The 60,948-nt window shown below is 53.2% G+C and overlaps 2 protein-coding genes across 4 annotated transcripts; both read left to right on the forward strand.

Moving 5' to 3' along the window:
• The first annotated feature begins 5,975 nt into the window (after positions 1 to 5,975).
• LOC119802524 (guanylate cyclase D-like) lies at positions 5,976 to 38,300 on the forward strand. Its single transcript, XM_042054061.1, has 20 exons — positions 5,976 to 6,100; positions 6,529 to 6,611; positions 9,245 to 10,000; positions 12,515 to 12,810; positions 13,859 to 14,213; positions 15,299 to 15,383; positions 15,959 to 16,055; positions 16,143 to 16,271; positions 17,665 to 17,745; positions 21,539 to 21,715; positions 22,242 to 22,398; positions 22,622 to 22,771; positions 25,774 to 25,922; positions 28,270 to 28,433; positions 29,505 to 29,697; positions 32,290 to 32,464; positions 33,244 to 33,342; positions 34,090 to 34,184; positions 35,865 to 35,950; positions 38,192 to 38,300. The coding sequence occupies exons 1-20, from the start codon at positions 5,976 to 5,978 to the stop codon at positions 38,298 to 38,300; spliced, it is 3,561 nt and encodes a 1,186-aa protein (XP_041909995.1).
• Positions 38,301 to 49,562: 11,262 nt separating this feature from the next.
• Lrrc32 (leucine rich repeat containing 32) lies at positions 49,563 to 59,840 on the forward strand. 3 transcript variants are annotated; one of them, XM_038314249.1, is made up of 3 exons: positions 49,563 to 49,690; positions 53,636 to 53,730; positions 57,917 to 59,840. In XM_038314249.1, the coding sequence occupies exons 2-3, from the start codon at positions 53,644 to 53,646 to the stop codon at positions 59,822 to 59,824; spliced, it is 1,995 nt and encodes a 664-aa protein (XP_038170177.1). In that variant the 5' UTR covers positions 49,563 to 49,690; positions 53,636 to 53,643; the 3' UTR covers positions 59,825 to 59,840. The 3 variants fall into 3 exon arrangements, with proteins under 3 accessions (XP_038170177.1, XP_038170175.1, XP_038170176.1); XM_038314247.1 differs by lacking the exon at positions 49,563 to 49,690 and adding an exon at positions 49,704 to 50,285; XM_038314248.1 differs by lacking the exon at positions 49,563 to 49,690 and adding an exon at positions 50,382 to 50,832.
• Positions 59,841 to 60,948: the final 1,108 nt, after the last annotated feature.

Below are 60,948 nucleotides of genomic sequence, written 5' to 3' on the forward strand. Positions count from 1 at the left end.
CTCTGTCGCATCCATGAGGAGGAAGAGGGCAGCCGTCTGCAGTTCTGCTTGAGAGTCAAACACTATCCGGAGTCCTCACAGTGAAGCAAGTCCTTCTTGCTTCACAGTCAGTCCCCTGCCTCAGAACCTCACAGAGGAAGGATGAGGGTGGACACTGGGTCTCTGTGAGCCAAGTGAATGCTATGAATCTTCCTGAATGGGGGAGGGAAGCTGGAGGTTACCAGACACAGACTCTGACCACTGAGTGTTAGCTACTGGGAAACAAACAGCAAGCAGGGCACTCTTGGCCTGGGCCTTCCCCATGGAGGATGCGGTGGGTGTTCACCCAGTTCCAGAAAGACCTGATAGAAGTGGGCATGCACAACAAGCAGGCAGGTGGCCATCCGGGGTCCCCGACCTGGAGGAGGGAATACGAAATGAGAGCTCCGAGACCCCTGCCCGGAGAACATGACCAGAGCGATACTCCACCCTGAAGGCCTGAAGAGGAATGCCTGGAACAAAGGGTAGTCATTCTTATTACACCTTATTAACTTGTATTTCTTTTTAAAAAATTAGTATTTATTTATTATGTGTGTAGGGGTGCTCACGGAGACCAGAAAGGGGGCCAGATTTCCTGGCATTGCAGGCTGTTATGAGCAGCCCAGCATGGATTCTGGAAAGTCAACTTGGGTCCTCTGGACAAGTGGCAAGAGTTTTTAACTGCTGAGCCATCTCTCCTGCAACCACACTGGCATTTTGACTGAGGAAAAGAAGATGGATGGGTCCCTGGGGACAAAGACGATTGTCACTCATGCAGCCAGAGACGATGTCGAGGAAAGCTTCTAACCCCAGCTCTGTGGTTCTTGTCCAAGTGAATGTCTTCCGTCCCATTCCTCAGGAAGCCCATTAGTAGCGGTGTGCAGGACACAGAGGTCTCTATTGTTTTGTCCCCAGAGCGATCCAGTGCTCCAGTTCTCTGTCATAACAGGGCTTAAGGGACCTTGGATAAGCTGGCTATCCCACAGAGTATCATGGCTGTAGATTGTATTGATGCTGCTTTGCTAATTGGACCTGACGCTAAGGGGGGTAGCTGGAATCCTAGATGTCATCGTGGTAAGAGCTAGGAGAGCCAGTGGTCCAGGATGCTGTCACCCCAGGGCCCAGATGGCCTAAAGCCACCTTGGAACATCCTCCCTCCGTCCCTCCCTCCCTCCCTCCCTCCCTCCCTCCCTCCCTCCCTCTCTCCCTCCCTTCCATTACCTTCTCTTTTCTTTCTCTGTGTGCATATTCATGGGGGGGGGGCTGTAGGTGTGGGCACAGTTGTGTTGGGGTTGGGTTGGAAGTCAGAATCCTACCTTGAACATTGTCTCTCAGGAACTATGAACCTTTTTAAATTTATTTTTTTAATTTAATTTTTAAGAAGAGTAGAATTAATGTTTCCTTGCCACCTATCATCTGATGGCAGTTGGGTATAAATTTCTGTACTTGATACTTCTTCACAGATTATAAAAACAACAGGTTTTAACCAGCTAGTGGTTGGTTTTGCCTTTTCAGGACAGGGTTAGGCAAATCCATTAAACAGGGCTTCTAGGTTTTCCTTCTTAGCTCCAGAAAAAGCCACCGGCTTTTGGACCCATGTGTAAGACGTGAAGGTCAGCAGGCGTTTGAGTTCACTGTTCGCAGCAACATCCCGACAGTCCTCCACAGCCACTTCAAGGAGTATGGCATGTTGGATACTTCTCAGAGGGGAAATAAAAGGAGCTGATCCTTCTGCAAGGTCTCCAGTCTGGGAGATCCAACACTCCACGCTTACTTCCTGCAGCGTCCAGGGCCTCCTGAAAAGCTTCCATGCTCTGATCATCTTCATCATTTGGGCTGTTGTGGGAAGGCGCCTGATGAACTACTGAAGAAACAGACCTGAAGCCCCAGACAGAGCATACACTACATTTAATATAATTTATTAGTGATGTGTGTGTGTGCATGTCTGTGTGTGCTTGTGCATGTCCTTAGCACTCAGGTATACAAGATGATCCGTGGCTCTCAGACATGCTTCTCCCATACTCTAGAGCTCCATCAATTCTGGAAGTAGCCTTGAGAGCCAGAATGTAGCCTACACATGGCAGTGTGAACTTCTATTATGGCTACGCCACTGCTGTGTCCAAGCGGCCAACAGCAGAGGGCGCTGCCGAGCAACAGTTCCTGTAGCCGAGAGGGTAACAACCCGGAGATTAATTCTCTCAGATCTCTCCCTCGCGGAAGAGAAGATCCCTTTCTAAACAAAGAGTTAGAGGCTGAGCCGCACATGTGTCTGTTTCCCTCACCTCCAGCGGATTTGCTGAAGCCATGAATGCAGTCACACAGACCAGCTGTTGTCGAACGACACCCCTGCCGGGAGGGGACGTTTTACTGCTAGGGCACCGGAGCAGGGAGCTGGCTGACTTTACCTCCTCTGTCACCCAGCGCCTTGCTGATGGGGTAGAGAAAGGTAGGGCTGTGAGGGTCAGTTGGGGCCCTGTCGTAGGATGTATGTGGATGAGGGGGTGTGGGCTAGTGGCCGGATGTGCCATAGTCAGAGCAATGGGCCGGGAACCAAGGAGTGAAGGCGGGGTCGGTGGGAGGGGGTCTTTCACTTCCATCCCGCAGATGCATTCATTGCCTGTTTCTGTTGTCTTGGGCTTGGGGTTCTGGAGCACCTCAATCTAGCAGCGGCTCTCAACCTCCTTTTTTTTTTTTTTTTTTTTTTTTTTTTTTTTTTTTTTTTTTTTTTGGTTTTTTTCGAGACAGGGTTTCTCTGTAGCTTTGGAGCCTGTCCTGGAACTAGCTCTTGTAGACCAGGCTGGTCTCGAACTCACAGAGATCCGCCTGCCTCTGCCTCCCGAGTGCTGGGATTAAAGGCGTGCGCCACCACCGCCCGGCAGCTCTCAACCTCCTTAGTGCTGCAACCCTTTAATACAATGCCTCTTGTTGTGGTGCCCCCCAACCCTAACATTAAATAACTATAATTTTGCTGCTGTCATGAAGCATAATGTAAATATCTGTGTTTTCTGATGGGCTCAGGCAACCCCTGTGAAAGGGTATTTGGTTCACAAAGGGGCTGAGACCCATAGGCTGAGAACCATTGCTCTAGCAGGTACAGAGGTTCTCCTGATGATGTGAGTTGGACCCACCCTTGGCCATGTGGCCTCCTCGGTGTAGCACGGATTCTAATGGGTCTTAATAATAAAAACCCAGAGTCAAATAGTAGGGGGTGGAAGCTGAAAGATCAGAGAAGCAGAGCAGCCAGTCACTAGTCCTCACCTATACAAAATCCTGTCTCCACAAGTCCTCAGACTGAATGCCTTGAGCTTCTGCCTCCTCCCGCCTTCTATTCCTCTCTCTACCCGGCCATATCACGCCTGTCTCCACCTCCTGAGTGCTGGATTAAAGGCATGGGATCCCAAGTACTGGGATTAAAGGTGTGAGCCAGCACTGCTTGGCTCAGTTTCCCTTTTGAGTGGATCAATCTTGAGTAGCCCAGGGTGGCCTTGAACTCTCAGAGATCCATCTGCCTCTGCCTCCCGAGTGCTGGGACTGAAGGTGTGTGCCATCACTGCCTGGCCTGTAGAGGTAATTAGTGGCTAGCTCCAAACGGATGGGCTTGGATAATGCATCTCAGCTGGAGCATGGAGCTGAGCAGGGAGGATAAACCGGGAATCAGGGCAGTGGGGAGGTAGCTGTGCTGCTCCCCCCCACCCCAGCAGAACTGTAGGGGGGAGGGGATGAAGTGAGGCCAGGGCCCTAGTTCAATTCCTGATCCTGCTCGAGAAAATAACTTACCTTTGGACGTCTTTGAGCTGCCAGCTTATCCCCCACTACCACAAGCCTTCAGCGCTCAGATTGTAACAATGAAATTCCTACGTCCCATGAGTGAGGGGGTGCTTGTCGTTGGCTTCCAAACAAAGAACATGGTTAGTTAGATCAGTTAACATTATACTATGTTAGGTTGGCTTGCCTGCCAACACTCTCTGTTGCTGGTTTTGAAGAGGCAGCTAGACCCCACAGTTCAAGGCCAAGGGAGCTGGGAAGCGGATCTTTCCTTAATTGTGTCTCTCGGTGAGACCCAGGCCTGGTTCCTTAATTGCAGCCTGCCAGATACAAAGCAGAAGTCTCCGGCTAACCTGTGTTCAGACTGAGGACCTATTGAACCTGTGGGATAATACTGACTTTGTGGAAATACATGATACGACATAGAAAAGTATAATTCAGGGTCAGGTAGTGGTGGTGCATGCCTCTAATCCCATCATGAGGCAGAGGCAGATAGAACTCTCTGAGTTCAAGGCCAGCCTGGCTTACTGAGCAAGTTCCAGGATGGCCAGGACTACACAGAGAAACCTTGTCTCGAAAAACCAAAAGAAAACAACAACAACAAAAACAAAAACAAAACAAAAAAGAAAGAAAGGTAGAAAGAAAGAGAGAGAGAGAGAGAGAGAGAGAGAGAGAGAGAGAGAGAGGAAGGAAGGAAGGAAGGAAGGAAGGAAGGAAGGAAGGAAGGAGAAAAATATAATTCAGGATTTTTTTTAAGTGCCATGTAAGAAAAAGAAAAAAAAAAGCTAAGCTAAACTATTGGTGCTGAGAAGGGGAATTCATATCCCTACGTAGTCTGTTGATAGTATTACTTTAATTGATGAAAACTTTCAAATACACACAGAAATAGAAAGAAGAGTAAATAGCTCAAAATACACCTACAGAGTGAGGGGGAGAATTTCCCAGCTTCTCCCTTTCTCCATCCTCCTGATGTCTATGAGTCTCCCATTGGCTGAAAGCAGCCAGCAGCCATGACAAAGCATGCTGGGAGTTTCTGGGTTGTCCCTGCAGTGAATGCAGAGCCCTAGCTTTCCTTCCTTGCTCCTCTCTCTGAGCTTAGCCAGCCTGCTGAGGGTTCAGAGAGCGGATATAAGAGCCAACGGGGCCCACGCCTGGCACATCAGCAGAGGCCTTGAAGTCCCCCCAGGCTACATAAAAAAACACAGCCCGAATTAACTTATGACATATCTGCTCTTTCTTGACTGTTAAAATCATGCTAAAGACTGTGTAGTGATATAAAAGTCTTGTGCCAAATTATGTATGTGGTAGCTGATGCTCATTATACAACATCTGTCTCCTTTCAGCAGTAAAATGACATCTACCTACTTTATAATGCATTAACTCTGGTGGCCCTCCCAATCCTTGGTAGAAGAAGTCTGTGAAGAATGAAAATCTTTGTTCTTTTTGTATGATGATGGGGCCTAATTATCTAGGGAAATATGTAGGAGGAAGATGAGTTTGGGGAAAAGGGCAGGAATTAGGGATAAAGCAGAGGGAAGCAGGGGAAAGTGGCTCCGACTCACTCCAGACAGAACTGGGAAATGAGTGCTTAGTGATTTCCAGTTGAATGAATAACTTGACAAAGAAAACGAGACACATTTCCACTTGACAAAGCTGTCTAAGCGGTAAGGTGGGCATAGTGCCAGCCCTTCGCAGACACAGGGCCCTCAAGAAGAGCTGGCTGCCCAGGTAAGAGGAACAGGTGGAGAAGGGATGCGGGAAAGCCCACTGGAATGAGGTCTTATCCAGACCAAAATGAGGGTAGAAAAGCCATCTCATTCATGAAGCTTCAACCGGTCATGACACTGACTGGTTCTGTACCCTACCAAATTACTAAACTCTCTGGACCCAGACTTTGTTTATCTGAAAGTAATAATAGAGCCTCTGTGGGTAGCATGAACTGTGCTCGGCACATGACAGACGCTGATTGATGCTGGGTCCTGGGACTTGTCCCCACTCCCTGCCTCCTGTGTGCTCCAGTGCGACGGGAGCTGTCCACAGTGCTGAAGCACACACCTACCTGCTCTCCCTCCCTCCTAGCCTCAACTTTCCGTTCCTTTCTGATGTGGCTCCCCAGAGCCCTGGGGTCTGAGCAGATTCAATTTTCCAAATGGTTTCTCTGGGCTCCTAAGGGGGACAGGAGCAAATGAACCATGTCTGAAGCACTCCCCAGGCAGAAATCTCAGGAAGCTGGCACACAACAGGAGCAGCGGCCAGGACACCATGGGAGGCCCCAGGTCAGAGAGCGCTCAGATAGTTTGACCTCTGAGGACTGGGTGTGAGAACCTCAGGACTGACAAAGATGCAGTGTCCACTCTAAAGGCCACCATGGCAGGTGAGTATGCTGGGAGCATGCCCCGAAGAGAAGGCTGGGGTAAAGGGGGTGACCATGGGCTGATAGGAATTCTCCATCCTTGTCCTGTGGGCTGCTACCACTCTGGTTTGGTGTCTTTTTTTTCTGTTTTTTCGAGACAGGGTTTCCCTGTAGTTTCTAGAGCCTGTCCTGGAACTAGCTCTTGTAGACCAGGCTGGCCTTGAACTCAGAGATCCGGTGTCTTATATGCAGACAAAGATTTCTCCATCTCTGAGTTCTAAGACTCTGATGGGAGCCTTTAACTCCATGTGTTTGGCCTTATAAACCAAGCAGTAGCTAACCCTAAGGCCATCCCAGATTCTAAAACAATGTAAATCCCCTCCCCACTTCAGGGTGGCCCTTCCACCTATTGTGGCTATTACAGAGGGACCAAAGGAGCTTATGCCCCCGAGGGGATATTTAGAAGAGAACATGGGTAAGCTCAGAGACAGAGATCCCTGTCTCTAGGTGTTCTACCAGCTCATGGAATATCAGTGCTGATGGATGTTTAGAGACTTAAGATGCACACTGAGCTCTCTTTGCACAGTTGAGAAACCAGGGCACAGAAAGGTCTGGACCTTGTGCTACAAATCAGGACCAAAGCTGTAGTGAGAGGCTGCTCCTGCCATGGCCTATTGGCCTGCTGCCGGTCATTGTCCTATGACAGGCCATTGGCTGTAGCATTATTTAGGGACTGTGTCCTACCAGCAAGAACTCAGGTCAGGAGTCCTACCAGTGTCTTCCAGGACCAAAATGCAGCCTCCTCTCTGAGCTTCAGTGTCTCCATCTAGACGTAGAGGGGTTGACTTAGGCAGATGCTCCATATGAGGTGGATAGATAGATGATAGATTGATGGATGAATGCAGAGAGAGGACAGCTGTGTGTGTGTGTGTGGAGAGAGAGAGAGAGAGAGAAAGAGAGAGAGAGAGAGAGAGAGAGAGAGAGATCATAGGGATGTTGTGATTGATTGGAGGTTGGAGGCTAACTTCCAGTTCTGATTTGGTCCTATCTTTTGTGAGACCTTGGACAAGTCATTATCTACCCAGAATCAGTCACCTCCTCTAAAAATGAGAGTTGAGAGTCTCCTTGGGGGCTTCTGGGAGACCCCAGCAAACTCTGAGTCAGGGGCACTTTGGGGAACAGACTCTGAGGGAAGTGACTTCCACTTTGACCAATGAAGGCACATGTTTTGGTTCTCAGCTAGAGACAGGCAAAGACACTGTATAACCAGAGCTCATCCTATAGCCCTGAGTGTGGATGGACCTCAGCTGGATGCTAGACCACTCTGAGCATCACGACAGGGGCAGCTGGTTCCACAGAGCTCAGAAGCAAACAGGAGAACAGCCTTTCACCCTCCAGCCCTGAAGTGGGGAAGCAGGGTATTGCAGGCTTCAATTGGCAGGGCAAAGTGTTGGCCCTACACTCTGGAAACTCCCCAGATGGAGAGGCTGAGGCCTCGCACGAAGCTGAGCCTCAGCCTCCGACCTCCTTCCCGCTCAGTTCTCTTTGCATCTTCTGCCTCCCCTCAGAGATCTGGAGATGGAGGGGTGGTAATGAGGAAGAGGAGGGGTGGCTCCATTTAGTAAGCACAGAGCGCTCATCCCCACCACACACGCGACACATTCTAGTTTCCACGATCCACCAGGTCACTATTCGTAACTCCACTTTGCAGGTTGGGAAGCTGAAGCTCAAAGAACCTCAGTGTCCAGTCCAAAGTTACGAGCTAGTAAGTCTTCTATGTGGTTCCAAGGCTCTTTTCTCTTTCTCTCAGCAACCAGCATGATTTCTAAAGAGCGGGCCCTACCCAGACCCTTTTTGATGACATTCAGAGTAAACCTTCCCTTCTCTTGAACTACATCTCCAAGTGTAGGGTTAAAGTGAATTCTGTCTCCTTTAGGAAACATTCGCTGCCCTTGCTTGTCCCCACTCATCCTCTGTCTACGGCTCAAACTCATAGCTGACTCTTCCCTTGACTGAGATCTGCCTCCTTCACCTGGCAGTTTCCTGGGGGCCAGAACGGTTCTTATTCCTCCCCGAGGTTCTCAAATATAATGATATAAATGGTGTGGGAAGAAAGATAGCCGAGCCCTGTGGATGGAGAGGAGGCTATAGCAAGAAGGACTTCAGGGTGATGCTGAGCCCCTATTAGTAGAACAGTGGGAATCTCTGTGTCATGAATCGGCCACAGAGCTCGGGTGAAAGCCAGCTCTTGTCTTATTCAGAAGTGGGCCCGTTAGTCTCTTTGGCTCTTAAGGTCCCTGCAGGCTACTGGCTACAGAACTCTTGAGATGCTGAGTCTGGCCAGCAGGGCTTTAGGTCGAGGAATTTTGCTGATATTCTGTAGGACAGAGAAAGGTGTACTCAGAGGGAAGTCCAAGCATCCTGGTTGAGAAGGTCAAGTTCTGGGTGGAGCCTCCAAGCTGGATAGAATTGGGTCGTAGCTCATCTTCCTACTAACTCCACGCCAGTTACCCTAGCTTCTTCCTCTATACAGCGGGCTAGAGATGCTGTTTAATCCAGGCAGGTCTGTGAAGGATGCCAGGGATGGAACACATAGGTGTAGCGTGAACACTGTAACTCCGACCCTCTTGGACACACCCAGCATGTGAGCTACAGCACTTGACACATGTGCTTTGTTCCCTGGACCTTGGACCTTGGCCAGGACCCTGGGGTGAAGCTAGGCTTGTAGCAAACAGTAACATGGCAGGGAGGGCTTGGTCCTCCTAAGGACGAGCGAAAGAAGCAGCAGCAATCACAGGGTAATAGAGGTGGAGACACTGAGTCCCCGAGCTCTGGCAGGATGTCATTTTGTCACCGTAGTGACACTTCAGAGGAGTTTTGCTGTCCATATTTTCAGAGAAGGAAGACAGCCTTGGAGGCAAGGGATTGGGTCTTGGTGTTATTTCTGTAGGCAATATCCTGTTTAAAGTCCAGCCTGGGACTCAGCTTGTATATCACAGTTCTGAGCCAGTCCTAGGGAGTCCTTCAGATCGTGGCTCCAAGTGTCTTGCGTACCAATATGAGAAAGGCAGAAAGGCTAGACAAGGCTTATCCATGCTCCTCCCCTAGGACTGCGGCAGGACCTGAGCCTTGAATGCCAGGACTGGATAGCACCACACAGGAAGACCCGCCTTCCCTGCCAGAGCCGGTGGGGGCTCACTGTCCGCCATCTGAGGAAAGCCTCTTCCATATCAGTTCTCACTGTGGTATTTTGGGGTGTCCTGTGGGCTGACTCCCTTTCGCCGCCAGCATGGGCAAGAGAGACCTTCATTCTTGGGGTCCTGGGACCCTGGGACTGTGACCCCATCTTTGCTAAGGCACTCCCCAGCATGGCTGCCCAGTTGGCTGTAGATCGAGTCAACCAGGATGCCTCCCTGCTGCTGGGCTCCCATCTGGATTTCAAGGTCATCCCCACAGGCTGCGATACCCCCCATGCCCTGGCCACACTCGTGGCCCACAAGGACACGGTGGCTGCTTTTGTGGGCCCTGCCAATCCTGGATACTGCCCAGCAGCAGCTCTGCTGGCCCAAGGCTGGGGCAAGTCCCTCTTCTCCTGGGCCTGTGGAGCCCCAGTGGGAGGAGGTGCGTTGGTGCCCACTCTGCCTTCCGCTGTCCATGTGCTACTGTCTGTCATGAGGTACTTCGGCTGGGCCCGCCTGGCCATTGTGTCCTCTCACCAGGACATCTGGCTAGCCACAGCCCAGCAGCTGGCCACGGCTTTCAGGGCCCATGGGCTGTCCATTGGACTGCTGACCTCTTTGGGACCTGGAGAGAAGGAGGCCACGGAGGTTTGCAAACAACTCCACAGTGTGCGTGGTCTGAAAAGTAAGTATGCCTAGGTCCAGCCTGCTGCAGGCAGCCTGGACGTCATATGGCCACAAGGAGGCCCTGTCTACCAGCTGGGCTGAGCTCTTGTCAAGTCTCCATCCTTGCTGAAGGCTTCCTCTGGCAGCCCAGAGAGAGCGAGGAGCTTGTCACAGTAATCTGGCAGGTCTTCAGGATCATAAGCTTGGTCCAAATGTGGGTTGTGAAGTCCAGGGCATTCTCGGCGGTTGTCTTTGAAAGTTTCAGGAGTGTAACAAAGATCTAATCATGGCTAGCATTAAAGAAAAAGAGAGGAAGAAAGGGAGGGAGGGAGGAAGAGAGAATAAAAAGAATAGAATTGAGAATGAAATAAAATAGAACAGTGTGTGTGTGTGGTGTATATGTGTGTGTGTGTTGTGTGTATGTGTGTATCTGTATGTGTGTGGTGTGTGTATGTGAGTGTGTGTATGTGTGTGTATGTGTGTGCATGTGTGTGTATGTATGTGTGTGGGTATGTGTATGAGTGTGTGTGTGGTGTATCTGTGTGTGCACGTGTGTGTATGTATGTGTGTGGGTATGTGTATGAGTGTGTGTGTATGAGTGTGTATGAGAGTGTGTGTGTGTAGCTCTCAGAGCTACTTTCATTGTATCCCATAGGTTCTGATCTGCTGTTTTCATTTTCATTTGATTCTAGAAATTTAAAAGTTCACCCTACAATTCTGTGACGATTCATTCATTATTCAGGACTGTGCCATCTAGTCTCCAGTTTGCACGGGCTCTGTCGCCATTGACTTATGGTTTCAGTACACTGACATCAGATACAATAGATAAAATTGTCTCAGGTTTTTTTTTTTTGTTTGTTTGTTCAGAGTTGCTCTGTGTCCAAAAACGCAGTCAGTTAGTCGTCCACTCCTACTGTGCTGAGATCAACTGGCACCTTTACATCCGGTATTGTTTGTCATGAAACTGGGTACCTCAATGTTCAGTGCATATATGTTCATATTGGCAGTGCCATCCTAATAGACCACTCCTTTAACCAAATACACTGACTTTGTCTTCTCTGATATTTTAAAATCTAAAGTTTATTTAGCCAGATATTAGAATTGCAACACTTGCATGCTTTCCATTAACTTGGAATATCTTTTTATTATCCTTTAAACAAAGGCTGTCTTTCTTATAGACAACAATTAGATGGGTCCTGTTTTTGTTTTAATTCTTTGATATCTAATCCAATAATCTATGTCTTTCAGTTAAGGAATTGAAACTGTTAGCATTCAGGATTTTTATTGAAATGCATGCATTCATTTCTGTCACTTTGTTATTTTTGTAACATTTGGTACTTTCCCAATCCTAAATTACTTACATCTTTCTTGTGTAGTTTATCCTTTTTTTTTTGTCTCCTCATGGATGTGTTTATCTTTCTCATTTGCATCATGGTAGCTCAGGGGTCATGAATGTCTTTGTTTTTGATTTATATAGAAGGATACTATGAGGAATAGCTTTGCTGGGTATAGTAATCTGCGTTCTAAGTTAATTATCTTTCAGGGACTAAGCTACTGTCCATGACTCTTAGGATTCCTGTTGAGCCTCTGCTATTACTATGCTAGACCTGTTCTGGATGGGACTCGGTGCTTCTCGGTTGCAGCTCTCAACACATACTCTTTGCTCTGCATTGTCAGCTGTGCTATGACGTGGGGCTGTCTATCTGTCTGACGTGCTAAACACCTCTTTATCTGGATAGTCCCCTAGGTTTGGGAAATTCTCTGATACTCTTACTAAATGTGTAATTCCATGCATTTACCTTGAAATCCTCCTTCTTCTATGTCCATGGCTCGCAGGTCTAGCCCTTTAGTGGCACTGAATTGATCTCACGTGCTCCGTTCACACTTTCTTCTTATCTTTTCCACTGTCTGAATATTTGAATTCATGTGCTTTGACTTCAAGACCCAATAGTCTCTGTCTAACGCTTGATTCATTTTGCTCTGAGGTTTTCCACTAAGTTTTTATTTGAGTTATTGAACTATTCACCTTCACTATTTGAACTAGACCTCCAGTATCTCTTTTGAAATCAGTAATGATGACGATAATGTTTGTATGTATGATGATGTGTATGTGTGATGTGAGTGTATGGGTGCCCATGCTATGGTACACAGGCGTGTTCTGGGGACTGAGCACAGGCTGTCAGATCTGCCACTTATGTGGCAAGCATCTTTACCCACTATCCTCTTCTTCCAGCGTTTCTTTGTATGGAATCCCCTTCCATACAAGTGCTGACTTACTCCATTTGCTGCTTATTTGTGTCCTCTTTAGTTCCTGTAGTAATTTCTTTGCAGCCTCTTTGATTTTAGGATTTTTTTCACCTCAGCCATAATCACTACGGAGTCAGACTGAGGTCAACTCTCAACTCATACCCAGAATGCTTAGGGGCTGGGACTAGAAGTGTGACCACAGATTTGGGGAGCTCTGAGGACCTCGAGATTTGAGTTTCCGGCAAGTGGTGAAGTGTGAAGGTGACCCTGCCCTGTTCACCCCCAGTTGTGGTGCTATGCATGCACTCGGCGCTGCTGGGGGGCCTGGAGCAGAGTACGCTGCTGCGCCGCGCGTGGGAGGAGGGCCTGGCAGACGGGAGACTGGTCTTCCTGCCCTACGACACTCTGCTCTTTGCCCTGCCCTACCGCAACCGCTCCTACCTGGCCCTGGGTGACCGTGGACCCTTGCAGGAGGCCTACGACGCGGTACTCACTATCAGCCTGGAGTCCGGTCCTGAGAATCATGCTTTCACCGCTACCAAGATGAGTGGAGGGGCTCCTTCCCCACGGGAGACAGAGCAGGTGGGTGTGTCGGTTCGCTTCAGCCTGGAAGGTGGGACCCTGTGCCACAGTATGGGCACACTGTATCCATTACAGACCTCTGCCTGGGCTAGGGACCCACTGGGCTAGCCAGCCCCACCCCACTGTGGCCACACGACCTGTGCCTGCCTGCCTAGCCCGCAGGTGTCGGCTTGTGCTCGCCCCCATCTTCCCGCCTGCTGTGTAACTTCCAGGTACAGCGTACTCAGTTCCCATAACTTTAGTTTCTGTTTGTGCTTTCTCTTGGGGCACCCCACGTCTCTTCCCTCGCATCTCTCTAGCGGGCTGTGGAGACCAAAAGAAGTTGCCAGGAGTGGGATTCTCGAGGTCACCGCTGTGAATCTGGAAAGGACTAGTGGGGGGGGGGGGTGACTACCGGCATGGTTTTGGCTTATAGGACTCAGCCGAACCCCAGTGCCTGCATCTAACGAAGGAAAACAGACCGACTTGACAGGGATGCAGGAGCTGAAGGAGGTTGTTCATCTTCTAAAGATGAGAACTGAGTCTTTCATGTGCTACCATGTCAGGTGACAGGGACCTGGTAATAAAAAAATACAAGGTTCATTCTACTGGGAGACACAGACCAAAACCAGGAAACACGATAAACAAATCCAAATGGTGATCGTTCTGCCAAGAAGGTAGACGAGGACTGAAGGCTGGAGAGAGGTTGGAATAGAGGAATGGACAATGGGGATAGGATGGACCAGAAAGGCCTCCATGAGGAGAGGACTCTTGAGTGGAGCCCTGAGGGATCGGGAAACGTTCAGACGAGGACCCAAACAAAGAGCAACGAGGTAGAAACTGCTAAAGCCAAGAGTTTTGCTTTTGGAAGGTTTGAGATGCCAACAATACTTCTGAGATAGAGGAAGAAGCGCAGTGGTGGCAGTCATGGAGGCAGTGAGGTTGTTCAGTGGGGCTGGCGTAATGTGTGTCCAAAGAGACTGGGGGAAGAGAACGACCGTCTAAACAGTCCTGCAGGCAGGCCCGTGAGAGGTCCAGGGTGGTAGGATGAGGACTTTCTCTTCCACAGGTGTCCCCACTCTTCGGAACGATCTATGATGCTGTCATCCTATTGGCCTACGCCCTGAACCGCTCTGAGAACCATGGAGCAGGGCTCTCAGGGGCTCACTTAGGAGACCACATAAGAACTCTTGATGTGGCTGGTTTTAGCCAGAGAATCCAGATGAATGGGAAAGGCAGAAGGCTAGCCCAATATGTCATCCTGGACACAGACGGTGAAGGAAGCCAGTTGGTTCCCACCCACATCCTGGACACAAACACATGGCAGGTGCAGGCCCTGGGAAAGGCTCTACACTTCCCTGGAGGGAGCCCTCCAGCCCGTGATGCCAGCTGCTGGTTCGACCCCAACACACTATGCATAAGAGGTAATTCACTGATCACCCACTAATTTCTCATCTGACTAGCCATTCATCTGCCCATCCATCCATACACCTATCCTTCCATCCATCCATCCAATCCATCCATCTATCCATTCATCCACCCATCCATCCACCTATCCATCCACATACCCACCCATCCATCCATCCATGCATGCAAGCACATTCCCTAAAGCACACATGCTCACTGTGGCAGTAGTGACAGATTGACCAGGCTTGGGTATGTTCCTGTCTCCTTTTGTCCCAGGCTTGGCCAACCCTGTTCTTCCAGCTCAAATCTGTAGACACAGCAACTCTTGCACCTTCCCAGACATATGCCACCCCATCAGGCCTCCCTTGGCAGCAATGCTTAAATTTCTGACCCCAGGGCCACCTCAGCTTGCTTGATCACATCTGTTCTGTGATGCGTGTGTTCCTTATCATAAGTGAGCACTCAAGCCCTGAGCCATGTCCCTGACTCCATGGTCCTTACAGCTTCTCCCCTGAGTTTCATGTTCACAGCAGGGTGCCCAACCAGGCAGTATTGTAGCTGGAGACTTTTCTCTAGCCTGCCTGGTCCAGCTGGACTGGGTTTCTCTCCCGCCTGCTGATCCCTGCAGCTGCTTATAAAATAATCACTTGGAGGTTTAATATTAATTATGATTGTTTGACCAGTGGCTCAGGCTTCTTACTGGCCTTTGTTTACCAATGATAATAAAACATACAGAGGGGCATCCCACATCACGGGATTATCCTCCTTGCAGACTGAATTTGAATACCAAGAAGCCTCCTTGGGGAGGGAAGGGAGCTGAAACCCTCACCTGCCCATCTGCCCCTCTTTTCTTCTACAAATAGCAAATCCCGCCTCCTGTTCCGCCACTGCTCACTCTCAGGAGGAGAGAGCAGAACAAAGAGTGTCCTCCCATGGATGCTCTTGAAAACAAAGCCCTCCAGAGCCTTCAGCCTGTGACAGGTGGGAATGGCTAGAAACCTCACAGGGCAGAGACTGGAGAAGGCAGTATCCGGGTTGTGAGGGAATGGCTACTGCTTATTTAATGACACCTGCCTCTTCCCCCCATATCCCCCTCCCACAGGTGTACAGCCCCTGGACGGCCTCCTGACTCTCACGCTGGCCTGTGTCTTGGCACTGATTGGTGGAGTCCTTGCTTACCTCATCAGGTGAAGCTGATAGACCTGGCTCAAGCTTTTTGCATCCCCGTCCAATGGGGCCATCTCCATTAGCAACTGACAGGGGCTTTCCCCAGCTCTGCTTCCTGATCTCAGGGCCTACTGCCTCCTTTCCCTGTCTTGGCTGCACCCAAGAAGTGCCAGGAGCCCTGGCTGCCTCCTGAGAGCTCTGCTTGAGACTTGCGGCAGAAGCCTGTGATTTTGGATGAGGCTCTGCCTCTGAGCTTCAGGCTTCTGTTTGTGCAGTGTGGGACTAGCCAGATCCAGCCCAGGGATTCCCTCAGTGTTACAAATGCTTCTTCCCTCTGTGTGCCTGAATTCAGAAGCTCCAAAACCCCAACCATACCCACTCTCACCTCTAACAAGGAAACAGGTGTATGCATCAGTAGGCCCATCAGGGAAGTTGCAGACCTCATCCCAAGGCCAATGGTCTCTGAGTAGACAGTATTTAGTGTTCGCCAGCCCTGAAGCTGACACAGGAGGAGATGTGGAAAGACTAGGGGGTGGTGCTGAGCCAAAGGCAGGGCAGAGAACCTGACTGAGGCCCTGCTGTCTCTCACTTCCAGGTTAGGCCTCCGGCAGCTACAGCTGGTGCGGGGCCCCCATCGGATCCTGCTGACGGCCCAGGATCTCACCTTCCTCCAGAGGACCCCCAGTCGGCGGGTGGGTGGGCAGACCTGGGCTGGGTGGGCAGGTAGGCAGAGGGGCAGGTTGGGTCTGGTGTCTTGATTGCCCCTGCTCCTGTCCCAGAGGCTGCGTGGGGACGGTGGCAGCGAGCCAAGAAGTATGGTAGAAGGTGGGAGCCCAAGGTCGGTGATTCAGGGGTCAGCAAGGGGCCTACCGGCCGTCCTGGAACATCCCAACGTGGCCCTGTACCAGGTGAGGGCTGTGGCTACCCTACACCAGGCCTGCAAGACTGTCTTTGACTTCTGGGGTCTCCTGTTGGGACTTTCCTGGTTCCCCTAGCACACAGACAGCAGCTCCAGAACTAGGAAACAGGACACCTCCCTCCCACCAGCGTGGTCCATGGGCTGACCTTGGGAATCAGTCAGTCTCAGCTGCTTGGCTTTGTTTGGCCTTGACCCAGAATACCCACCTGCTCAAGCAGTGAGATCCCCAGATCCTAAAACCCAAGGTGAAGGCAGTACCCAGTCACAGGCACCTCCAGCTCACAGGGAATCTACAGAGTCAAAGGTCAGAAAAGCAATATTACAGTTGCTGAGAACACAGCCATTTTCCAGATACCGTTAGTCTCAAGTACAAGTATTTACTAATATATACTAATATATGATTCTTTGCCTATGGCTGCCGTGATTACTGAACTTGGCTAATTGTTTCCATAGGAAACAGTACAGGCTCTTGTGGCTTTTTTTTCCACCTTCTTCCTGCCCCTCAGCAACCCCACCTTTTCCTTTTCCTTCCAAAGGGAGCTTTAATAACACACAAAGCACAATAACCAGCAGGCTGCAGGTGAGGCTTGCGGAGGTGACCCACGAGGGACCAGCAACCCGCTAGGGACCAGAGCTGGAGGTGGGGGTGCTGGGACCATGCTGGGAACTGGGCCTCGTCCTCTCCTGCCCTTCTGGAATCCTTAGACACAACTTTAGTATCACAGGTGCCTGAGCCCTGCATGGTAAAGCTGGCCTCCAGCCAGGACCTGCTTGTTGGCTGTACCTCATTAGTCTTTGTGGGTTGGCTGCCTCTCTTTGCAGAGTCCAAAGCTGAGGCTCGGACTACAAGTTATCTACCTAGGTCTCAGGTGGGGGGAGCCTCGGGTCCACCAGCCAGAGCCTCCCCCCACCCTCTGAGTCTCAATAAAGTCTGCTTACTGCTCTCATTGGCCAGGATATGCCCAGCTCAGAACACAGAAGGTGACGTATAGGGTAGCCGCTACGTTCAAGAGATGATGGATTGGCCTGAGATCGCCCAGCTGGGAACTAAAGCAGGCAGGCTCTTGTTCTCATGTTCATGTCTATTTATTTATGTTTTCTTTAGCATCCCGACCAGTTATCCCTCTCCGCTGTCCTCCCAATCTCCCCCTTCTCCCTGCACCAAACTACTCCTTCACCTCTGTTTCTCTCCAGTCCTGGAACTCGCTCTGTAGACCAGGCTGGCCTTGAACTCACAGAGATCTGCCTGCCTCTGCCTCCTGAGTGCTGCGATTAAAGGTGTGTGCCACCACCATCTGATTAAACACACACACACACACACACACACACACGCACGCACGCACGCACACACACACAACTCTTTGTTTTGCTTTGTTTTGCAGGGAGACTGGGTATGGCTGAAGAAGTTTGAAGCAGGCATGGCTCCTGAGCTGCGGCCGAGCAGCCTCAGACTCCTGAGGAAGGTAGGACCACAGACAGAGGGGTGCAGGGGGCCAGAGAGGCATGTGCTCAGGACACCCCCACTGGTCTGGACTGGTCCCTACTCCTTGGGCAGGCTTCTGGCCTGAGAGTCATTGCTTTCATTGTTAGCACTGCCCGGTGACATGTCATCACCATGGTCACCATCACACACCAGCATCCCGCAAGCCATGTCGGCATCCCAGCATAAGCCTTACAGCTCTCTGGCAAACTCTTCCTCACCCAGCAATGGAATCTGGGTACCACCAAGGGTCCTCAGTCTGTGCCCGCCTCCCTGTATCCATCCCTGAATCCATCCCTGAATCCATGCCTGTATCCATCCCTGTATCCATCCCTGAATCCATCCCTGTATCCATCCCTGAATCCATCCCTGTATCCATCCCTGTATCCATCCCTGAATCCATCCCTGAATCCATCCCTGTATCCAACCCTGTATCCATCCCTGTATCCATCCCTGAATCCATCCCTGTATCCATCCCTGTATCCATCCCTGTATCCATCCCTGAATCCATCCCTGTATCCATTCCTGTATCTATCCCTGTATCCATCCCTGTATCTGTTTTTACTCATACGCTGGGCAGAGTTTTGGGCTTAGGAGAAGAGGTTCTGTTTCCCGAGGGAACTTCAGTCACCATCATGGACCATATAAGCACCTTTTCCCAAGAATATGGCCATCAGCCAGGTGGTGGTTGCGCACGCCTTTAATCCCAGCACTCGGGAGGCAGAGGCAGGCGGATCTCTGTGAGTTCGAGGCCAGCCTGGTCTACAAGAGCTAGTTCCAGGACAGGCTCCAAAAAAGCTGCAGAGAAACCCTGTCTCGAAAAACCAAAAAAAAAAAAAAAAAAAAAAAAAAAAAAAAAAAAAAAAAAAAAAAAAGAATATGGCCATCAGAGAGGTACATGGGAGGGAAGGCAGATCTTAGGAAGATCTCCTGGTGTCCTGTCTCCATGGACTACCTGGTGTCCCCCTCCCTGTAAGACAGAGCCAATACTACCCAGCCCAGGAGAGCTATGGGCAGGACAGGGTATATACAGAACAACCTAGAACCATCCCTGGCAAGTGGCATGCCTTTGAGAAATGGGGAATTTCATCAGATTGTGGCTTTGGTTATTTTTTATTATACCCAGCACTGGCTATCTGAAATGAAATTCCAAGAGATTACGTGACAGGGGCCAGTTAGGCATTTCCCTTGTAGTCAGTTTGAGCAGCTTCTCTGAGAAAGGTCAACCAAATTTGGGGGTTGCTTCAGGGTAGACACAGAACTTCTCCGAGCCTTTACTGTACGCCATTCTGGCTATCTATCGGTGTATAACAATGTACCCCAAGACGCAGTGGCCAAAAACAGCAGTGCTTTTATATCTTATACTTTTGTAAGGAATTTGGTTAGGGCTCAGTTGGGTGATTCTGTTCAGTTTTATGACGGGTGGAGATCAGCCTATGGGGTTTAGCAGTCAGAACTGGGCGAGCCGTGGCTGTAGGCCAAATCCGACCCACTGCTTATCTTTATAAATAAGTAGGGACACAGCCATGCTCTCTCCTTTATGTATTGTCTCTAGCTGCAATCCTGTCTCCCTGGCAGGAGTGAGTATTTGTGACAGAGATGGTGCAAAGCCTAAAGTATTTACTATTGGAGCCGTTTTAGAAAACCTTGTGGTTTCTTGGTTCAGAGGACCCAAAGATCTCCATTCATGGGCAGGGCAGGTGAGGGCGGAGTCTAATGGGATCTGACTTCTTTCTTATACTCTCAAAGCTGTCTACTGGTCTCTCCAGATTCAGGGATGGTCTTGGGGTACTGCAAGAGATGGGAAATAGGAGCTGTTATTTCCTAAGCCCTGGACCCCAAAACATGTAAGACTGCCCCCACAGTGTTCAGTAGTTCACAGTAGTAACAGAGCACACTTAGGGAGGGACAGAGGTCACCTCTCCATGGCAGGAGCGGGAACGGCTTTGAGGCTGTTCTTGGGGCTCTCAGAGGAGGGAGAACATGCAATCACCCCTCCCCACTTAGTTGACCTCTGAGCCATCTTTGTGAAGAAGACCTTGCCAGTCAAGGGTTAGATCTGTCCAGGTTGGGCCCTCCGTTAGGGAGATGCCTTCCTTCGCTGCAGGCAGGAGCCTTCTGCTCCCCATCCTCCTGCAATCCCGTAGGCTGCTGCAGAGAGGATTGATAGGATTCAGATCAATGGTATCCGTCAGGTGGAGAAACAGACCTCGATCTGACTCTGGAGGTACCTACAGCTCCTCTACTCCTCCATCCATGATGCTTCCATTCATTCATTCATTCATTCATTCACTCACTCATTCATTCTTCTACCAATCTGCCCATCTATCCATCAATGAGTCTATCTGCTCATCACCCACCTCTTCACCCATCCAATCCCTGTCCATCTGTATTCCTCTTGCCTGTCAGTCCATCCATTCAATTATCCACCCACCTACTGGCCATCCACCACCCGTACCCACCCACTACCCCTCTGTCTATCTACTTATCCTCTTGTTCATCTGCCCATCCACCCACCCATCAGCTCACACCATCCACCCACCCATCAGCTCACACCATCCACCCACCTATCATCAGCTCACACCATCCACCCACCCATCAGCTCACACCATCCACCCACCTATCATCAGCTCACACCATCCACCCACCTATCATCAGCTCACACCATCCACCCACCTATCATCAGCTCACACCATCCACCCACCCATCAGCTCACAACATCCACCCACCCATCAGCTCACACCATCCACCCACCTATCATCAGCTCACACCATCCACCCACCCATCAGCTCACACCATCCACCCACCCATCAGCTCACACCATCCACCACCCATCAGCTCACACCATCCACCCACCCATCAGCTCACACCATCCACCCACCCATCAGCTCACACCATCCACCCACCTATCATCAGCTCACACCATCCACCCACCTATCATCAGCTCACACCATCCACCCACCCATCAGCTCACACCATCCACCACCCATCAGCTCACACCATCCACCACCCATCAGCTCACACCATCCACCCACCCATCAGCTCACACCATCCACCCACCCATCAGCTCACACCATCCACCCACCTATCATCAGCTCACACCATCCACCCACCCATCAGCTCACACCATCCACCCACCCATCAGCTCACACCATCCACCCACCCATCAGCTCACACCATCCACCCACCTATCATCAGCTCACACCATCCACCCACCCATCAGCTCACACCATCCACATACCCATCAGCTCACACCATCCACCACCCATAAGCTCACACCATCCACCCACCCATCAGCTCACACCATCCACCCACCCATCAGCTCACACCATCCACCCACCCATCAGCTCACACCATCCACCACCCATCAGCTCACACCATCCACCCACCCATCAGCTCACACCATCCACACACCCATCAGCTCACACCATCCACCCACCCATCAGCTCACACCATCCACCAACCTATCATCAGCTCACACCATCCACCCACCTATCATCAGCTCACACCATCCACCACCCATCAGCTCACACCATCCACCCACCCATCAGCTCACACCATCCACCCACCCATCAGCTCACACCATCTACACACCCATCAGCTCACACCATCCACCACCCATCATCTCACACCATCTATCCACCCCCATCAGCTCACACCATCTATGCACCCCCATCAGCTCACACCATCCACCCACCCATCAGCTCACACCATTTACACACCTGTCCCAGGGCCTTGATGCCCAGGGCCCTCTAACGTGCCGTTTGCCTCTGTAGATGCGGGAGATGCGGCATGAGAATGTCACTGCTTTCCTGGGCCTTTTCGTGGGCCCCGAGTTTAGTGCCATGGTGCTGGAGCACTGTCCCCGCGGCAGCCTAGAGGACCTGCTTCGGAATGAAACCCTGAAGCTCGACTGGACCTTCAAGGCCTCCCTGCTGTTGGATCTGATCAGAGTGAGAGGCTCCCCAGGAGCTAGGAGTCAAGGGGGTGGGGAGGTGGGACACGCTCAGATCTCCCACAGCTTTGTGTAAACGGAGACTGTACTTTCATTTCCCAGTTCCCCAGACCCCAATAATCACATAAAACTATATTAACTACAACACTGCCTAGCCAACAGCTCTGGCATAGTTTTAACTAGCTCTTACATCTTAACCCATTTCTATTATTTTATATTTTACCACAAGGCTGCCTCACCTCTTGCTTCTTAGGCAGCTACATGGTGTCTGTCTGACTCTGCCTTCTTCCTCCCTCTGTCTCTGTTTGTATTTTCCACCTAGCTCTATTCTGCCCTGCCATAGGCCAAAGTAGCTTCTTTATCAACCAATGGTAATCAACGTATTCACAACACACAGAGGGGAATCACACATCAGCTTTGAAATCTGACAATGTCAAAAACAAATTACGGCCAGAGGCCTCTGGGTCCCATAGATGTTTCACGGTCCTTCTCACTCCTCAATGACCTCACATGCCTCCTACCAGGGTGTGCGGTATCTGCACCATCGGCGGTTCCCCCATGGGCGCCTCAAGTCCAGGAACTGTGTGGTGGACAGCCGCTTTGTGCTCAAGATCACTGACCATGGTTACGAAGAGTTCCTGGAATTCCACTGTTCTCCCAGGCCACAGCCAGACCCAGAAGGTTGGCTGGGCCGTGGGGGCCACCAGTAGGGTGTGCTGTATTGGCGTTTGTGAAGCAAGGGGAGGGGGAGGTGCCCACAGTTTTTGTGTTGGGACCTGGAATTGGTGGGTTTTCTGTGGTAGAAGAACCCAAGGCTCTTGACCTGGGAATGCAGAAGAACAGATACTCTTAGGTCCTCTCGGGCGCAGAGGTGGCAGCAGAAGACCCTTTCTTATGGTTGCAGAGCTTCTGTGGATGGCTCCTGAGCTGCTGCGGGGGTCTGGGGGATCCGGGAAGGCCAGCTTCAAAGGCGATGTCTTCAGCCTGGGCATCATCCTGCAAGAGGTGCTTACCCGAGGCCCACCCTACTGCTCCTGGGGACTCTCAGCAGAAGGTACGTATCCTCCCCTGTCAGGATTCCCTGAACCTCAGACTGATCCTGCAATTGTCCTCCCACCCCACCCCACCCCACTGTCCAGTCCCAGAGATCTGTCCTGCAGATTTTCGGGGTATCTCAGCCAGAAAGGTGGGGAAGAGGCACAGCTGAGCTCTTGATGGATGATCTTTTAATCCGTAGGGGCCTGACTTTTGCCTTCTTCCACCAAAGTCCTGCCCAGTGGACACTGCCCATTTCAGGTTTAGAGAGTCAGGGAGGGCCAAGGTAAGAGATGTAGGGAGTCGTTTGGTCTCTGTGCCTCACATCTGGAAGATCACCCAGGTAGGCTCTGCAAGCCTTGTTTCCAGGTGAGGCCCTCCAGGTAGGGCATCAACCTTTGGGTGAAAGGATCAGAGGCCTTCAGATGGGGATCGGCCCAAGCCTGCTGCATCCTGGAATGTGCTTTCTCCATCCTTGAAAAGTGAAGAACCCAGAGCTTAGCTTTCTGAACTAGGTCTAAAGCCGGCTCCGTAACCATGCGCCCCGCAATTTTGAATAAATCCTTTACGGGTCTAAGCCTCAGTTTCCTTACCCGTAAAATGGGGACCAGGGTGCCTGCCTCATAAAGCCACTCTGTGTGCAGCTTTGTACACAGATCCAGGGCCTGAAACGTGATAGGTGCTCAGTCAAATCTGCCTGGGTGCTTTGGGACGGGCTAATGGAGTCTCACATTCTCTTCTGTATCCCACATTTTGGAGGATGCCTGTGAGCATAGGGCCCTTCGCGGTTTCCCAGGCACTCTCTCTAGTGCTCCGTCTGATGCCCTGGTTGGTAATGGATGACTTTCTCAGAGAAGATTTAAGTATTACTCAAAGCAGGGCAGGGCCTTCTCAAGGAGGGAAGTGGGATTTGGGTGACGCTCTTCTCATCCAGGCATGGCGTGCTTAGGGACCCGGTGAGCAGCCTCCTACACAGAAGCCAGTCCTGTGGAGGTCAGTGTGGAGAGCAGTGGGTGTGAACAGTAAACCCGGCACAGCAAGAGGACCCGGGGACCACCCCAGGGCTATTGCTCTTATCATCCTCTAAGATGCTGAAACCCAGGCCTGGGGGAATGCCTCAGTCAGCAAAGCATTTGCCGTGCAAGCATGCAGACCCAAGTTTGGATCCCAGCACCCACGTAAAAAGCTGCGTGTGGTGGTGCAGCACTGGAAAGGAAGAGACGGGGGGAGCCCCGGGAATTGCTGGCCAGACAGCCAAACTGGCAAGCTCCAGGTTTAGCGAGAGAGCCTGTCTTTAAAAATAAGATGGAGGTCGATTACGGGAGACACTCGACATTGATCTCTGGCCTCTACATCTGTGCCATCTGCGCACACGCACCCCCAACACCCCCCCCACACACACACACCCTACACGGAATGCCAGAACCTCCAGACTCTCCTCAGCTTTTACTATCTGCTGGCTGCAGAAACCCCCGATGACAGATGCTGCTCAGAAATCTGCAGTGCTTTGAAATGGATTTACATCTCATTCATCGCAATGCAATCGGCGTGCTTTTAAAAACACAGCTGCGTGTGTGTGTGTGTGTGTGTGTGTGTGTGTGTGTGTGAGCGCACTTCCATCCGCACGCTCTTCTTTGTAAGCACACAGCCTCCCAGCGCCTGTGGTCGGAGGCCCTTGGGGTCTGCTGCCTGAGGCTGGGACCTTCTAGACGGACTGAGTGGAGATCCAGCCAACTGTCATGTCTGCTCTTTGCTGGCCTGTGGAGACGTTCCCTTATGCCATGAGCCTCAGTTTTCCTGTTTGTAATATTGGAGATTAACAGCCAGTGTGTGGTAGCACAGACCTGTAACTTCAGCATTCGGGAAGCGGAGGCAGGAGGATAGCGAATTTGAGGACAGCCTGAGCTGCACTGTGAATTTCAGACAAGCCGTGGGCTGCCCTGCTTCAAACCTGCTTCAGAAGCACAGCAACCAAGGACGAGCACCCAGTAGAGCCGTAGCCTAGCATGAACAAAGTCCTTGGTTTGAACCTTAGCATAGCATAACCAGGCGTGATGGCACACGTCTGTAGAATTGGGATCAACACTTGGCATGCGTGGGCATCAGAAATTTAAGATCATCTTTGGCTATATAGTAAGTTTGAGGTCAGCCTGGGGGAGATCCTGTCTCAAACAAACAAACAAACTCCTACCCCAAACCAATCTAGGTGGCCAATCTAGGGTGGGGAGGGTACTGTAGAGGGAGAGAAGAGGGCCCCAGGCCTCCTCGGAGGTCACCCTGCTATGGCCCAACCTGTCCAGATGACCGATGTCCTACGTTGATCTGCAGGTTCAGAGCCTGAGCACAGAGCCCAGCCCCTCTTCTTCTCAGTTTTGATGAACTCTTGGCTTTGCCAGAGACAATTGTCTGGGGTGGGGTGTGGGATGCAGGCACAGGGTGGCAGAGCCAGAGAACTCGAGCGCTGGTCCCTGTGGCCTCCCTGTACGGGCCTCACCCGGTGGAGCAGGGATGTCTTGGATGTCAGTCTCATGAGGAATGCTGTGGTCTCTGGGTGTTGAGACCTGTATGGAGGGCTAGGCTGTCAGGTTTCAACCACAAGGCTGGGAATCTCCAGAACAGCAGCCTTGGGAGAGCCTGCCACAAACCAGGCGCTGCCTTCTGCACCTCCTACCTCAGCACCCCTCAAGAGGAGGCCCTCTGACCCTGTTTCACAGATGAGGAGACGGGGGGGGGGGTGGTGAAGGGATTGCCATCTTCTCCGCCACCCCACAGAGAATGGTAGCAGATTTGGAACTGAGGCCCAGCTCTCCTGGTCAAAGGCTGAGACCTTTTCTCTGGCCACAGCCTGAGGCAGACCAGGAGAACAGCAAGGATGTGTGGCCTGACCAGCTGTGCAGGAGACATGGAAAGTCCTGGGAGAATCCCTGAGGGCCCAATTCCCCCTTCCCTGCCCTACCACAAGACCCCTCCCATAATCCCTCAGGGCATCTTGACCCAAGATATCCATGGGATTTGCTGCAGAGATCATCCGGAAGGTGGTGTCTCCCCCTCCTCTGTGCCGGCCACGGGTGTCCCCTGACCAGGGACCCCCAGAGTGCATCCAGCTGATGCAGCAGTGCTGGGAAGAAGATCCAGATGACAGGCCCAGCGTGGACCAGATCTACACACAGGTCGGTGTTCCCCAGAGGCACGGGGCTTACAAGCACTCCTGTCCACAGGCCTGGCTTGGCCCAGGGCAGGCCGCATGCATCTCCAGGGCCTGGAGATGATAGGTAGTCAGGGGACACACATCAGCAGTACCACTTTGAGGAGGACTGTGGTGATGAGCTGCAGGCAGGCCTGCTTTTCATCCCGCCCGGCTCCCGCATGGTTAGCTTTACACCCGAAATAACAACACACAAACTGTATTCACTTAAACACCGTCTGGCCCATTAGTTCCAGCCTCTTATTGTCTAATTCTCACATTTTGATTAACCCATATTTAGTAATGTGTGTAGCACCACGAGGGGTGGCCTACCGGGAAGATTCTAGCCTACGTCCATCTTGGGTCGGAGCTTCATCGCATCTGACTCAGAGAGGAGAGGCATGGCGATTGCCCGAGACGTCTGCCTCACTCCCAGCATCTTGTTCTGTCTACTCCACCCACCTAAATCCTGCCCTATCAAAAAGCCAAGGCAGTTTCTTTATTAACCAATGAGAGTCCTCCCGTAGAGAGAGGGCCACGTGTGCCATCCTGCGGGTCTAGCCTTTTCTCAGTCACTCCGTCTTCACGGCAACCTCCTGAAGCACACTGCCAGTCTTGGCTCTGTAGAAGATACAGGAGGCAGAGGCAAGCTCCCAAGCGACCTCACCAGGCAACTGGCTGTGTCCCTGAAGAGCTGCTGAGGAGACTCACCCAGGACCAGGCCTCCTAGGACCTGAGCTGAGGAGAATTTAGTGACTACAGAGACAATCCTGGTCCCCGAGTCAGTGAGGGGGAGACTAGATGAGCTCAGGGGTCCCCCTAGCCTACTTTGGGACTGCAGTCAGAGAGTTGAGGCAAGTCTGCACCTGACTGAGCAGGACAGCTCTCCCCCAGGGCCGACCCATCAAACCTAGCTCTACATCCTGTTCCGGTCTCACAGTCCCCAGCCACAACACCAAATTACCATGGTGAAGTTCAGCATCTCAGACAGGCAGGAGAGGAGGGACAGAGGCAGCATGGCAGAACGAGACGATCTACAGGGCTCCTTGGGACATTGGCACATACCCCACACATACTGTGGCATCACAGGGTAGCACCCGCTCCACAGATGACCCTCTGGATTTCAGAGTTAACAAACTCCAAGGGCCACAATGATGGGGGGGGGATGAGTTAGGATGAACAGAGATGGCTGAACAGAGACGATGATATCTCCTGGCGAGGTTAGAGGTCATCCTAGCTAGAAAGCCAGGGAAGGAGGCACTGGCTTTGCTACTCCATATCTGTGACGAGAAAAACCCCTGTCCGAGGCCCATGACAAAGAAGATATGGGCACACACTGTGCTTAGCATGATGAAGGTGGGATTGCATCACGCCTCAGAGAGGGCAGGGTCAGAAGGCCTGAGCCAGCTACGCCGATTCTCACCCGTTGTTTGGGGTAACTAACCTCCCCTGTTCTCTTAGCCTCCTTCTATGAGGGCTGGAAAGAGGTGTCACTTATGGCCACAGAGACCTGATATGAAAACCCAAAAGAGGCTTCTCTCTGCTTGGCAGTGGCAGTAGCTGGTTTTTTTTTTTTTTTTTTTTTTTTTTTTTACAACAATGGGTTTAACCCTCTGTTGTCTGCATGGACATTGGTGGATCGTGTGATCAGTGTTTTCATTTTGGTTTCATTGCTAGGAAACTTGCTTCCAAACACTGATCGATTTCTACGTAGAAACCCTTACTCCTGAAGTTAGTCTTTATTTTCCCTTAATCTTTAGTTTCTTTTGGTTCTAATGCCCTTGGATACTTAGAGAGGGAGAAGAAAAATGGAATTTTATATATTCTACTTATCCATTTGTCCATCCTTCTATCCGCCCACCCACCCATCCACCTATCCATCCATCCATCCATCCATCCGTTTGTCCCTCTGTCCATCTGTCCATCCATTCATTTGCCCACAACTCATCCATTCATCCCTCCCTTCATCAGGACCCCATTCATGCTTTCACCCACCCATAATGACTCTATCCATCCATCCATCTGCCTTGGAGAAGAACACAGAGTATCCTGCCGACAATGTTACTGTGAGACCATATGTAATCCAGTTTTATGTCTGTCGATGATGATGCTTGTCTGAACACAAATTCCTCTGCTAAACTCTGTTCCTACTGACGCATCCGATCCAGAGATCCCCCCACCTCCCTCTGAGCCCCTGTGTCTTGCTGATCCATACATCTGCCTTCACTTCTGCCCATCTCCCCAGCTGGAGGGGCTCCGCCTGGCTACTCCCAAGCTGTGGGCAGGAGGTGTTGGTCCGTATGAGTGAAACGTAGATCCTGTTCTTTCTCCAGTTCAAAAGCATCAACCAAGGCAAGAAGATGAGTGTGGCTGACTCCATGCTGCGGATGCTGGAGAAGTATTCCCAAAGTCTGGAGGGCCTGGTCCAGGAGCGGACTGAGGAGCTGGAACTGGAGAGGCGGAAGTCAGAAAGGCTGCTCTCACAGATGCTCCCTCCGTGAGTTGCCTGCAGTAGCATGGGACCAGCCACGGGTGGCAAGGCCGCAGCTTGGTGCAGCACCACGCAGTAGCCCGCGTCAGCTCATACTTCGGGAGTCTGACCCGAGTTGTTCACTTCAGGCATTTTGAAGCACAGCACAATCTGGCGAAAAACTGTTCTCGCGATGATGAACTCAGTCCCGTGTGCAGAACAAAGCTTGCCTGAATCTCTTTGAGGAACAAAATCAGCTAATACAGATCAGACCCGACCATGTTGAAACTCTTTGCAAAGTGCATGTGACATCTTCCATAAAGATGGGTTCTGTAGGGTGACGGAGAAAGACGTTAGGAAAAGGGTCTGAGGGGGCCAGGTGCCAGCTCTGGCCACACAGATTGCACAAAGTTCACCAGGCTAGAAAGAAAAGCATGTTGGCTCCAGCCTTCTGGGAGGAAAGTGGGTCTTGTATTCTTTTCCTTGGAGGAACAACCCTGTGTGCTTAATGTCCTAGGTTCCCCTAGTGCATGTCTGTGAGCACAGACAGCTCCGTGCCCCCTGCACATGTTTTGATGCTTGAGCACACATGTGTGCACGTGTGTATGAGCACAGAGTTCAGCGTCAAGTGTTATTTCTTAGAATACCTTCCATGTTGGGTTTTTGAGGTAGAGTCTCTCTCTTCATGGTCTAGGTTTAGCTGGGCTGACGAGCAACCCCAGGGCTCTTCCGGGCTCTGCCTCCTCAGACTGGGATTGCAAGCATGCATACAACCCTGGACTTTTACGTGTGTTCTAGGAATCAAAATCAGGTCCTCAGTGTTATACAGCACCCTTACCGACTGATCCTCCCGCCCTTTATCTGACTTAGCCTTTTAGCTTTTCCTCATGCATTGGGCCCTGGGTTATATATACTGGTGTTGGGTTCCTACTGCCCATGCCCTGGGAGCCAGGAGTGTCCACACTGCTTCCTAGTGTCCTAGGAAGTCAGGCCAGGTCTGCAGAGCATAACTGGTACACCGGCCAACTTGGGACTTCCTCCCTTTCATATCTCCAGCCTCCAAATGGGGTCTTCACCCGGCCCCTCCTGTCCCTTCAGGTCTGTCGCCAATGCTCTAAAGATGGGGAGGACGGTGGAGCCGGAATACTTCGACCAGGTCACCATCTACTTCAGTGACATCGTGGGCTTCACCACCATCTCAGCCCTGAGCGAGCCCATTGAGGTGGTGGGTTTCCTCAATGACCTCTACACGCTGTTTGATGCTGTTCTGGACAGCCACGATGTGTATAAGGTGAGGACAATAGGAGACAATAGGAACTTGGTGGCTCAATTCTGAGCCCCAGAGAGGAAGGAGGCTGGCCTGCGGCCACACACAGAAGCAGAGCCAGGAGGAGCCCGAGTGGCCTTAGGCTACCATAGACACTAGACCCTGCAGACATACAGTGGGGACCCATAGAGGCCTCTGTTACTGCCATGGGAGTACTCAGACCCCCTCCCCCTCTGCTGCCAGGGGCGGGAGGGGGGATTCCATGGCTCCAAGTGGTGTCTGGCGGCCCACGCCCCAGCCTCCTGTGGATCCCACAGGTGTCTCCTCAAGCCCCCTTTCTTTGATCTGCCCTGAGTCACCTTGGCCTGTCTCCCCTGCCTCTGCTAATCCTTTCCTCACACTTGTGCCCCTCCCTGCTCTGAATCACGCCTTGGCTTCTCCACTCTGAACTCTGGCCAAGAGGCCTGCATCTTCCCGGCAGAGGGAAATGAAATCAAACAAGGCCTGCACACCCCTCCAGATGTGGGGAGCAACAGGCCCAGTCCCTGTGATGTGTGACGCGTCTCTCATCACTCCCGCCATCTGCCTCGGTTTCCCTCCCATCCGCAGCAGGATCTAGTTACAGCTTTGGATCTTTTCTGGTCTGAAAAGCAGCCATTCAAACAAACACATGTGTGGGGATCGGGGTGGGGTGAAGGGGTGGGGAGGAGGGGTGAGGCGGGGCTGAGAGGACCACCCCGGCATCAGCGTTGCTGAGTAAGCTCTGCTCTGGCTGTAGCATGGAATTGAGTATTGGAGCTCAGGGCACAGGACAAGGCATGGGACAGGAGACAGGGTGCAGGGGACAAGGGTGTGACTACCCCACTTGACCTGGAGTGTAGAGGTGTGAGGCCCTGGCCATCTAAGCTGTTTAAACAGCCCTGAAGCTTGCTCGCCCTCCCAGCCTGAAGCTCCTGTTAAGAGAGGCAGGGTTGAAGAGCCTGTGGCTCAGGACGCTCTGCTGATTAGCAGAGAAAGTGCCGTCCTTCACCCAGTCACAACATAATGCCAGCACCGGCTGCCTGCAGCTCTTCCCCAATCCCAGCCTCCACTGAAAACCTGGAAGGAAGAAGCAAGCATGATGAGCAAGGACCTTAGAGAGAGCTTGACCTGAAGGTCTTCATAGCATGCCTCATTTAGCCCTCGACACACACGAGGCTCAGAGAGGGCAAGACCCCTTGTCGAGGTTACACAGCGAGTCAGTGGCACAGTTAGACTCCCCTAGAATGCCTCCCTCGATCTTGCTTCTCCTCTGCTGTGACCCTGCCCCTTCTGAAGGAAGCATATACACGACAAGCAGCCACAACCTCCCTTGCAGGTGGCCGTTCATCACCAGGCATCCCTGGGCACACCAGCTCTGAAGGGCCAGCGTGTGGCTGACCCTGAGCTCCGAAGAACTGGGCTGTGGGAGGGACAGGGGTAAGAGCCATGGTATGTGGCTGATGTGATGTGTGGCGGGGGGGGGGGTGTCCTGAGAAACAGCTCTGATGGTAGAGGGGTGCAATGGAGGGGGCATCACACCGACCTCGGGTCCTGAGGTTGACAGGGGTTCTGTGGGGCAGCTGGCTCTGTGAACTCATTCCACTCACAGAGAGAAAGCTGAGCTGTGAGGGGAGCTGTAGCTGCAAGGGAAGCTGTAGCTGCAAGGGAAGCCCTCTGCCTGTATAAATGACAAAGCTGGGGTGGAACCAATGGTCTGTCTAGTCCCAGAACTTTCTTTCCTTTATCTCCTCCTCCTTTTTAGTTGTGTGTGTGTGTTTGTGTGTATGTATATGTGAGTGTATGTGTGTGTATATATGAGTGTATGTGTGTGTAAGAGAGAATGTGCTTGTGTGTATGTGTTTGTGTGTATGTATGTATGAGTGTATGTGTGTGTGTAAGAGAGAGAGAATGTGTTTGTGTGTATGTGTTTGTGTGTATGTATGTATGAGTATGTGTGTGTGTGTGTGTGTGTGTAAGAGAGAGAGAGAGAGAATGTGCTTGTGTGCATGCATGTGGAGATTGAGGACAGCTTGTGAGGATCAGTTCTCTCCTTCCACTTTGAGGATTCTGGGGATCAAATTCAGGTCATCCAGCTTAGTTATCTACATGTACCCGTACCCACTGAGTTATTTCAAACCTCCCCAAGCCCTTCTCCTTTTGAATCAAGGTCTTACTATATAGCCCAAGGATTGCTGGCCTCAAACTTGCAGCAATCCTCCTGCCTCAGCTTCACGATTTCGGGGACCGTAGGCTGTTACAGGCTCCCTAGAACCCACTTTCTTTCCAGTATCCACGGAAGCCACTAGAGTCAGGACGCCAGACTGTCCTTGATAGGTGGCACCTTCAGATGAAGCCCTGGGCTGGCTGTGACCTAATGCATACTGCTCCCTGGGTCTGCTATCACAGACAGACCTGTCACCTGCCTTATAGACATAGGCCACCTAAATGGCTCAATGCTCAGCGCCTGGGCCTGAAGGCTGGAAAGGCTGCAGAGTGTATGAGATCTGGAGGTGGGGGACCTGGGAGCCCCCTGATTGGCGGCACGTAGGTTTGGGTGCAGGAAAGGCTGTTCCAACATGAGATTGTTATGTGCAGGTAGAGACCATCGGGGATGCCTACATGGTGGCATCTGGGCTTCCTCGGCGCAACGGGAGTCGGCATGCGGCTGAGATCGCCAACATGGCCCTGGACATACTTAGCTATGCAGGAAACTTCCGGATGAGGCATGCACCCGATGTGCCCATCTGCGTCAGGGCCGGTCTGCACTCAGGTAGGCAGAGGGCTGGGGGCTACGGCCAAGGGTGGTGGGTCAGCCCCAGGTGCTTCTCCAGAGCCTCTGGCATCCAGACTCTCTGCCAGAAAAGCTTTGTGACCCTTGGCTGCCTTATACCAAAGGCTCTGGGCACTCAGATTCATGCCTTACTTGGTTTAAGATTTTCTGCTCTTAGCATCTGAGCAAGGGCAGCTGATTCCACACGGAGAAGCCAATAGTCTGATGGAAGAGGAAGAAATCTCTCACAGCCGTGGGGACAACTAAATGTGGATTGACCAGGGTGTGGACGAGGCCTCAGAGCAGGGTCTCTATGCCCCTCCTCTCTGTGGCTCCCTCCTGCAGGATCAAGTACAGCATGGAGGCCCCCCACCCCTGTAGCCCCAAAGCCCCCAATGACCTCTCCAGCCTGACCCTGTGACTCCCCACCAATCCTGCACCCACATTCAACTGTAGTCTCCCAGGTCTTTGAACCTGCTGTCTCCTCCACGTTCCCTTCAAGACATAGGTCGGCTATCGCCTCTCCAGGTTGCTTCCCTCATCCCAGCACTGGCTACTGTTTCCCCGTCTCCCACATTGCCCAGCCCCGGCCCAGAGTCTGGCACACACACACACACACACACACACACACACACGGCCTTCCTTGGTGTTGCCGTCGACTCCAGATAGCACGGTCCTGGGCTCAGGACACACAAAAGGCGGTGTGGTGGCATTGGGAAGCTGAGGCTGGGACCTCTGTCTGGCCTCCTGGAACTCCCCAGAGCACATTTGGATTTTAGGACCCTGCGTGGCAGGTGTCGTGGGTCTCACCATGCCTCGGTACTGCCTCTTTGGGGACACTGTCAACACTGCCTCCCGGATGGAATCCACAGGGCTGCGTGAGTATCTCCACATCCTAACCCACCTGGGGGAGTCTTTCTCAGCAAACCCAGACTGGCTATGGGAAGCAGTACTTAGTCACGGTGTCCCCAACTGGTGACGGCAGAGGTAACAGAAGGGAGGGGTGTGTATTCTTTAACTTTCCAAGGCGTTTTTATGATTATCTCAGGGGAGAATTAGCAGAGAAAACGATTCTGGGTCCTCCTCCTGGCTCTGCAACCGACTTGCCCAGTGTCCTTAGCAGGCTCTGCCTGGAAGGCCTTGATGTTCCTCCTTTTACAGTAAGGTGACCCCGCCCCTTCCAGTTTGGGATTTTATTTGGTTGCCTGCCAACCCCTGTTATGCTAAGTCAACTCCAACACCACCATGTAGACATCTCTAATATTTTAGGCCCTTACTTGGGGAGGGTCTACTCTGATGGCTTGGAAAAGGCCACCCCAAACTGCCAGGTCTTAGGGCCTCTGCCTCAGGTGTACAGAGGGCGCTCTGTGATCCTAAGGTAGCTTGGTGCACACACTGTGTAACTGGGTGTGGTAGCCCCACAGGTAAACATTGTGCTCCAGGGATCTCCCCTCCTAACACTTCATTTACTTGGCTTGTTTGTTCTTGGGGGCTCTTTCAGTGACCACCTGTCTCCAGAATGAGAGGTTTGGGCTTTGTGAGGCTGACTAGGGCCAGAGTCACAGGCTCTTAGAGAAGTAGACGCTACCAGGGAGCTATGGCTTCATTTCTGCCTTTCTTCTCAGCGTACAGAATCCATGTGAGCAGAAGCACCGTCCAGACCCTGCTCAGCCTTGATGAAGGCTACACAATCGATGTCAGAGGCCAGACTGAGCTGAAGGTGAGGGATTGCCCTGGGGACCGGTTTCAGCAGGCCAGTTTGTGTGAGCCGGGCATAGGAGGTGATTCTCTTTGCTCCCTAAGTTTTGAATCAAGAAAAACTTCTTCCTGGGAGCCATTTGGTTCTTTGCTAGAGTCAGAGTCAAAGTCAGGGGCAGGGGCAGGGCAGAGAAGTTGGGGCTCTAGTGAACCACCTGTGCAGTGCCCTGGTGCCCAACACACGCAGCACACGAGGCCCTCAGAGCAATTGTGCAAAGAACAAATTAGCCTCGTGTTACACAGTTTGAGGAAACGCAATTAGCAAAGGCCCCCAGCTTGTGCCATCTCTATAACACTCTTGGGCTTCTGTGCTCCCTCAGAACCCAGTTCAGACTGCACTTTTCACTAAAACCTACCCCGGCCCAAGAACATCCCCACTTTCTCCCATGGCTGTCTTAACTTCCCTTTGCGCCCACGGCTTGCCAGCGCCCTCCTTCAAGGCAGAGAAAAGCCGTGAACCCTGGATTTCCCTCCTTCCTTCCTTCCTTCCTTCCTTCCTTCCTTCCTTCCTTCCTCCCTCCCTCCCTCCCTCCCTCCCTCCCTCCCTCTCTCCCTCCCTCCCTCCTTCTTTCCTTCCTTCTTTCTTCCTCCCTTCCTCTGATGTGGTAGGCGATGTTTGCTGTGAATATGTTTTATTGCCATTGGTTAATAAAGAAGGTTGTTTTCAGCCAGTGGTTTAACAGAGTAAAGCCAGGCTGAAAGAGATATATAGAGAGAGTAGGCAGAGTCAGGGAGAAGCCACGTAGCACCAGAGGGGAAAGGTGCGAGCTGTCAGCTGGGCGCGAACCTCGTGGTAAAATATGAAATAATAAAAATGGGTTAACCAAAAATATAAGAGTTAGCTAATAATACGCTTAAGCGATTGGCCAAACAATGATTTAAATAATATAGTTTCTGTGTGATTATTTCAGGAGTCTGGGCAGCTGGGAACAAAGAGCCTCTGACAATATCCCTCCCTCCCTGCCTCCCTCCCTGCCTCCCTCCCTTTCTCCCTCAGTTTCTTCTTTTATGCCCCATCCTGTCCCCTCCCCCAGTTCCTCTGCTAGGGGTAAGCCTGACTAGGAGACAGGGACCACCTAGTTTAAAGGTCCCTGGGCTATGACTGGACCTCGGAATCAGGCAGGCTCTGTGACTCACCTCCTGACACTGTGGGATGATGTTTCAGCAGGAGGAGCAGTGGTGGGAGGGCCTCCCCCAGCTCCTGAGGGCCAGTGTCTGCCTGTGTCATCCTGGCCTTGACAGGGCTGGAGCAGGCTGTGGGGGAGGGTGTGAGCCCAGGATAGGATTGTTTGACTCGGGGACATGGTGTACCCTGAGAAACTCAGAGGGGTGGGATAGCACACCCCAGGGTCCTACAGACCCTTCCCACATAGCCCCAGGGGAGGCTGCAGAGTCTTCCAAGGGAGATTGGAAGTAAGTCTACAAGATGCACTCAGGATTTAGCATCCAGGTCTGCTTCCATCTCTTTGACTGGTAAGTATATCATTAAGTCCTCACAGTGGCTTTAGGGGAGAGCAGAGGAAACACAGAGAGGTGAAGTAAGTTGACCAAAGTCACACAGCTGTCAAGAGGCAGAGGCAGGCTTTGCCTCACCTGGAGAGTTTCCTCTGGGCCTTGACCTTTCACCTTTTCTCTGTTCTAGGGGAAGGGCTCAGAGGAGACCTACTGGCTGACAGGGAAGGTGGGATTCTGCAGACCCCTCCCTGCACCTCTGCCTATCAGACCTGGGTGAGTGAGGGGGGGAGTCCCCGAAGCCAGGACATGCCCCATTAGGGATGACCCATAATTTCCCCGGTGCTAACTAAGCATTGTCTGCATTGCTGGGTGGTAGCTATCTCTGCTCCACAGCCTGGCTCAGCCAGTCTATTTGGGGAGCACTTGGGGGGGTCCCCAAGATGTCCAGTTGGCCCACATGAGAGCATCCTGCATCCCCACAAAATCTGCTTAAACAGATTTTGCTTGGCCATCTGTGGGGACAGCACACAGGGGCATGCCATGCACTCCCAGCCCGACGGGTCTTTCTGAGCTGACCAGCTGTGTCCTGGGTGCCCTCTTCCGCAGTCATGAGACTCATATTAAAAGGACACCAAAAGGCTGCATGAGGGAGAGACCTCAGAGCTCGGGCCTCTGAGAGCATGCTCTCGACCCTGCATCCTTGGGGGCACCATGTCCCTCACCAAGGGCCCTGTGAAATAGCATCATATTCCAACAACAGGCTGTTCCTCGTTCCCCTGCCCACACAAAAGCCACAGGCAAAGAGAGCAGGCACAGGTATCCTGGGACCATGATGGCCAAGGGGCTCAATCCACCAGGGGAGGTTGACCCAGCATTGGGTTAAGATTCTCCCTCCACCAGAGCCTCGAACCCAGTGGTTCTCAACCTGTGGGTTGCAACCCGTTTGGGGCTTGCACGTCAGATATTTATATTAAGATTCATGACTAGCAAAATTTTATGGGGGTGGGGTCACCACAGCATGAGGAACTGTGTTAAAGGTCTCGGCTTTAGGAAGGTTGGGAACCACTGCTCTGGTTGGCTTAGCCACTTCCGGGTCTGCCCTGCCCAGCACTTGCTTTGCTCACTGGGCTGCCTCCTAAAGCACACCTCAAGTCTCCCCGCCCCCGGGGCCTTTGCTCTTGCTCTGGCTTAAGATGCCCTTTGTTTCGGTCATTAAGTGTTTCATCTCTCTTTAGCACTGACTGGGACGCCGTTGAGCCACACCCAAAGCCCCTTTCTGCACTCAGGTCTCTGCTCACAAGCCCCTCTATGCACCTGACCTGGTCATACCCTGATGACACCCCAGTCACCTCCCCCCGCCAGGCTCTGTCCACGTCCACACTTCAGGGAAGCTCTCTCTGTCCCCGGCTACCCTGTCCCAGGACTGGGGACCCCGTACGCCTGGCTGCCATTTATTAGCCAGAGCTCCCGTGGCTGATAGCTTTTCCATTCCTAGACAGAAACTTTAGAAAGTGCCAGAAATGTTTTCATCTCCTGGCTCGGTGAGGGAGGAAACCGGAGATTAGCTGCAAGGAGCATCACCTGGCCCAGAGCCTCAGGCAGGCTGGGTGAGGAGTTGGGGGGCTTGGGGGAGTCTGTGCTCGGAGCCTGCAAGTGAGCTGGAAAGGCTCTGCACTTGTGTGTGTGTGTGTGCGCGCGCGTACATACACACACACACACACACACACACGCATGCATGCAGATGCACTCAAGAATGCATATGCTCACACAGGCACTCACGCACACACAAAGCATCTGCTTGCACACACTATTTCCATCAAAAGTCAGGCAGAAGTCAGGGACAGAAACCCTGCCCTGACCATGCGATGGCATAGCCAATGACCAAGGTGGCAGGATTTAGGGAGTCCCCTCCCATCACACCTCGGGGAGACAGCCCACAAAGCTCCCTTTCTCTTCCTTCTGCCCTTGCTAAATACCATCAAAAGGGTCTCTAAGGGTTGTGAGTATGGTTCAGGGGCAGATTGCTTATCCAACATGTCTAAAGCCTTGGGTTTTACCCCCAGTGTCAACAGATGTCCCCTGTGGATTGCTGTGAATCTGGGCTGTCCCTCAGATGTCTGCTTCATTCTCTTGACCAAAGCAATGCCTGGGTTGGCCAGTTCCAGGCACTATGGGCAGAGCATGAGAAAGTGAGCTGGATGTGGGGTGTCCAGGGAACCCCGCAGCCCAGGGTCTCCCAGAGCCGTATCCCAAGTAGAACACAGAGAGGTGGCCACACAGGCAGCTGAGGAGCCACTGGTGGCCATGGAGAAGACATGACATGTTTGAGCATTGCTCCCATATCGCAAAGGTGGGGATGATCAAGCCAGTGTGCCCAGCGTGCCCAGCATGCCCAGTGTGCCCAATGTGCCCAGGGCACAGAGTGGAAGGCATGCCTGCCACCTTTAAAAGCCTCAGCCACCTCTCATCATTGTCCCCAGTCGTTTATGAGCCTCCTCTTTCCGTCCTCCTCAGAGACCCATGGCATGACCGCATAAACCAAGAAATCCGGACCGGCTTTGCCAAAGCGCGCCAGAGTCTGGCTGAGCCCGGGAGGCCAGGGGAGGCTGGGCCAGGTCCCTGACAGAAAGTCAGTGAGCAGACCTGGCAGCCAAGATGCCCGCCACCCCCTCCTGCAAGAAATGCCTAATCAGCTCCCTGGAGATCTTCCACCTGCAGTGACAGGAGCTAGTTAGTGTCTTCCCTAGTGACTCCCGGGGTGGCCTTACTCCTGCCAGGGAAACAATAAAATCGAAATACTTGCTTTGGCCCTGCAGCTATTCACTCTGTTGGACAAGCCATTCTGATGCAGAGAACTCATTGTTTCCAAGTCCCTGGTGCCTATGGAGGACCCTGTCCCCACCTCATGGCTAAGCCGCCAAGGCCAGAGAAAGGCACAGCTCCTCAGGGAAAGTAAGAGGCAGGCAGGAGAGGGCTCCCCAGGCTGGAACAGTGCCCCCACCCGCATCACAGCCTGCAGAACCCCAACACACAGAACCTGTGTCTCATCCTCTCTAAGAGAACCCGGAGGACTCTCAGAGTGCTTAGATTATATCCTTGTTGCTGGAAAGGGCCCAGCCCCGCCTACTCCCCTCAGCTGCCTCATCAGAACCAGACCACAACTTCAGCAGCTGGGAGCACTGTGCCGGGATCCAGTGGGTGCTCTCGGAACCTCAGGGTGCAGGGACTGCGAATTCCTCGGCTGTCAGGAAAAACGAGAGCGCTCTCTTTCAGAAGAAGAAAGAAAGAAAGCCTGACTCATTAAGCTGCGACACATCAAAGAACGCTCCTCGAATCCCTGAGGGCGACTTCAGAGCCAGCAAAATCAGGCACACACGTGTAACTCATTTCCCCACCGAGGGGAGAGCCCTGGGATGGGGGGCAGGTTAAACCACTAAACAAACTTTCCTTCTGAAGATCCCCCGGGAGGGGACTGTAGGACTTTTTCTGTGAGGGTTCTGGGAAAACATGTACAGGGTCACTGTGTCCAGATCCTCTCTATCAGGCCTGCCCCACCTGCACAGCTTTGGGGCTAATCTTGTTAAGCAAGGATCATGAAGACAACTGGTACCACCCAGCCATCCTGGACTTTGGCACTTGAGCAGTGTGCAAAAGCAGTCAGCCAACTGGTCACCCAGGAGATGTCCCCATGCTGGCTCGGGCAGTGGCTCTCAGGTTCTTGCACAGACCCCTCTGGGAGAACATGGGAGCTTGGGGTGGGAATGGGGTAACTCTGGCTCCAAACTGGCCCACTAAACACAAGCAGGCATGTGAGTTGCCCCTCTGAGGTCCTTTGCCCTACCCTTCCCTGTCATTCAGAATTGGGCAGGGGTCTGTACCCCTCCCCATCCCCTGCAAACCGCCTGCCCCCAGAAGACGGAAAAAGTTTGGGTGTGGGTAGCATGCCTTCTCCCTTCCCTAGCCTCTGCCTCCTGAGGTGGTAACACTGCTAGAGGAGCCCATAAAAAACAGCCATGGTCCCCAATATTCTCCCAAGGATCTGCCTCAAGGACCATGGCTCTGCTCTACAGAGCTGGGAGGCCTTCGGAACTGGGCACAGAGGTTCTGGAGAGGAGCCAGCCCAGTGTTTGTGTGAGCTCACACATACTCAGGTGGAGCCTGAGCCTAGGCCCTATGTGGGCATTCAGATGGTGACGGAGAGGCCCTCTGTCCCACCAGCCTGGGCTATCCTATCCTGCCATCCTTTGAAGTGGGTTCCCAATGAAGGGCCATCCTGGCCTCACTAGAGATGGGACCACACTTTGGCAGAGGGGGGCTGGTAGTGCCAGGTGATTGGAATCACTGGGTCCCACAATCTGCAGCTAAGCACAGTTTCAGGTGGAGGACCTGGAAAACTGCAAAGGCTTTAGCTTGGCAGACTCTGTACCTGCCCCCAATACAGGCTCCTGGAACCCCCAGATTGCACCCGCCTGCCCCCACTACAGGCTCTCCGAACCCCGGACTCTGCACCTGCTCCACCACAGGCTCCTGGAACCCCCAGACTCTGTACCTGCCCCCACCACAGGCTCCCAGAACCCCAGACTCTGCACCTGCTCCACCACGGGCTCCTGGAACCCCAGACTCTGCACCTGACCCCTCTACAGGCTCCCGCAACCCCCAGACTCTGCACCCACCTCCTCCTCTTGCTACAGCCCCCTCTCACCCCTCCTCTGAAGGAATTAGCAGATGCTATGACCACCATCACTGAGGCAGCAGCTGTATTCAGCTCATTCCTTTAGCTCAAAGCCTATGTAGAAGCAGTTAGAAGGACGGAGTTACTGAGCAGACAAGGGGCCAGGCTAAGACTTTCATAGGCTTCTTACGACAACCCTTCCCTGGGATGCTCACTCGGGAGCCAGTGGTTTCGGCTCTGCAGTGCGTCCGCAGGTCTCAGCCCAGCCTCTGCTCAGTCCCTCAGCGCCTCCAGCCCTGCGCCAACCTGGGTGTTTCTTCCCAGACCCTGGCTTCCACCCCTCCTGACAGATCCCTCCTCTTCTCCCAGTCTTTGCTCGCTGATACTTCCTACAGGCAGCCTTCTCTGAAGACTTTCCTCCCTGCCTCTCTCTCCTGGCTCCTCATTCCCAGCCATTCTGGCTATACAGTTCTCTCTGTATACGCCTCTACTGCGGAGTCCAGGCTTCCTGAGCAGGGCAGGGTCTACATTTTGCTTTTGTGACTCTGGTGTCTGGTCAATAGAGAAGGAGCTTAGGGAGGCAGCAGAGGTAGAGGCAGCTACCGTGATCAGGTGAGAATCAGTGCCAGGATACTCATGTGTGGAGCATTGCTCAAAAGGGAGAGGCTACCTTCTGGGGGAGGCTGTTAAATGCGGCAGCGGAGGACACAGGTTTGGGGCATACATGGTCTCTGGAAAGGCTTGAGGTCCTGGGGAGAAGAAGCCACGGTCCCCAAGTCAATCCTGGCTTCCTTCTGAAGGGTCTAAGGTCTGCACGTCCCTGCTCCCAGACCCTCACACACGTCCTCTTCAAGGCTCCAGTCTCAGCAGGATGGGTCTTAAGACATCCACTAGGGGGCAGGCAAGGCATTCCAGAAACAGATGGACTTTCTCAGCTACAGGCTCCTGGCTTGACTGTCCGACCTGAAGAGGGGGGACTCACTCAGCTGGAGCAACTTGCCTGGGGACTCTCCTGACCACTGAAGGGTAGCAATGTCCTGTCTCCACGCAGAAGGCCTGGAGGCACTGAGAGGTGTGTGTCAACGGGTCTATAGGGCTGCCATTCCTCATACTTGTAGGACTACTCATTTTGAGCACGCTCCCTGGCTTACACGGCTCACTGTATCCTCTCTCGGGAAGCGGGTCCAATTGTCCCATTTATGGTCAGTGACTAGGTACTCTACCACCGGTGGCTCTTACCTTCTTTTGGGGCCCCAGACTACAGACACCTCCTTGGGGAGTCCCAGGTCTCCCGACTGTGCACGGTCAAGCCAGACCGGTGGTGTCCCTGTCCTCACCCTGTGGCTCCCTTCTCTCTGCCACATACCGTAAGTCACCAACCCAGCCAATCCACCAGAGTGCACTCCCTGCACCCTTTTGGTTTTTGGCAGTGCTGGGGAACGGAACCCACGCCTGAGCACATGATACCCAGCTAGCCTCCCAACTAGATTTTGCCATTGTCTTAATCTCAAAAGTGCAGCTGTTGTGAGAGCAGTAGCCTCCCTAGGCCCTCTTGCCATTACCGCAACCCTCAGATCTGGACCCCTTAAGGCATTCTCCTGGACTGTGCACACTGTGAGGCTCTCGTGGATCGTCCATAGAACATCTTTCATGTCACCAAAAAAGGGAACTAACGAGGATGGGGTGTGTGGAGCTCCGTCTTCTCCATAGTCCCACGGGGTAAGCAGGGGCCACCTTTTTAGATGAATGGCTAAGTCAGTAATATGCTTCCCATGCAAGCACAAAGATCCGAGTTCTGATCCCCAGATCCCCTATACAAAGATGGATGTGGTCGTGTGAACCTCTCATCCTAGCAGGCAGGCTGGGTTCAAGGTCACCCAGCAACCCCATGAAAGAACTGAACCTCAGCTCCAAAGCCGCCTGGCAACCTCACAGGCTACAGAGTTGTAAAGTGACGTGGACTGCTCTCCCTCCACACGCACACACGTGCGCACACGCACACACACGCGCATGCACATGCACACACACACACACACATACACACACACACACACACACACACACAGAATGGGATCCCAGCAGTGAAATAGCATTCGGGGATGAAGATAAAGGGGGAACTAGTCAGTCCTACCCCATACCCAGATGTCTGCATGGTGGAGAGAGGAACTAGGAAGGGCACTGAGGACAGGGGCAAGCCAATGGTGTGAGCGTGGGGCTGGGGGAGAGTAAAGGGAAGGCCAGAGACCCAGGATGCTTCAGGCTTCTGCCCTGTGTGCAGTAGCGGCTTCCATGGTGTGGCCCTCTCGTCCTCCCACAGGTGCCCTTTCCTGGCTTTTGAGATCCAGGAATACGGACACAAGGCCCCTTTGGGCCACTTTTGCTCGGTCAGCATGGAACCCACTGGGACATTTCTCCAGCCATTGCCTCTGGAATTTTCCGAGAGAGAGAGAGAGAGCGAGAGAGCGGGAGAGCGAGAGTGGGAGGGAGGGAGGGGCGGAGGGAGGGAGGGGGGGCGGGGGGGGAGGGGAGAGGGAGAGGGAGAGAGAGAGAGGGAGAGAGAGAATGAGAGAGAGAGAGAGGCACGGTGGGGAGGGAAGATGAGAAGGGGGAGCTGGAGAGGAAAGAGGGGGGACTGCGGAGGGCTTTTGGTGGAGATAACCAGGCGGGTTAGAGAGAGCAGGAAGGAGAGAGGGACAGAGGACATGTGTGGGTGGGTGATTTGGAGGGTGGTGTGAGCAGAGACAGGAAAATGGAAAGGGTGGCGAGAACCCTACCCCCAGCGCCATCATGGATCTTCACGTGGCAGGTGGCCTGGTCCATGACTTGCCACAGGGACTAGAAAGCCATTCTGGGGAAAGATTCCAGGTTCAGAGAGGAGGTGGGAAGTAAGAGAAGACAGAGGCAAGGGTGCAGACCCGTGGGTGAGGAGCTGGGGACAGAGTCCATCCAGGATGGCGCTGGTCTGAAGGCTCTGAGGAGCTAGAGGCGGCAGTGGGAGACAGGGGAGCCGTGGACTCTCTTCTAGGTCTGGCTAGGAAGGGGCTGGGAATGAGAGCTCTGTCCTTCCTGGTGGAAAAAAACACAGGGAGGAGAATTGTCTAGAAAGTTCCTCCTGCAGGATCTGTGTCTGGCAGCAGCCAGCACAGACAGACTGCCAGGAGGCTGGGCCGACCTGAGACCCACTTGGACAAGGTCAAGTTTGTTCTGGAAAATGGAGTTGAAACCTCAAACCCCATAGCAGGAGTCACTTAGCCTGGAAGAGGCCGAGAGCAGAAGTCCTTCAGGCCCAGTCACCGCATCCAGACTTTCAGATCTGGAAAAGAATGGCTTTGGGAGGTCAAGTGTCCACAGACACAGTCCAGCCTCCTGGTGTCTGCCTGGATTAGTCACGGGATCCCCGGGACTGCTGCAGTTTGATGTCAAAACTCGTCTGTCCACCCAGTTCCTTCTTGTATCCCAGGAATCAGCCCCAGTAAAAGATACCGGGTTCATGTGTGGTCTAACACTGAGAAAAATCTAGTGGGCCCTGAAAATGGCAGCCCAGTTCCTATGAACTGTGCACACTGTAGTACAAGTGTGCCCGTGTGTCTGCGTTTGTGTGTGTCTGTGCACGTAGACAAGAGGCTTTTCTCCACGTCTCTGGTGTACAGTCCAGCGGTTGGGGGAGTTGGAGCATTTTATCCCTCTGTACACATAAGATGTGAGCCATGTTTTGCATTCTGTATCTCCTGTATGAGCATGTATTATGTGTGTTCCTTGTATGTTTGTGGTGTGTTCTGCACAAGTCGTGTGCATTTGTGTTGGATTTGTGCAGGGTGTGTACCCATGTGTGGTGATTATGTGACTTATCTCTCTTCTGTGTGATGGAGATGTGTGTACATGTTTGTCCGGGTGCACACACATGCTTGCGTGTGTGTGTGTGTGTGTGTGTGTGTGTGTGTGTGGTGTGTGTGTGTGTGTGTGTGAAGGCCAAAGGTCAAAGTTGGGTTGGTTCCTCGGTCACTCTCCGCCTTCTTTATTTATTCATTTCAGAGACAAGGTCTCTTGCTAAGCATGGAGCTCACTGATTCAGCTAGACTAGCTAGCCAGTGAGCTCCAGGATTAATTAACCTGTCTCTTAACTACCTCCGTCCCCCAACTCCCACCACCAGCCCAGCCCAGCCCTAAAATTAGAAGTGTTGCCACCACACCCAACTGGGGATCCAAACTCATTCTTCACACTCGATCTGCAAGCACTTTGTCCACTGAACCCCGAGAAGGCTTTTCAGGGCATTCCTACGAGCTTAAGGGGGTGGTGATGCTGCGTGCCTATGTGACATTTTAAGGACTGTCGTGGGGTTGGGGGGATTCGTGGCACAGCACAGGAGGCTGGATCTGCTTGTTGACTCCTGGTTCTGTGATCTTGAGCTGGTCACTTACCACCAGCACATGTCACCTTCAAAATGGAGGTGATGGTGATGATGATGGTGGTGATGATGATGGTGATGATGGTGATGATGGTGATGATGGTGATGGTGATGGTGATGATGGTGGTGGTGATGATGGTGATGATGGTGATGATGATGATGGTGATGGTGGTGATGATGATGATGGTGGTGATGATGGTGATGGGGATGATGGTGATGGTGATGATGACAATGGTGATGATAGTGATGATGATGATGATGATGGTGGTGATGATGGTGGTGATGATGATGGTGATGATGATGGTGATGATGATGATGATGATGGTGATGGGGATGGGGATGATGGTGGTGATGACGGTGGTTACTGATGCTTGACTGGGCTATAATCAAAAGCTACCTAGCCCAACCTTCCCTTCCCAGCTGGAACCACCCCTAGCAAGGAAGACCAGTGATCCTGTGAGCCGTTCTTATGCTCTCTCCCCTTCCTGGCATCACCTCTGCCTCACAGGTGAAGGCTGCCTGGCTGTAGGAATAAGGGGTGGGACACTCGCAGCGTCTGCCCATTGTCCCTTTGCCCCATCGCCCACTGTCCCCCATCACACAGCTAAAGCCATGTTAGTCTAGGTGCCTCTCATAGACCAGCAGCCTCCACACCACCAGGCCTAACTGGAGGTGCAGATGCTAGGGCTCACTCCAGCCTGCTGAACCAGACTCCCGGTTGGGGCGGGGACAGCAGCAATCTACTTTAATGGGTTTCAAGAACTCCCACGAGGTGGGGAGCAAGACTCTACCTTCTCTGAAGAGGCTGCAGTGTGAGTCTGGAGGTCCCATGTCCAATGTGAAGTAGATCAAAGAGAGCAGGCTGGGTTGAGACAATTGGACTCTTCCCCGTGTGACCACGGGCTGTGTTCCCACTTACTGACCTGGGAGAGGAGGCAAGTGGCATTCTCTGAAGTGTGGGAAGACGAACCTATCTGTGGTGGCCAGCCTGGCTCGTGGGAGCCAGCTTCCAGAGGCTCTGCCGAGTGTGAGACTTCCAGCCTCTGAGGAAGATGGAGCCTGAAGACTACAGCCAACAACCCAGTCAGAAACCTGGCATCTAGTCTCCATCTTGAGAAAGAGCCTCAGGAAGCTGCCAGGACAAGGTGCCCACTGTGAGAACTTTGCCATAGCCGCTCTCCCAGTTGCTGGGTGCATGGAGCCTGAGGGGAAATGTCTCCCTGCTACAGCTTCCCCAGATCAGGCCTCCCAGGTCCTTCCTCCCTGCTGCGACTCCCTTCCTCCCATCACCCACAGAACTCGGGCTGTCCCACGAAGAAGATGATACTACCAGCCAGACCAACCCAATCCTATGACATTCTCTTTCCCTAGTGCCATCAGGCCCCCACCACCCCCGAAATTGGGCTCCATTCTACAGAAGCTGATCTTGAGTCTACAACAAGGATGCTGAGCTGGGTATGTCCCATTCCCCTCTCCTCCGTGGGGAGCCCAGTTCCCATGCTATACCACCCTCATGATGGAGCAACACCCATGGGACCTGACCTTCAAATGGTTAACTGGGAAGCCCGTGAGCCGGGTCCCCCCCAGTTCCCAGCAGTCCCCAGCCACAGTATTGCGGTTTCACGGTCCTTGGCTCAGCACAGATGCGCTTAGAGTTTCGTGTTTGTCTTAAAAGTTTTCACTTGGCACCTCGCCACTCCCTGGGGGCCTGGGAAGCCTGCAGGGGACTCAGTCAAGGTGTTCACTACAGGGACTAAAAGCCTGGAGCCCCTGTGGAAGAGTGGAGGGAAGCCAAGCCTCAGCAGCTCCTGCTACCCCTGCATGGATGTCTGACTACCACATATTCCACTAAGCACAGAAATCGAGCCCTCTGGGTTCAGCCAGGCTCAATAGCCTGCAGGCTTCAAGATGACCTGCCCTGCCCATTGCATGGTTATGGCCAGAACCCCTAAGCCAGTCCCAAAAAGAGGTCGTGATGACCAGTCAAGAGGAGAACTCCAGAAAGGCACCTACCCTGACCTCATTCCACAACCCTCTTCTCTCTGCTAAAGCCAACACCTCCCCAGTGCATACGACACACCTGGTCCCTGCGTGGGCTTGCTTCCCTGGCTCTTCAGCATTGACTTTTGGCTTCAAACTCCCTTCTCCGAGACATCTGACATCTAGCTGCAATGACTTGACTTTCTTATTGTCCCTCCAAGAGCCATGCTCAGAGCCACGCTCCTCAACGCGTGTGGTCAGCGCCCTCTGTGTTTAAGGGAAGATAAACAGGGGGAAGAACTGGGGAAGCCAGGGTTCTGCTCCAGCAGTCAGGGCCCTGATATCAACTGATGGGGAACTCCCCGACTCCCAGGAGCCCACACGGGTGCTGGGCAGGGGCACAGAAGAAGACAGTCAAGGCTGAGCACGAGATTCTGGGATTAGTTGTATGGCTTGAGACAGTTACTCCGTCTCTCGGGGCCTCCCTTACTAGTGAGTGAGAAATAAAGACACTGAAGCCGTTTGTAGCCATCTTTACTCTGGTACACCAAATACGGATGACTGGCCCAGAACGGGTGCTCAGCCAAGAGCGATGGAAGCTAAATTAGGGAGCCACGTTGCCGTGCTCCTTCTCACTCTAATCGTCGTTAAACAGGAAGTCAGAGAGGTCTAGCTCTCTGTTCCAAGTACCACAAGCCGTAGACATCATTGGCTTTCTGGATCACTAGCTCCAGCCTGTGTCCTCAAGTGTCAGCCTGCCTGAGCAAAACCCTCCCAAGGAGCCTTGAGCAAGACTCAGTGCCTGAGAGACACACTCTCGGAGTGTGAGCAATAAAGAAGTGTCAAGATGGAAGCATTTCCATTAAAACAGCTAAGCTGGTGTGTCTGACCTGCCATCTGATGACCATACTGAAAACACCTGGCTTCTGGGGTGTTCTCTGGAAGGAAACTGTTCTCCATGGGCCTTAGAATAAAGCACCCCCACAGTGACCTTGTAAATCAGACCCTGCTTAGATTCTGGCCTCTCTCCCCTGCAGACTCCAGCTCTGCCTCCTGGATGAGACCCTTTACACCTCTGGATCAATCCACCTTCCTCTTCCCCCTCCTCAGCCTCACATCTGCCCACAAGAGAGGCAGCTGAGCAATTTTATTTCCCAGTCTCCCAGGGCCCACCAGGGAAGGGGGTCAGGCCCCTCACTGGGTTTCTAACCAAGGCCGTCTTGTGTTTTATGTTTTATGACGTCTGCAAGCCGCCTTCCCCGAGTCACACAGCATGACAGCTCAAGATGGGGCTGAAGAGTTCGGGCTTGGTCCTCAAGCCCAAGAGACCTCCGTAGCGGTGAGCATGCTTGGCTGCCCCTATATCTCCTATCTCTTAGGGAGCCCCATCCGGGCACTGAATACGATAAGGCAGAACTTCATGTGCTTCCTAACCACAACCGCAGACTCTGGGGGCACAAGGGAAGCAGGCGGCTCATCCTGTAGCCCTGACGCCAGTCCCACCCTGCCCCCACCTTAAGCCAAGCTCTAGGGCAAGCAAGACAGCATCAGGCCCTAAGAGGTGAGCAGCACTGCCTGAATCTCTTTGTCCATCCCTGTTCCGCTCACTCTGCAGAGTAGCCATGAAGCCCCTTCCTCTAACCGAGACCCCAGGGACACGAACCTGGTGTCCGCCTGATTAACGCTGCAGATGGGGGGGTGTTCTCTTAAGCCTCCTGAGTGCTCGGCCCCTGCCTACATTCCTTTCTTCCCTTACCGGCACCACAACCAAAATGCAGCTCTGACATCCCGGCGTTACACAGAGAAACTGAGTTCAGTCTGACTAGATAGTACAAAGAAGTGCGGAGGGATGAACCAGGACTCGGGGAGCCCCGAGGTGGCTGGGCGGTGGGGTCGGGGAGCCGGAAGCTTGCCTACTCTGCCTGACCTTACTGCATGCTTCACCTGCAGCCCCAGCCGACTCCACTCCTCATAGTAACAGCGGCTGCCTCCTTCGCGAAGCTTTCCTTGACCTCAGGTCAGGACCCTGGGCACCATGAGACTGACTTGGCGCTACTCATTTTCACGCTGTTAGGATGGGGTGGATGGCGTTCTCCCAGCGCTGTGACCATCAGGGAGAACATTGTGACTGAGGAGCCAGGCCTGGAGGACAGCGGTAACACTCTCCTCTCAGTCCGTGCTCCAGGCAGGGTGTGGCGCCAGTGACTGAGAAGGGCCAAGTATCTCTTTGAGGAAGTCCTAAGACTCGATATGCAATTTAACCTTCCCGATCCTCGGGTCCCCCAACTATACACGGGGGCCTGGCTAGCCTTAGCCAATTTTTTTTCACATATATTTACGGTCATATCACCCCTGCCCCCCACTCCGCAACTCCCAGCCTCAGTTTCTCCATCAGTTAGCTAGGAACTTTGACAGGCTCGGAGATGACTTAAAGACAGGAGAGCCGAGGTACGGGGAACCCCCCTCAGGGCCGTCCCAGGGCCAAAGAAGGGTCACTTCCTTCCGTGCCAGCGGTTGTCAGTCACCTCTGGGTGGCCGCCGCCCGGGTGCAGCGGCGCCAGGATTTCCTCCGCGGACCTCGGACTCCCTGACCCCGGGCCTCGCGGGCCCACGGCTGCACGTGCGGTCGCCCCAGCAGCCTAAGTTCCTTCGTTTTCCTCCTCCCTCCCGGGGTTCTTCCAACGCTAGCATGGACCGGGCGATCCCGGGCCAGAGGGGATGGATGCAGACTCCGTTCCCAGATGTCGCACAGCTGGAGAGGCGGCGTTAGGACCCCGCGGCTCGGAGTCCCCCTAGGGGGCGTGGCCGGGCGGGGAGTGCGATTTAAAGGGCGGGCGCCGCCCCCTCGCGGCCGGCGGGAGCGGCGCTGCAGCGGCCCGGGGCTCGGCGGGCTGGACCCCGGCGGGCTGCGCAAACGATGTGCCGAGGAGCCAGGCGGCGGCGGCGCTGAGCCAGGTAGGGGCAGCGGACAGCGGCAGAGACTCGGGAACCTGGGCCGGACCCAGGTCTTAGTCGATCTCCCCCGGAAGGGCTCGGATGGGTGGTCCCATTTGACAGCTGGGACAATCAAGGCCGGAAGTCCTGGACGTGCCTAGGAGCACACAGTGGAGCTAGCAGAGCAGGGTTTGAATTCAAGTCCTTCCCGAGACGGACATGGACTCTCCAGAGCACCACTGCTGTCTTTGGAGGGGATACCCCAGCGCTCTTTGGAGAGACATGAAGCAGACCTGCTTTATGGGTGATAGATGGGAGGCATCACCGCTCCACCTCCACCCTGACATTCCGCATCAAAGCCACATTCCTTTGGGTTAAGGTCTGATTCCCCTGAGATGTGGGATGGCTCCAGAAAGGGCTGCCCTAGTGATTCACTGCCCTGTGAGTCTCGAAGCTGCCCTCCCAGGCCCCCTCTGCCAGTACGTCAGAGCAGACCAGAGCACTACCGCCCAGTGTGCTCCTGGGCTACGTAGGAGGGAAGTCTTGGCAGTTCTTTGGAGACAGAGGGGCTGGATTCTGACCCCGACTCTTCTAGTTACTGTACAAGTGACTTTGGGTAAGTCATTTCTACGAATCTCCTGTTCTCCAGGGGGCCAGTGGGGTCTGTGCAGCTAGAGAGCACACAGCACTAAGGGTCTGTGGGTCTGCATGAGTCCCCTGCCCCACATCTAAGGGCTGGGGATCAGGCACTTCGCCTTCCTGTGCCTCAATCTTCTGATCTGTACATAGGAATTGCAGTAACTCCCTCACTTGGTGGCTGTGTGGATGAAAACACCTGAGATCAGTCAAGGGCTTAGGAAAACGTGTAACCTCCTTGCAGAGTAGGGCATTATCTCTATCTGTCATTTTCTCTCTCTGTCACGCACAGAGACACACACACAAGCACGTACACCGAGAGTCTTTTAACACTTCTCCATGTCAGAATGCAGTCACGTGCCTGCAGACAGAGGACCTCTGTTCCTAGTGTACCTCACGGGGATACTCAGCCTTATTGGTCCCTGTACCATCTGGGAAGGACACTGTGGTGTCCTGGTACTTCCCACCTGGGCTAACGGTGGCAATGGGAACCGGTGTGTGCCGCCGATGGCAGACGGATCGCCCAGGTAGGAGAGGTGAAAGAACTTGCTAGTGGTGGGGCTGGACTGTGAGCCTGGATTCTAATGCCCCTGGTTCTCCCTGTGAGAGGCTGAAGGGGAAAGGCACAGCTGTGGCTTCTTTCTACCATAGTTCTGTGGTGCAGTGGGGGCTGTCCCTTCTAGACATGCAGAAGCCTCACGCTAGGGCAGAACAGGATTTGACAGAGCGGGGAGCAATGGAACCCCTGGGCATCTCCTCCTTAATCCCAGGTCTGCTGTAGGAGCTCCCGGGTACCGATGTCCTTTTGGCAGCAGAACTTCTGCCCTCGGTCAGCCGCTTGTTTCTCGAGAGAATTTTAGTGAGCATCTACTTGAGGAACGAAACAGATGAGAAATGGCTCTACAAATGGGCGTTGGGGAACTACAACACAATGGAGCTCGAGCAAGAGCATTCTGGGTAGAGGGAGCACAAAGCAGGCAGTGAAGGTACTCGGGTGGGACTGAGGAGTTGTTGGGGCTGAGGAGGTGGTAGGAAGAGCTGACGGGGGAGAGAGCAAATCCTGGATGCTCCTGGAGATTTCAAAGTGACTCCTGAGACCTGCCGTGTGATTTTGAAACATCGCTGACTGACATGTATGGAGCTGGTTGTCCCATACTGGAGGGAAGCAATAACTCAGAAAGTATAGTTGGCTGTTGCACTGAAGGTCGGCAACTTTGAACCTGGTGGGATATGGAAGGATGGGGGCAAGGGGACACAGGGAGTCGGGGGACCACCCCTCACCTGCATTTTCTGCATTGGAGACTCAAATGCTGGTGTGTCGTCTGGGGTGCTTTCCTTTCACGGGGTAGGGAAGCATATTGGGGTGATCTCTGTGCTACACACTGGGTTGTCCAAAGCTCAGCAACTGTAAGAGTCTGAAGAACACAGCCCCCGGGGAACCAGAAATGGCTTCCCAGAGGGAAAGGCATCCAAGGCACACTCCGTGAGGTGGGGAGGTAGGTATTCAGCCATCGGGGGAACAGAAGAAGGCATGGCTCGGGCAAAGAAAGGTACCCAGAGGTCCAAAGGAAATACATGTATTCAGGACCCAGAGAGGTGGGGGGGTATGATAAGAAGCAAGAGATGAAGGCCAGGGGTTTTCATTTAGCTCTGAGTATGCTAATGTTCAAAGGCAGGTGGGGACTGCTTTTGAACCAAAAGAACAAAATTTCCTGTGAACTCACAGCCTGCAAGTGAAAGGAGTGTTGTAGGGCAGGGTGGGCCCTGGGGGAGCCAGGCAGGAGAGTTAAAAGGGCCACTCTGGCCGAGCGGTCACATGTCTTAGCAAGATGAAGGTCCTGACACCGCAAAGGCCTGCTGATCTCCCGAGGCCACCCTCAGAGCGGCAGCTCTCATACTGAGCACCTTCTGTGGAGACCTTCGAGTGTAGAGGTAGCACAGACCCGGAAGCTAAGCCCGCCACTTCGCTGTGGTGTCTTAGGTGTGTGTATGGCTCAGCCTCTCCGAGCCCTGGTTTTGTTTTGTTTTGATTTGCTTTTTGTCATTTGTTTGGTTTTCCCCCTTCTATAAGATGAGAAGTGTAAGAAAAACGGAACCGAGTCCTTGTGGGGACTGAAAGAGTTAGTAATTGTCAGGTTTGACGGCCGAGGTCTGATAAGCTGTGGCACTCCCATAGACTATGTCCCGTTTATCCTCAGCAGAACTTGACGTGGTTGTCATCTACCTCCGGGAATAAGGTCAGAGAGACGATGGGACCTGTATAGGGTCACTCAGCAGGCACCTACTGGAGAGAGGAGGGAGCTGCCAGGTGTTCAGCTCTGAGTCCCGTGGTCCCTCCTTGTGAGTTGGCTGTGTCCGGGCTGTGATCTCCTCAGCCCACGCTCATTGCTATTTCCCAGCACAGAGCTAGATGTGAGGTGACATCCAGCATGGGAGCAACTGGATTCATTCATTCGTTAATTAATTAGATGAATCGGCTGATCTGTCTCCTCAGCACATGGCTCAAGTCCACAGGGATTCACCCCTGCTGAGGGCCTCCGGGGTCCTTGTGGGCCCCCACCCTGTTTACACGGCAGTGGTCAGTGAAAGTCGAGAGCTGGCTGGCAGTGTGCTGGGGTGGGGCTTCCTGTCCGTGCCCTGGCCAACCTCGAACAATGACAAAGTCTGAGAATTCCAACAGAAAGACAAAGGTCAAAATGAAGGAGCGTGAGGCCTTCCATTTGGAGCCCATGAGGCTGGGCTTGGGGCCTGCCTGGGGCCTGGGGGAAATGGAATTGAGGCCCGTCTCCCTCCAGCCAACCCCGCCCTAGGGTCCCTTTTCGTCTTGAGCACCCCTGATTTTAGCACTCTTAATTTTCTTCTAGTAGGTTGACCTTTATAATTTTTTTTAAATTACATTTTCTTGATTTGAAAGGAGCGGGTACGTGTGTAGAGATTAATGAAGTCCAGGGGTCAGTTTTCTCCTCCCTCGTGGGGGTCCCAAGACCAAACTCCAGCCATTAGGCTCGATGGCAAGTGCCTTTAGTCCTGAGCTATCTCAACGGCCTCGGGTGGGCCTTGGGTAAACCCAAAGCAGAGAAGTCATACATTGCTTTAAAAGTTTTGCTTCCTCTGATTAATGACTCAGCTTGGCCTCAAAGTCACAATCCCTGGCCCCCTACCCTGGCCCCGAAAGTTCTGGGCACCCCTACTTTCAGCCCCCCTGAGTCCCAAAGCCCAGATGCCTCTTGCTCTTAGCTGTGGTCTAGAATCTTCGAGGGAGGGCAAGTGGGTGCTGCTGGTAGTGTAGGGACCAGTGGTCTCACTATTCCTCTCTCCTCTCCTCCATAGGCAGAGCCATGAGCCACCAGATCCTGCTACTCCCGGCCATGCTGACTCTGGGCCTGGCTATCTCTCAGCACCGAGACCAATTGCCCTGCAGGACGGTAAGACACCATGCAGGCAGATTAAGGGTCCCTGTCCCATCCTTGTTGGGGGAAGGATGTCCCACAGCTCAGCGCAGGAGCAAAGGTTAGAGGACCCAGGAAAGGTTCAAGTTTTGCCTTGGTATTTGTTGGGCATACACTAGACTGTTCAAAAGCCTGCTTACACAACACTCTTGTTCCTTTTTTATACAAGGAACACTGGTTTGGAGGAGGTGAACCAAGATCATTCGGCCAGGGACAGAGGGACCCCCCTGGCTCTCTGTTCCCCATCTTCTGGGAGCTACTGGGGGAAAGGAGACAATCTGGGAAAGGCTCCCCTGTACTGATTCTCCTGGGCACAGCTCCCCTCCCTAGCTGGGCTCCTGGACTTGGCCTTCCTGCCTTTTAGAATTCCCTCACTCAGTACAGCCAGGTCAAATGCTGCCTTGCCCAGAAAGCCCCCCCCCCCCCGGCATTGCTGGCTGACTCCTTCGGCTGCTCCTCTTCTGGCTTCACGCCCTTCCACCTACCTCCATGCTGAGCAGACTGAGGATGAGGGGCACTGGGTGCATGGCCCAAGGCTATCTTATCCGGTAGATCAAGAGCCCCTAGGGGACAGAGGGCAGGCTTGACCTATTTCTGTTCTTTTCCTATTCCAAGCCAGGCAGATGCTAAAGACATTGTGACCCTGTGAAGGACAAGAAAATGATCCTTTAGGTCAGTGTTTCTCAACCTGCGGGTCATGAACCCCACAGGGGTCTCTGCAAATCAGATATTTACATTATGATTCATAATGGTAGCAAAATTATAGTTAGGAAATAGCAACAAAAATGAGTTTATGGTTTGGGGGTCACCGCACCATGAGAGACTGTATTAAAGGTCACAGCAGTAGGAAGGCTGGAACCACTGCTCTAGGGCATTTGTGAAGCAGACTTGAGATAGGAGAGGCCACCACCAGCTGCACTTGGGCACAGAATGACAGCTGCTTACAGAGGCCAGAAATGCCAGCAGTCCTTTCCTGGGGTCTGTGTGCCCTGCGGTGGCCACCACTTCTTCCTTGGAGGCCTCCTACGAGTCTTACAACCAAGGATAATGGCAGGAAAGGCTTCAGACATCACCCTATGTCCAGGGATTTGGAGGACTGAGGCCCTAGAAGGTGAAGGGTTTTGACCCAGCAGACAGAGAGCTGGGGGCAGAGATGCCCTGAGAAGCCTTCTATGACACACAGGAAAGGACTTTCTGAACCATCACAGAAAAGTCCTGTATGCACGCACACAGCAGCAGAGACTTGTGGCCCTGAGGGTAGAAGTGGCAGAGACCCCAAGGGCCCCAAGGGTAGAAGTGACAGAGTCTCAATTCAAATCCAGCTCTGCCTGCTCTGTTCATGGCCAGTGCTTCTTCTTACACAGGTTCCTCCTGTGTGTGTGTATGGGAAGTGGAGTTGGAAGGCATGTCCCTTTTCCCATCAGGAAGAAAACAGAGCAGTGGTTGATACAGCAGTGTGAGCAGGGATGCTAAACCGTAGCCAGGGCCCATCCCCTATCATCTCTGCACCAGAGACTCCTGGCAGTCCATTGGAGCTTGGAGTTAAGGGGGAAAGGATTCTGAGATGGGATTCAAGGAACCTCCTGCCCCAGGTGCTCCCTGGGCCTCTGCAGTACCTGATAGACAGTCTCAGGCTATGCCAGCTCCTGCCATGGTTCCTCCGGAGCTGGTGTCCTGGAGGGCTTTTGCTCATCCAGAGGGGAGGGTACGTGAGTGTGGGCTGGCATGGGAGAATGTAGCGTGTGCACTGCAAATGAAGGGTAAATTGTGCATGGTGGTGTTGTCCAGCTAGCCTGGGTACCTGGGTGTTGAGAGCTCAGTTTACACAAAAGGAAACTCGTGCTAGCATTGGGTCATTTTACTGCAGCTTATAGCAGGGTGCTCCTGTACACAAAGTGGCAAATAGGTATCTAATAGGAGTATTGTTGGGTCTCCTAGAATCTCAGTTAGCAGCTTTTCCTGGAAGTATAGAGCTAATCAAGGTACTTTATACAGAAGGCGTTCACACCAGTGCCCATGGCCAGACAGTGCCTTGCCTTGCCCCTCACCTTGGGGTCATCAAGAGGAGCCTCGGAGCTAGACCAGGCAGGAGTGGCAGACTTGTGTTTCTTCCTTGCTACCTCAACCACTGGATCCCTGTAGGGCCCAGGCAAGTCACTGCCAGGGCAGGCCTTGACTTCAGCATGTGGATAGCAGGTGGGCTGGTTCCCTTTGCTCTGATGTCCCCCATGGCTTTAATCTGAATATCTGGATTAGCTCTTCCTCCCCCCACCACCCCAGCATTGATTGAATCAAGACCTCAGCCCTTTACTTAAACACAGATGTCTGCAACTCATTCATAAAAGATATTTTCAGAGCCCTTCTGTGGGCCAGGTCCGAGACATCCATATCAATCAATGGAGTCCTTCTCTGCTCCAAGCTTACCGACTTACTTGGCCTTTGTTTAGGGGTACCAGGCCATAGGGAGAACACACAGTTGGAGGAGGAGCCTTGCTGTAAGAGGTGCTGGGTTCTCCACGAGGAAGTCTCATACAGCTCTGATCCACACGTGTCCAGAGATGGGCGTGGAAGAGTGTGGGAGGAGTGGCTAGGTATAATGGCAGCAAGGAGACTGGACTGAGGCCAGCAGACAGATTGGGCAGAGTCTGGATGGATTCTGCTCCATGCTGAGGCCAAGCACACCATAGGCAAAGTGGGTTTTGAGCAGTCTCTGGGCATTTAGCCGGTAGTTCAGTGGTAGGGACGGTTGGTGGAGACTGGCTGGGGGCAGGGGCTGGTTGTAGAAGCCCCACTATTTGCTAGGGAGGACTGGAGGACCTATAGTGAGAATCTGGAACCAGATAGAGGCATGCATTTACATATGACTCTTAAAGATGCGCTTTGTGGAAGGACAAGCGTGGCAGAAAGACCTATGTTCAAATCCCAGCTCCCTCCATACCATCTGGGTGATCCCGGAGACTCCCTTATCCTCTCCGATCTGAGCTTTGATAAAAATGTGTGATCCCATCAGATCACCCCTATACCTGGGGCTGTTGTTGACAGGGTAACCAGTCGGAAAGTCCTGATGTATAAAGTAGGTGCTGGGAGCGACAGTTAATTTGGGGGTAAAGGAACTGGAAGGTTGATGTGGCTTGGTAGTGGCCACTCAGCTGTCATCAGATAATGCCCATTGGGCCCTGGCATCATTCCTTTCCCCTGCTCGGTCTCCACATTCCTGCCACCTTCAGGCTTCCATGCTGGACCAGGCCACCGAAAGTGGGGCCACCGATGGGGAGGAGGTAGCAGCTGCAGAAAGTATTGTGTCCAGAGCCTACTCTAGGTCATAAGAGGAATGAGATCTGAGGCTGGGTGGACCAAATCAAAGTGGCCAGTGGGACACCCTGCCGGAGTTCCCAGCCCAATGCTGGGACTTTATCTGGGATGTGGCCACGACCCAGCTGTGGACCTGGGAGCTGTGGCCATGCTGCTTCTTGGCTCTGGATCACTCTGAGTGGAGCTTATCTTAGTTTCCCATAGAGCAGGACAATAATCAGCACATATCTATTCTTAGATTCGCCTACTATTTTGTCTATTACCTCCCTCCTGCCCAGCACCCACTAGACTGCCAGAGGCAGGGCCAGAGAGAAGCCTGGTGTTATTGTCTGGGTGAAGAAAAGGCTCTGGCATCCTGGGAGTCTGTGGGGAAGCCCCTTGTCTCAGTGAGGGTTTCTATTGCTGTGAAGAGACACCATGACCACGGAAACTCTTATAAAGGAAAGCATTTGATTGGGGTGGCAGCTCACAATTTCAGAGATTCAGTCCATTATCATCATGGCAGGGAGCACGGCAGTGTGCAGGCAGACATGGTGCTGGAGCAGGAGCTGAGAGTTCTTACATCTTGACTCAAAGGCAACAGGAAGTGGTCTGAGACACTGGGCATGACTTGAGCATATGAAACCTCAAAGCCCAACTTCACAGTGGCACACTTCCTCCAACAAAGCCACACCCCCTAATAGTGCCACTCCCTATATACTTAGGGGACCAATTGCATTCAAACTACTACCCTCCCCCCCCCCCCAAGCTTAGGGAGAGTTAGCCATTTTTCCTAGAGAGCACTGTCTGTCCTGTTCTACTGTCTTGCCCCTATTAATGCCAACTTCTCCACCACCCTTGCTCTCTCTAGGTGAACAAGGAGGCCTTGTGCCAGGGCCTTGGCCTCCTTCAGGTCCCCTCAGTGCTCTCATTGGACATCCGAGCTCTCTCCTTGTCTGGCAACAGGCTACAGAGCATCCTGGTCTCCCCCTTGGGCTTCTACACAGCACTTCGTCACCTGGACTTGAGCGTCAACGAGATCAGCTTCCTCCAGCCGGGAGTCTTCCAGGCCCTGCCCCACCTGGAACACCTCAACCTAGCCCACAACCGGCTGGCCATGAGCGCGGCACTGAACAGCGGCGGTCTGGGCCGCTTGCCCCTTCTGGCCTCCCTGGACCTCTCTGGGAACAGTCTGTATGACAGTCTGGTGGAGGGGCTGTTGGGTGAGGCCCCGAGCCTGCGCACTCTCTCACTGGCAGAGAACAGCCTCACTCGCCTGGCACGCCACACCTTCCGGGGCATGCCAGCCTTGGAGCAGCTGGACCTCCACAGCAACATACTGATGGACATCGAGGATGGCACCTTCAAGGCCGTGCCCCGCTTGACCCACCTCAATCTCTCCAGGAATTCCCTCACCTGCATCTCGGACTTCAGCCTCCAACAGCTACAGGTACTTGACCTGAGCTGCAACAGTATTGAGGCATTCCAGACGGCGGCCCCGGAACCCCAGGCCCAGTTCCAGCTGGCCTGGCTCGACCTTCGGGAGAACAAGCTGCTCCACTTCCCTGACCTGGCCTCATTCCCAAGACTTAGCTACCTAAATGTATCCAACAACCTCATCCGGCTCCCTGCGGGGTTGCCCCAGGACAGTGAGGACCTCCACGCACCCTCTGAGGGCTGGTCGGCCTCTCTACTGTCCAACCCCAGCCAGAATGCCAGCACCAAACCCCTCTCCCAGCTCCTGAACCTGGATCTGAGTTACAATGAGATCGATCTGGTTCCTGCCGGCTTTCTTGAACACCTGATCTCCCTGCGCTTCCTCAACCTCAGCCGAAACTGCCTGCAATCTTTTGAGGCCCGGCGTGTGGGCTCCCTGCCCTGCCTGGTGCTTTTGGACTTGAGCCACAATGTGCTGGAAGCATTGGAACTGGGCACCAAAGCCCTGGGGTCCCTGAAGACATTGCTCCTGCAGGACAATGCCCTGCAGGAACTGCCACCCTATACCTTTGCCAGCCTGGCGAGCCTGCAGAGGCTCAACCTAGGGGGAAATCAGGTCAGTCCCTGTGGGGGCCGAGCAGAGCCAGGTCCCCCAGGCTGTGTGGATTTCTCTGGGATCCCCACCCTTCGTGTTCTGAACATGGCAGGGAACTCAATGGAGACGCTCAGGGCTGGCAGCTTCCTCCACACCCCACTTACTGAGCTGGACCTCTCTGACAACCCTGGCCTGGATGTGACCACCGGAGCCTTGGTGGGCCTAGAGGCATCCTTGGAGGTACTGGAACTTCAGGGCAACCGGCTGAACGTCTTGAAGGTGGACCTACCCTGTTTCCGCCTCCTCAAGCTCCTTAACCTTTCCGAGAACCGCCTCAGTCACCTGCCTGCCTGGACACAGGCTGTGTCCCTGGAGGTGCTGGATCTGCGGAACAACAGCTTCAGCCTCTTGCCGGGCACGGCCATGGGTGGCCTGGAGACTAGCCTCCGGCGCCTGTACCTGCAGGGAAATCCGCTCAGCTGCTGCGGCAATGGCTGGCTGGCAGCTCAGCTACACCAGGGCCGGGTGGACGTGGACGCTACTCGGGACCTAACCTGCCGCTTTGACTCCCAGGAGGAGGTGCCCCTGAGCCGTGTGAGTCCCGAGGATTGTGGGAAGGGTGGGTTCAAGAACACCAACCTCATCATCATCCTCACCTTCACACTGGTCTCTGCCATCATCCTCACCACGCTGGCCACCTGCTGCTTCCTCCGCAGGCAGAAGTTCAGCCAACAATACAAAGCCTGAGGGATCTTCCTCGGTAGAGGGGGTCTGACTCAGGTTACACAGTGACCAGGGGCTCAGCATCCTGCATCCCACCGCAGGAACAGGTAGTTGCTTCCTAGGCTGTGGAGCCAAGACTGGGGCAGTTTGCAGAACAGAATGTACCAACAGCTCTCCGCTGAGCATCTGTTTCAGGCCAGACCCTCTCCTCTGACAAGAGAGACTGTCACAGAGCCAGTGACCACGCGATGTGGGGGGCCTGAGCCCCCCAGACCTGCAGTCCCCAGCTGGTCATGGAGAGCCCACCCTGGCTGGCTGTGTTTGGGCAAGAGAGAGCCCAACCCGAGAGATGGTTTGTCTGAGCCACTTCCACGCAGAGCTCTGTCGCGTCTGCTGATAATGACTTTCAGTCTCTCTGCAAATGAAGAACTTGTGACCAGAAGAGAGAGCCAGAACCTCCCGCAAAGGTCTTGAATCTGGGCTCCTGCGCCAGATTCCGATGTTTCAGCTGAACCAGCGTGGACTTCCAGCCAGGCCCAGGTCGGTCTGTGTCCTGCCATGGGCAAGCCCTTCACCCCAGTGTGCTCTCCTGTTACAGACACTGACCCCAGTGCTGCCTGGATTCCCAGCCCCCTGCTCAGGCCTCCTTCCATCCGAGCCTCACCCTGGCTTCTGAGCCAAGAGGGAGAGCCTTGGCTATCTGGTTCTATTTTGCACTCAGCTTAGCAGCTGCAGAGGCAACTCCAGGCCAACTCTCGGAGGTTTCTGTTATCTGCCTTATACGCAAGAAGAAAACAAGGTTCCTTTAAGAGTCTGTGGCTGAGAGAGATGCCAAAACCAAAAACTAATCAAACCCACGTCCTCCCGTCTCCAGGACCTAAGCTTTACCAGCGCAGTGCCTGCAGGCGGTCCAGTGGACAGAAAGTGGCCCTATCCTAACCAGGATCCTAGCGTCCTTGCTGCACACTCACTCCTCTCGGACAGACCTTCTGCTTCTCTGCCTCAGGGCCCCTCATTTGCACACCAGTATGAGTCTCCCTTTCTCATCTTGCTCCCACAATCCCACTCTCCCTCCATCAAGCATACCTTGGGGTTTGATAGTGTTGAGTGTAATCCCCCGCCACTGAACAGAAAAGGAAAACAAAGTT

Source organism: Arvicola amphibius, chromosome 12 (genome assembly GCF_903992535.2).
Source record: "Arvicola amphibius chromosome 12, mArvAmp1.2, whole genome shotgun sequence".
NCBI lineage: Eukaryota > Metazoa > Chordata > Mammalia > Rodentia > Cricetidae > Arvicola > Arvicola amphibius.

Excerpts from the sequence above, each read along its gene's own strand:
- LOC119802524 (XM_042054061.1), top strand. The coding sequence starts at position 5,976 with ATGTCTGAAGCACTCCCCAGGCAGAAATCTCAGGAAGCTGGCACACAA. Across the intron at positions 16,272-17,664 it reads CCAACGTGGCCCTGTACCAG|GGAGACTGGGTATGGCTGAA; the intron begins GTGAGGGCTGTG and ends TTTGTTTTGCAG. Across the intron at positions 29,698-32,289 it reads ACAGCCACGATGTGTATAAG|GTAGAGACCATCGGGGATGC; the intron begins GTGAGGACAATA and ends TGTTATGTGCAG.
- Lrrc32 (XM_038314247.1), top strand. The coding sequence starts at position 50,072 with ATGGCTCCAGAAAGGGCTGCCCTAGTGATTCACTGCCCTGTGAGTCTC. Across the intron at positions 50,286-53,635 it reads TACTGTACAAGTGACTTTGG|GCAGAGCCATGAGCCACCAG; the intron begins GTAAGTCATTTC and ends TCTCCTCCATAG. Across the intron at positions 53,731-57,916 it reads ACCAATTGCCCTGCAGGACG|GTGAACAAGGAGGCCTTGTG; the intron begins GTAAGACACCAT and ends TGCTCTCTCTAG.